The sequence below is a fragment of the Pteropus medius genome, unplaced genomic scaffold (genome assembly GCF_902729225.1).
Source record: "Pteropus medius unplaced genomic scaffold, Ma_sr-lr_union100, whole genome shotgun sequence".
NCBI lineage: Eukaryota > Metazoa > Chordata > Mammalia > Chiroptera > Pteropodidae > Pteropus > Pteropus medius.
The window spans coordinates 12,249,587-12,321,675 of NW_024349803.1; the positions used below are offsets into that span (position 1 = coordinate 12,249,587).

The 72,089-nt window shown below is 43.4% G+C and overlaps 1 protein-coding gene across 1 annotated transcript; it reads left to right on the plus strand.

Moving 5' to 3' along the window:
* Nucleotides 1-2,719: 2,719 nt before the first annotated feature.
* TRIM42 (tripartite motif containing 42) lies at nt 2,720-25,442 on the plus strand. Its single transcript, XM_039836834.1, has 5 exons — nt 2,720-3,232; nt 7,257-7,954; nt 12,297-13,120; nt 16,331-16,555; nt 25,176-25,442. The coding sequence occupies exons 1-5, from the start codon at nt 2,892-2,894 to the stop codon at nt 25,260-25,262; spliced, it is 2,175 nt and encodes a 724-aa protein (XP_039692768.1). The 5' UTR covers nt 2,720-2,891; the 3' UTR covers nt 25,263-25,442.
* Nucleotides 25,443-72,089: the final 46,647 nt, after the last annotated feature.

Here is a 72,089-nt window from a genome sequence, read left to right on the forward strand (position 1 = left end):
TGGAAACAACCCAAATGTCCGTCAATTGATAATTGATAAACAAATGTGGTAAACCCATACAGCATCATTCAGCCATAAAAAATGAAGTATTGATGATAGCAGACAGCCTTGTCTTGTTCCTGATATAAGAGGGAAGGTTTTTAGTCTTTCATCACAAACAATGTCTCTGATAAGGGACTAATATGGCATAATATCCACAATATATAAAGAACTCATACAACTCAACAATTAAAAAAAAATCCAATTAAAAAATGGGCAGGGGACCTGAACAGACACTTCTCCCAAGAAGACATGCAAATGGCCAACAGACATATGAAAAGATGCTCAACATCACTAGCTATTAGGGAAATGCAAATTGAAACCACAATGAGCTACCATCTCACACCTGTTAGAATGGCTATAATCAACAGTACAAGTAATAACAAGTGGTAGAGAGGCTGTAGGGAAAAAGGAACCCTCATACACTGCTGGTGGGAATGTAAATTGGTACAAATACTGTGGAAAACAGTATGGAGGTTCCTCAAAAAACTAAGAATTGAATTACCATATGACCCAGCAATCCCTCTTCTGGGTATTTACCCTCAAAACCAGAAAACATTATTCTCTAAGATATATGCACCCCAATGTTCATAGCAGCATTATTCATGGTGGCCAGGAAATGGAAGCAACCGAAGTGTCCTAAGATAGATGACTGGATGAAGAAGCTGTGGTACATATATACAATGGAATATTACTCAGCCATAAGAAAAGATTAAATACTGCCACTTGTGACAACATGGATGGATCCAGAGATAACCATGCTAAGTGAAATAAGTGAGACAGAAAAAGTTGAAAACCACATGATTTCACTTATTTGTGGGAAATAAAACTGAAAGCAACAAACAAACATGACAAACAGAGACTCATGGACACGGACATTGGATTGGTCATTATCAGAGGGAAGAGGAGGAGGGGGGAGGCAGATGGGGCAACAGGGATCAAATATTTGGTGACAGAAGGAAATCTAACTTTGGGTGGTAAACACACAATGCGATAGATATATGACATATTGTTGAATTGTACACTTGCAACTTACTTGATTTTATTAATAAATGTCACCCCAATAATTTTAATTAAAAAATGAAGTATCAATACATGCTAAAACATGGATGAACATTGAAACATTCTAAGTGAAAAAAAAAAAACAGCCAAATGCCACATATAACATGATTCCATTTATATGAAACGTCTAGAATAGCAAATCCATAGATATAGAAAGTAGGTTAATGGTTGCCAGAGGCTGCAGAGAAAAATGGCTAATAGGTACAAGGTGTCTTTGGGGGGTAATGAAAATATTCCGGAATTAGATAGTAGTGATAGTTGCATCATCTTGTGAATATACTTAAAACCATTGAATTGTTCCATTTAAAATGTTGAGTTTAATGGTAAATGAATTATATCTCAAGAAACATTTTTTTAAAAAAGACAAGAGGGATCCTTGCACAAATCAATGATGAAGATGTACTATAAATTTAGGAGTGTTTAAAACTCAAACTCTGTGCCTGGAGAACAGAGAGAACAGAGAGGATAAAATTGAGTTTGGGAAAACATGAAGGGAAAAGGTGTCTCTCATACATTGTTGGCGTCAGCATAAAGTAGCACATTCATTTAAGTAAGCAATTTAGTGGTATCTATCAAAAAAAATAATAAAGCAGGTACCCTATGATTCAAGATTTTCATTTGTAGGAATCTAAAATCAATGTGTGGCTGGCACAGTTAGCACTCAGTGAATGTTCTTCCTATTATAAAGGTGATAATCATATGGAAAGACTATAAATTATGCAATAAACTCCTGCAGCCAATTCAGCTCTCACTTCTGCTTCTTTTGGAAAATAATAAGACAGTGTTTATACCACAGGGCGGTATGACCATGAAAGTACTACTCTTAATTTTTGCAAGCTGCAGAAAAGAAAATTCTCCCCTAAAATATAAGGTCAAGTCTAGAGATACTGCCCGTATACTAAAAGTTAAAGATTCTCATGAAGAATCTTTAAAGGTGATACTTTTGTAAAAGTGATACAGTGAGATGGGAGTTAGAGGAGGAGAAAGGAAACAGCTTGAGCCTCAGCCAAACCCCATGAAGATGCAAAAAAGCCAAGAAATATTCAGAGTGACGTATGCATGAAGCCTCATGAAAATCAGCAGTGACGATGCAACAATTGGCAAACTCAGTGACTACTGACAGAAGTGCCTAAGTGAACCGATATCTTTTTTCCCATTAATTCTTTCTCCAAATGGTGATTCCCTTTAAATGTGGCATTGCTATTACGTGTAAACACTGTGCTTTGTTCATCAAATAAAAGTTCTATCAATACAGAAAAAGCCCAAGGAGAGGAACATCATGTCAATCTACTTTTCCAATTAGTCATACCCAGGCCTTTCAGCATATAAGTATATATCCTCAAATCAACTTGTCCAAGTTGCAGGGAAAGCACCAAGCAAAGGGAAATAGCTTCTGAAATCCACCCCATAGCTCGAAAAGTGGCAAGCAACAGCTAACCCTCCAGGATGCTCATTGCCTTAATGTTCCTCGGGGCTGGTCCTTTGGAAGCATGACGTGTCCATCGGTCCACCAGCCACTAACCCCCAGATCTCACCCTCCCACCTACCCAACATAGTGAGATATGATGGGGAGACAGGGATTGTGACATAAGAAAATGGCCTCAGGCTGATATATGTAAAAGCCAGCCCATGAGCTTCCTAGGAGGGGCACAGCCTGTGAAGTCCTCATAACAGCCAACCTCTTGCAACCTCCAAGCTGACGGCCCCATCAAGGAGAAGAGGAAGCCCTCCAAGGGAGAACTAACAGCAGGATTCCAGTAGAATAGAGAAGGTGCAATCATGTAGGAGCCATGGAGACTGCTATGTGTGTTTGCTCCCCATGTTGTACATGGCAGAGATGTTGTCCTCAATTATGTTCCTGTCTGTGCTGCAAGTTCCTCTTCACCTCCGAGCGGAACTGCACCTGCTTTCCCTGCCCGTACAAGGATGAGCGGAACTGCCAGTGCTGCCACTGCACCTGCTCCGAGAACCCCAACTGCCACTGGTGCTGCTGTTCGTGGGCCAATGACCCCAACTGTAAGTGCTGCTGCACGGCCAGCAGCAACCTCAAGTGCTACTACTACGAGAGCCGCTGCTGCCGCAATGTCACCATCACGTTTCACAAGGGCCGCCTCAGGAGCATCCATACCTCGTAAGTGCTAGGAACCCGGTGTGGGCCACGCTGGCTCAGGAAAGCTGTGGGGTCCACAGAGCAGGCCAAGTACCCCTGTTCTGAGTCCATTTCTCTATCTGAAAAAAAAAAAGGAGGCCAAGAATTCTGTAGCAATTAAGTGTGTCCTGTATAGCTCTTAACCACATATAGATCTGAGTTCTAAATCCAAGCTCCGGCAGCTGTGTGAATGAACACTGTGGTCTCCTGAGCCTCAGCGCTCTCTCTACTCGTTAATACTCAGTGCTTAAGCAACTTGCCAGGTACTGCCTGTGTGACTCCATGTAACCCTCATCCCATGCTCACCCTACCAATAAGAAAACTGAGCCACTAAGAGGTTAAGTTAGTTGCCCAGGATCTCACAGCTAGTCAGATGCACTCAGGATTTGAATGCAGAGTCTGTGTGTTCTTTTACTTTAAAATGCTCTACCGCAAAACAGAGAGAACAACACTTGCCTTGATTCAGTGGGCATGAGGATTAATGCATGTGCTTTGTAATCTGTTATGTCAGCGGTCCCCAACCTTTTTGGCACCAGGAACCTGTGCTCCTATGAGAATCTAATGCCTACGGATCTGAGGTGGAGCTGAGGCAGTGATGCTAGCACTAGGAAGCATCTGCAAATACAGACGAAGTTTCACTTTCTTGCTGGCCACTGACCTACTGCTGTGCGCCCAGTTACTAACAGGCCAAGGACCAGTACTGGTCCACAGCCCAGAGTTTGGGGACCCCTGTATTATGTGATATAAAAATATAAATTGCTCATACTCTTCTTTCTCTGAACTCTTGATATCTGCAGTACTTATTAGAAAAATAATCACTCCACAAGCCACTTTAGACCCCCATGGCCAACATAAGGACACCAGGCAGCTGTGTACTCCTGCCAGCTTTCTCTTTGTTCCTATCCAGAGGTCTTGGCACTGAGGGTTTCAGTCACTCTTTGGGGCATTAACTCTCTGTGTCGGGCATTGAATATCCTCTTCCCGCCTTGACTAAACCAGTCTTTTCATGCCACCTGTGAGAAGAGTCTGGAGTACTAGAGACAGACTCCTTAGGGGAGGAAAGATTAAAGCTCAGTACTATGACAGGATTTGGAGAGCAAGGTTTAAAGCCTTTCAAGTTTGGAAAAGCAATTCTGTGAGCAAAGGTTCAATGAATTCAGGGGGAAAGTACGATCAATCCATCTTGCCGTTAAGCACTTAGTAGATGCTTAGTAAACATTACTCTGCTCATGGACCTCTTACCGTCCTTGCATGAAAACAGAACCCAGGGGTTCTGGATGCAGGCCCAGAAGTTCTAAGGTGCAGAAAGTAGTGTCCACACGCATCTCTGCTCACCTTCCCATTTTCTGTGCATCAGCCAGGAGAGTCACTGAGACTATTTCAACAGAGGAGGGATGACATCGGTGCTTTGGGAAGATGCCTTAAGCCAGTAACTCCCAAACATTGCATTGGGATCACTGGGGGAATCTTTAAAAATACTGATACCTGGCTCCCACCCCCAGACATTCTGATTTTATTAGTCTGGGGTATGGTCTGGGCATCAGAATTGTAAAAGCTCCCACCCCACACCCAGTGATTCTAAAATGCAGAATGGCCTGGAAGGGACAAGGAGGAAGATGAGAACCTAGGTGCAAGGAGAACAGGCTTGAATTTAGGAGGGGGAGAAAGTCACGCAGAGGAGCACAGGCTGGATATCTCAGCAAGAAGACAAGGCTGCTGGGCTAGGAGCCAGTTTTGACATGGAATCATGAGCACCGAATGCCCCCATTTAAGCCTAAGGCTTTGAGGAAATGGTCAAACGCTATTGCATGTGTCAGGAGGTTGGTTCTGGGTGTACTGAGGCTTATGGCCTTTCCTGGTTTCTGAACCACTGCCTCCCCTGTTCCTCACCACTACTTCCTGCTCAGCATCTTGCTTATCCTGTCTCACTCTGGTCTCGCTCACCCTTCTCTGCCTTACTCATCTCTTTTTCTCACTTCCTTTTCCACCCCAGCTCCCTGAGCCATTAACACCTGTCTCTTAGCTCTGCCCTCTCTTTCTCTTCCCCCAACACCACCTACCGTTTCTTCTTCTTTCTGATTTCTCATGCTGTCTCTCTTTATATTACGCCCTGATTGTGAGAGTTCCACCTCACCAAACTAGAAAGATCCATTGAGGTACCGTGTGTATAATGGACCTGTACCTCCCCATGATCCCTTCGGGGCCCAGGCAGGAGGCTGGGAAGGTGGAAAAGGAGCAGGGCTGAGAACCCTGAGGCCTGCCAGCCTGAAGCCCAGCATCCAAATGGTAAGGGATGAGCTTTTCAGGTGCCTCAGTCACCACAGGGGCACTTTCTGTCACCACAGGGGCACTCCATTCCAGTACACTTAGGCTGCACCTTTGACTGTCTGGGCCCTGAGACATGGGTGTCTGACCAAGGGATTAGGGAAAGAGACAGGGGTACATACAGACCACAAGAAGGCAAAAGCAGAAGAGAACACAGCCACAATGTTAAGATCAACACCCAAATATAACTCAGGTGAACAGAGGCAAAGAGATAGAGTCAAAAACTGTATATCTGTCGACACCCCACAGCTAATTCATTTATTCAGAAACAGTCCTGATTATAGCTTCTTAGAACATGCACTTGAATTTTACAAGTATGCTCTTACTTTATTCATAGTTCTTAAAATACATGAAATCGGCCTCAGATATTAGACAAATAAAGCACATGCACCCCCACAAACAGTAGAAGCACACACTTTTCGTGCTCTTGACCATTGTTTTCCTCTACTGGGGACATTAAACAGCTAGTAGTAGAGGGTAATAATTACAGTGGCCACATTTACTAACTAGGTACTAGCAGTTAAGCACATCTCATAGATTATCTCGTGCTCGTAGATTATCTCATGTAGACTGTAAAGTTCTCATGAAAGTAGTATTATGAGCCTTGATTTATAAACGAGGAAACAGAATGAGAGAGGTTAAGAAATTCATCTCAAGGGTGCGACTCTACAGTGGTGCATTCCATCATGTGCAATCTGCTTAGACCCTTAATTCTTACTTGTGTAGTGGTGAGACACACGGATTTTAGGCTTGGCTCGGGGACTGACCTCCTGGTGTCCAGGGAAGGACACTACCCATCCTCTTCTGGGTTCCATCCTACACTAATAATAATGATGCCAATGCCCTCCAGGAAAAACCCACCAAGAATACACCTTTAACTGGATGAGATTGGATTTGTTGCCAAATTGTGACAAGTGAGAACATACACTGTGGTTAAGTGTGAGGTGTCTCGGTAAGAAGGCATCAAGAGGTTATTATAGGATTTAGTTTCACGTTAGGTGAGGATGTGGGGATGAATCTCCTACTTAGTATCTTAATAAATCTTGTCTAGAAGGTGGGAAGACCAGAGGGAGCCTAATAGTACAACTGGTGAAAAAGCAGCAGTCACTCCCATCAACCAGGAGAGGGGATGTTTGGTCATTTGTGTGATTTGGACAATGAACTTGCTTTTGTCTAAGTTCAAACATGATGAAGTGGTATCATTTCTGCTTTGCTCTATCACAGTCCCAGAATGGCCTTGTCTAGTGCTGATATTCTGTGATATTATTATGGCCAACAGAATCCCAAGGCCCAGCTGACAGTGTCAGCCCAGTCTGGCTGCTTTTTTCTTGCTCAAAAATAACAAGAAGCAGTTGTACAGCATTTACTGGGATCCAAGGACTACTCTAAGGCCTTGCAGGTATTAAATTCAATTGTGATCCTCTCGAGAAGTTCTCTAATGTGGGTACTAATTTTATAATGAGGAAACAGGCAGAGAGAGGTTAATTAACTTACCTGAGGTCACCTAGCTAACAGATAGTGAAAGCAGGTTCAGAATCCAGGCACCCTGACACTGAGCCCATGCTCCTGGCCATGACAGGGGACTGCCCCTCAGTGGCCCTCCAATTCGGGAGGCGGAGAAATGGAGCGAGCTCTGGAGCCCATGTCTTAAAGTTCTCCCTGTGTCTGCTTCTCCTTTCAGCTCCAAGATGGCCCTGCGCATCGGGGGCAGTGATACCCAAATGGATGAGGTGAAGACGATGTCAACGAACAGCCACCTGGTCGACCATCTCTCGTGCCCCATGTGCAACCGGCTGCGCCTGCACTCGTTTATGCTGCCCTGCAACCACAGCCTGTGCGAGAAGTGCCTGCGGCAGCTGCAAAAGCACGCTGAGGTCACTGAGAACTTCTTCATCCTCGTCTGCCCAGTGTGTGACCGCTCGCACTGCATGCCTTACAGCAACAAGATGCAGCTGCCCGAGAACTACCTGCGCGGGCGCCTCACCAAGCGCTACATGCAGGAGCATGGCTACCTCAAGTGGCGCTTCGACCGCTCCACAGGGCCCATCCTCTGCCAGGTCTGCCGCAGCCGGCGCATCGCCTACAAGCGTTGCATCACCTGCCGCCTCAACCTGTGCAACGACTGCCTCAAGACCTTCCACTCGGACGTGACCATGCAGGACCACGTCTTCGTGGACACCAGCGCCGAGGACCAGGACGAGAAGATCTGCATCCAACACCCATCCAGCCGCATCATCGAGTACTGCCGCAACGACAACCAGTTGCTCTGCACCTTCTGCAAGACCGCATTCCACAACGGCCACGACACCGTCAGCCTCATCGACGCCTGCTCCGAGAGGGCCGCCGCACTCTTCAGCGCCATCGCCAAATTCAAAGCAGGTCCTGATCGCCTTCTCTCCCTTCCAGCATAACTCGTAGTTCGGGAAGTGATGGAGAAGAAGGCTTGGGGTAATCTGGTTAGTGAGAGCCTTGCCTCCACCTGGTGGAGCTTCGCTAGAAGCGCTGGGAAGCACCGAGCTAGGCTACAAGTGGTTGGCTTGGTGTCCACACCTGGCAACTACCACCAGCCGCTTAATCACCCTGTGCCTTGGCTTTCTCATCTATAAAATGGGGAAAATAGTAGTAACTCTCTCATTGGGTGATTGTGAGGATTTAATGAGTTATACTTTGTGAAGCATGCAAAAAAAAAAAATCTGGCACATAAGAAGTCCATAAAGATTATATAATCTTAGTTATAATCTTCATGACCTCAAGCCTCATTTTCCCCTTTGGAAAATGATGAATTTGATCCTGTCATATCCTGAAGTTCTGTGAGCCTTTTCTAAGGTGTTTTGTCACTAAAGTTGGATTTCTGTAGTAGTTTTCCAATTTACAGAGGGAAAGATTTAAGTCAATGTTGAGAATTACCTCAATTTTAAATTCTCCCTGATGGATTTTCTCCTAAACTTGCAAACAGTAAAGTAAATGAACTGGTAGTAAACACATAATAACAGGAAAATTCAGAAATAGTCAATAATGTTCTGATCCACAGCTTGTTTTCCCTCTGCACGCCTGCTCACCGTTATTTTATATTGGCTACATATAAGGGAAACTGATCCTAGTCCACGATGGAACCCAGTACAACAATATTTACGGGGTTCAGTAAAGAGCTCCATAATTTCTTGGTGTGCACCCACCTGATAAGACATAAGAATTGCCCCTGGGAATAGCTCCTTTGTTAGAGTCCTACTTTGCCCAGACCTTTTAGAAGAATTATGTCTACTCGTCTTAATAATCCTACAGTGGAGGCATTAAAATTCCCTGCACAGAAAAGAAAAGTGGGGTTCCAAGAAATAATTGGCACAAGGCAGCTAATAAAAGACAAGCCCAATCTATCTGCCCCAACATCCATGTTCATTTCACAATATTCATTTGATAGCCTACTCTGTGCTGAACAGTGACCAGATCCTAAAGACAGAGATTTAAAAACACCAGCTACAAACACCACCACAACCCATGGTCTATTTCCTTAAGGAGTAGCCTACAGTCAAGTGACCAAAATGCACCAGATCAACCCAACTCTTTCCTTTTTCAGATTTTTCAGTGTCCGCAGTATAAACGTATGAAAGGGAGACAGTTTTTCTCTGAGCTACACAGAAAGGTCCTATTAGACATAGAGTTGGGTCAGAGATAGACTTTGCTAAGTATGTCATCCAGAACCTCTCACCAGCATGAATATTTTAGGAATACTGTGATTTCTCAATTGCCCCATACCTGGAAACATTGTTTGTCAATTGACATTTGTTCAGTTTCGGAACCACTACCAGGAAAAGCCTCTGTATTAAAGAAACCCTACAGGATTCACATTGCCAAGCAAATGGGTAGACCCTTTGGTTCCTAGAGCATTTTCTCAAGGTGGGACTCACTGCCTGGGCACGGCTGGTCTCTGGGCCCTCAGCACAGGGAAAGGGCTGCTGCCTGTAACCTGCCGTGACCCCCATGCAACCATAGAAAGCCTGGGTATTTAGCTCAATAGTTTTCTCAGAGTCTATAGCACCTAAAAGTCAGACAGTGAAGTTCAATTCAGGGCAAGGAGACACCAGTGCAAATATCAGAGAGCCCAGAAGTTGCAAAGGGGGCAGGGACCACCTTCACAGAACATCCATTCGGATATAAGAATTTAGCCTTTCTATCCTTGCTAAGGAAACAAACAAAAATTTTAATAAAATTTTTTTAAACCAGGGTTCAAACTCACTCTTAAAGATTCAATTCGCTTTCTGGGGAGGTGCCATAAGTCTGCATTTAAAACAGATCTCCAGGTAATTCAAAAACAGGGATCTGAGAACACAATTTGAAAAACTCAGCCCTGTTGAGAGTTTAAAGCAGTGATGTCAACCCCAGCTGCACACTAACACTGCCTGGGAAGCTTTACTAACTAGGACCCAGCAGCAGTGGCATCACCTGGGAGCTTGTGAGACTGCAGAACCTCAGGCCCCACCCCATCCAGACTGCATGGGAATCTGCATTTTAATAAGATCCTCAGAAGATTCTCCAGATTAGTTCTAAACCTAGCAGCAAACTGATTCACCTGAATTGCTGAGCCCCAACTTAGGGCAATTCAGAATCTAAGCAGGTGAGGCCAAGAGAAGAGTATTTTTTTAAAAATTCCCTCAGGTGGTTCCAGTGCTCACAGAGGGCTGAGAACCACAGAGGAGCATTTAAGAGCATAGGCTTTGGCGTTAGACAAATAAAATTAAGGACAGGTCCTGGTTCCTCCCATTTACTTGCTGTGTGACACTGGACAGTCTTTGTTTAACCTCTCTGAGCCTTAGTCTCCTCATCTATAAATGGGAACAACATCTTCATAGAAAGATATGTGTACTATATGATAATATATGGACATAATCTATCATATGCGTAATATATGGATCTGGTCCATAATAAATGTTTAATAAATAACATCTATTTTTAAGCATATTGCCTGAGAGAGGCCTTGATTTGACTTTCCTCTAAGACCAGCTCTTGCAAAGCTGCCGCCATATTTGTAAGGGCAGCGAGCAGGAGGCAGTTTCTGGCCTCCTCTGTCCTTTTGCTTCTCCTACTGCTACCTATTTCCCCCTCATCTGTTTTTATCCTGCCTCTCCTGACTCTGCTCTACTTAAGCGTAACTAATCCCTAATAAAGCAAAAAAAATTCCTATCCAAGTATCTTTAACAGTGAGTAACTAATGAATAGTCAAAGAAAGTAATGCATAAAGTGAAATTTCAGCTGCCATAAGTCACAAGAGGGTTTGCATTTGGGGAGGGCAGGGGGCCCTTCTCAGTACCACTGCAACCGCACTCTGATAGTTTCTTGTTCAGGCCCCATCTACGTCACCCCCTCATCCCTTCTGGGCCAGTGTGAGGAAGGAGGTGGGCAAAGGAAATAGAGGCTTCAGAAAGTAAGCCAGAGAGTGACACTGCTGATATTCCCCCCAAAGATGTTAGATAACAGGACACAATGGCTTTCACACAACAAACACCTTTTGAGCACCACTATACACCCTAGTTATAACAGTAACCAAGATAACCATGGTCCCTGCTCATGGGCTGACAGAACACCAGGGTTCTCTTACTCAGGTGTGTATCACTGTTACAATGGCCACCACCCACAGAGGTCCAGCTCACCATGGACCCAGGACCATGTTAAGAACCAACTACAAAAAGACTTGGTCACCCCTACTCCTGAGTAAAATTTGGTGGATGGTAGCCCATCAATTCACTGTAGAGTTGGCCTTCCATGAGGAGAAACTTATTTTAGAATAGGCCACAGAAGACTGACATGTCTTCAAATTGCTGCCTGATCCCTAAATCTCCCTAAAGCCAACAAAGGTACCCATTTCACAGAGACATGCTACATACCACCCTATCCATGTCCTCTGTGCTGTAGTACTACTGGATTTATCAGTGTCCCAAGAATCGATGCCCTCTCATATTCATGGCTATGTCACTAGTGCATAGAAAGGCATGTACCGTGAAACGAATGTCCAGTCAGTCAAATGAGTGCACTTAAAATCCAAATACCATGTGAGAGGATGCAAGATGGATTGGATTCTCCTTGAAGTGTAATAGCAGACCCTTTATTAGAAGGAAGTGGGAGAAAGGCAAGAGATGGAGCATAGCTGAACCCAAGAGAGTGGAATCCCCCAGCAGAGAAAAAGGGCATGTGAGACAGCCACAGAGAAGGAAAACTGTGCTGATGTCCCACTATTGGCGAGGGCTGGGTTTTTGGTGAATAAGGCATGACAACATTTAGAAATAGTCATTAGAAATTTAATTCTTTCTCCTACCCTTGCAAAAGCTTAGCTTTCACACAAGGAAATCCACTTTGTGACATTACATCTTCTCAAGTTCAATTTGCTGAAAAGTGTAGTCTGGTGAAAACTTATATCATGGGTAGCCTTGAACTTCCAACTTCAGACCAAAGGCTACAGGGATTACTATTAAAATATAGAAGTATACCAGGGAAGAGTGACTGTTATATCTAAGGGATGTATTAGAGAAGAAAGAAGAGATGCCAAATTCCTTTCACAAACCATTTTACGAAATGTATTCTAGTGTGTATCGGCCCAGCTACAGGTGCCTCCCCTCCCAGTCCACCCACTTCCTTGGAGTCCAAGGTAATTTGCTCTAGTTTACTACTGGCTTTGACATCTGGCGAAATGAAAACTTTAACTGAAGTAACTAACTTGATTGTTTTGCAGTCCGATATGAAATTGATAATGACCTAATGGAATTCAACATTTTAAAAAACAGCTTTAAAGCTGACAAGGAGGCAAAGAGAAAAGAGATCAGAAATGGATTTCTCAAGCTGCGCAATATTCTACAGGAAAAAGAGAAATTGATCATGGAGCAGATAGAGAATCTAGAAGTGTCCAGGCAAAAGGAAATTGAAAAATATGTGAACGTCACAACCATGAAAGTAAATGAAATGGATGGCCTGATCGCCTACTCCAAGGAAGCCCTGAAGGAGACAGGCCAGGTGGCGTTCCTGCAGTCTGCCAAGATTCTGGTGGAACAGATCGAGGACGGCATCCAGAGCACCTACAGGCCTGACCCACAGCTCCGGCTACACTCCTTGCACTGCATGCCTTTGGACTTTGCTGAGCTCTCCAGTGCTATCCATGACCTCTTCCCCACAGGACCCAAGAAGGTATGCTCCTCAGGAGACTCCCTGCCCGCCCCCTATCCCATGCACTCAGAAATGATGATTGCCAGGAAGGTCACTTTCAGCACCCACAGCTTTGACAACCAGGAGATATACCAGCGAAGCACCTCCTTGTTGTCCTTCAATACCACCGGCAATGAGAAGGCCAAGATGGGTCTGGAGGCCTACGGGCGAGCCCAGTCGGCCGCACCCGCCAAACCCACAGATGGCCTCTACACCTACTGGAGCGCAGGGGCAGAAAACCGGTCTGTGCAGAACAGCGGCAGCTTCCACAACTGGTACTCATTCAATGATGGCTCTGTGAAGACCCCAGGCCCAATTATTATCTACCAGACTCTGGTGTATCCCAGAGCTGCCAAGGTAAGAAAAGGGTCTGGGCCCCGTGGGGAAGGTGGAAGGATGTGGGGTACTGAATGGAGGTGGTAAGTCAGAAAGAACTGCACTTATTGCTTTGACCTCTAGGGTCCAGTCACTCGAATCTGCTCCTCTGGACTCTTTGTGGTCAGCCCATTTGAAAGGGGTAAGTTTCTGAAATTTTAAGTAGCCCAAGACTAGCTTAAAGCTAACAAGGTCTCTAACTCATAGTAGAAATACATCTAAAATTTCCAACTCCACTTCAAAGGCAGCTTCTCTACTGAAAGAGAACCCAATTTGGGAACCAAAGTAATTTGAAGAGACTGCTTGGAAAGTCTAATATTTCCCAGAGAAAAACCTGTAATAGTAGAAAGAGCACAAAAATTGGTATGAGAAATGCAGTTTGCATTACGTATCAGCTATGATTCTTCTAAATTGCTACCTTTTCTAAAGAAAACATCCAGACTCTCCATGATTTGGAAATATTGGAAGGATAATCCTCAATGGAATTTCAATTCTCTTCTCCTGAGATTCAACTTTTTTTGGCGGGGGAGAGGGGAGGGGAGGAATCTTTCACAGACCTCTACTATTGCCATCACCTGGCTTCAAGGGACACGACTCCTCCGTGGCCTCTTGGCCTAAACAGACAAATAGCTTTTCCCTTAACATTCCTTTCAAATTCAGCTGAACTTAAATTGAACTGTTTATAGAATATTTTATTAAAGTTCAAGGAGGAAAAAAGATTAACATGCAACTAGATATTCTATTAGACAATATCTTACCTCCTCTTAGGCTCCCTACAGGGAGATCCCCTGGGCCAGCCCATGGCCTGCTTCCATGTGGCAGAGCCCAACTTTTGCTCCCATAATCTGAGAACATTCCCAAAGACTTTTAGCATCTTTGAAATCTAACTAGTAGTGCTCAATCATGAATGTGCACCTGGGGATCTTGTTAAAATGCAGGTTCTGTTTTAGCGAGTCTCAGTGGGATACGAGATTCCAGGTGGTGATGCTGTTGCTGGTCTGCAGGCCACACTTTAGTATCAGAGGTCTTAAAACAAGAAAATGAAAGCCAGACACTGACCAAGCTTTACTTTTCCATTCTCCTGAGACATCATAATCTATATTTTGTTTATAATTGACATCAAGAATAACCTTATGTTGCAACATAGAACATGCCCTCCTATGGGCCATCAGACACAGCAGAATATCTCTGCCCTTCACATAATAGGCCCCCACAAATGAGCAGCTGGATCTACATTTCCAAATGATACTAGATCAGCAAAGCCTGCAGTGTGTGTGACATTAGCCCAGGGATGGCATTAGGTCTCACCTGCATGTAACTCAGACCTCTTGGGAGGCTGGCAGGATCTTGCTCCAGAGGGGAAGGACTAGTGATTTCTGCTCTCTACTTGGGCGTGGGGAACAATCACCCCATGCCACCTATTAGTAGTCCCTGGATGAGCTCAAGAAAGGAGTCTACACAGGAAAACCTAGTCAAGTCATTAGCTATCAAGAGAGGACACCTGAACTTAATTGCAAACAGTAGTATTTGATGTAAAATACCCTTGATCCCTATTTTAGGATTATGGAATGATTTCACACAGAAATCACAGTGCTCAGTAATGCACTGATGGAAAATGAAATCTGCATTGATATCTCTCTCAAATGATGGTTAACTAACAGTCTCCTTTAAGCTTTTGGCATAGAAAATATTCTGAAAGTTGGAATTATAACTTAGTATCTAAATAATCCTAAAGAGTTTTTTTTTAATATATAAAAACTCAACTTTATTTCTAGAAATTCCTCCCAACAAAATGATGAAAAATTCAGATGAGGATTCATGCCCAGAAGTGTTAGTTGCACCATTATTTGTTTAAGTATAAAATTAGAAAACAACCCAAAATCTAACTCTGGGTGGTGAACACACAATGCAATATATATATTTATATATATAAATATATAAATATATATATATTTATTTATTTATTTATTTATATGACATACTATTAAATTGTACCCTTGAAACTTACTGGATTTTGTTGATCAATGTAACTCCAATAATTTTTAAATAAATAAATAAATAAAATTAGAAACAACCTAAATGTTCAATTATAGAAGGATTAAATCATTTATGGGGCAGTAGTATTTTACTGAATTTTTAATAATATAGAGAAATATATATCATAAGTTTTAAAAAAGCAGGAATCAAAGCAATTTAATCTAAATTATGTATATTTGTGTATTCATGCATATACCAAAATAGGAAATAATAATGAATTATTAACTGAATTGTGGGATTATAAGTGATGTTTATTCTCTTCCCTTATGCTTTTTCTGTATTTTCCAAGTATTTTACAGCGAGTATGTTTGTTCTGATAATTAGAAAAAAATAAGTTAATATTTATTAGTACATTACATGAATAACAAGTTTTAAATGTGTTAATATATAAAAATAATTATAAATGAATTATATAAGTTCATAAAATTAAAAATTATGTTGATAAGAATAATTATAAATTAATTTTATAACTATAACATTTACATTTAGTAAGGTTTAAATAAAGTATGCAATATCTATTAAAAATACAATTATTTTAAAATATTTGTATACCAGGTACAATCTGCTAATTAATACTTGTTAATATATCTCTTCCCAAGAGCTGCTATTTTGTTTTAAGTATAAATGTATATTCTCCATTGCTAAGTCATTTCATCTCTCTGGGATTCTATTTTCTTGTATGTAAAACAGAGAGTTGGAATATATACATTTTTCACCTTCTAGGATTCTGTGATTCCACTGGTATTTGCTAAATGTAACCTTTCTGAATGGCAACTGTAAAATGGGATAATAAAATCTCCCTCCCAGGGGATTGTGAGAACTGAATGAGTTAGCCATGCCTGACATAGAATCTGATGCACAACAGGTGTTTAATAAATGGTAGCTCCCCCGGTTAGTGGTGTCAGGAGGATAACGGTGACAGTAACAGAACCCAAAAGAGCATTCTCTGTTCCTGGAATGCATTACAAGCATCATGTCAGGCCTCATTGCACAGCCTTTCAAGACCATTGCACAAAGTCTAATTCAAAGTCTTCAGCACCTAGAGGAGATGAGGTCAGCTTCAAGTCACCCCACAGATAGTCAGTGACACAAATCTTTATGGGTAAGCTGAAAGCTGTGTCGTAGGACCACACCCACATGTTCATTTCTTCATAGGTTTACTGGACATGCCCAACAGAAGACGTGGACTCTTTTGAGATGGAATTCTATGAACTCATTACTTCCCCTCCTAACAATGTGCGGACAGAGCTCTGTGGACAAATTCGGGACATAATGCAACAGAGTCTGGAGCTGCACAACCTGACTCCCAATACCGAGTATCTGTTTAAAGTCAGAGCCATCAACGATAATGGACCTGGGCAATGGAGTGACATCTGCAAGGTACTATATATATTATTTCTTTAAAAGCTCTGGATGCAGGTCTGTTAGGATGATCCCAAGATCACAGAACCTACCATGTGACTGCACCCCCCTTCCCCCACCCGCCATCCCATAAAATGTGTTAACTCAGGGCCAGAGAGAGGGCTGCTGGCTTCAACTGACTTTGCAAATGAGGCCCGAGAATTATTAGTTCAGTTTGATTCAAAAAACATTTGTGCTAGTCATTGGGTTAGGTTGTAGAGATTTAGAGGAAAATAAGATATAATCCATGCCTTCGAGGAATTCAAGGTCTAGTAAACAAGTAATCAGGGTGTCAGGACAAAAAAAGAGTTACATGTTAGCCCCAGTGGTGACTCAAGGCAAGGATAAGGTGCCAGATTTAACAAACACAAATACAGGATGCCCAGTTCAATTTGAATTTCAGGCTAATGACATGTAATTTTTTTTAGTAGAAGTATGTCCATTCAATATTTGGAGTATACTTATGCTAAAAAATATATTTATTTGTTGTTTATGTGAAAGTCAAGGAAGAGCCACTGGGCAGGTCAGGACAGAGTCCATAAAAGAAGGTACAAGATTATTCCTGTCTTCTTTGTGATGCAAGACTAATTCTTCTTTATGTCCCTAGGTACAACCTGCTAATTGATATATAGCAGGACATACTTTCATGAGTATAATTTTATTGATATTCACAGGAGAAAGGGAGGAAAAATATCAAGACTGCACAGAGCTATCTTACTTTATAACCATGATGGTACTCTTTGGAATCAGAGTAGAGTATGTCTTAATTGGAGATTCTCTAGAAGAAAAGATAGTCCATCCATTTAAGCTTTCGAAAAGAGAAGTTTATGATACAGAGAAGGGAGTCTTATGAGACCACTTGAGGCCAGGGCATGTATCTGATACCCAAGAGAACTGGAAAGTCATCAGTTTCTCTCTCTCTCTCTCTCTCTCTCTCTCTCTCTCTCTCTCTCTCTCTCTCTCTCTCTCTCTCTCTCTCTTCTCTTTCTCCCCTCCTCCCTCCTTCCCTTCCTCCTTCCCTCTCTCTCATCTGAATCTGCACCACTTTCAGTTCTCCCTTAGTTTTTCCTCCCTAAACTCAGCTTGCATGTGATTTTGGATTGTCATCGTCCAACCTCTGTAGGACCAACGTAATCTGACTAGCAACACTCCTTTTGTCTCCAGTCAAATACTTGCAGAACAGAATCTGATTGGTTGCTAACTCTAGTGATAAAGGAAAGCGAGAGGTAGGGTGGGGCCAGGATTTTGCTGTTGGTCATCTACCAATAGCAAGCCTCCTGAGGGTGGAGGCTCTCTACTCCATCCTGCTTGCCAGTTCCAGAGGTCATGTTCTCCTTCTGGAGCCCAGAACTCGCATGTACGCTCATTCCCACCCCCAGAGGTTGGACACCTAGGAAGGAAGTAGGATAAGAAAGTCAGCCCGGCTGCTGCTCCTGCTATACCCCAGCAAGTCATCTTGTCATTCATTTGCCCCCCAGAGCCCTTCTTGTTGATACTCTTCTCTCCAGAGCCTGGAACACCCACAACTGCTACCACGTTTTGCAGCATGTCCATTTGACCACGGATTTTTCCCTTCAATCTAATTCCTCAAAACTGTCTTGCCCATGAAAAGTACTCAGTACTGTTACTTTTTTTTTTTTTTTCCAATGTATCTTCTGTCACTTTTAGATGCTAGGAACAGAGATAGAGGCGGAAACTGAAGTATGTTGGCTTTCTTAAGTAAATGTTTTGTCATCCCTCTTAAACTCTGACTCCTTGAGAACAAAATTCATGTCTAATTCCTCTTTCTCCCACAATGCTTACCACAGCACTGTGCATATAGCAGGTTCTTAATGGTTATTGAATGAATAAATGAGTGAAAATGTGACCAAACAAATGAATATATGAATGAATGTCTAAATTAAAGAGCAAAGAAATAAATTGATAAACAAAATTAATAATTACAAAGTACCAAAAGATGCCTGAAAGCTGTTAAGGGTTTTATACAATCAGTCAAGAATAACATTCCCCCTGAAATTGTGTTTATGCGATTCACACTCCCTGTATGGGAAAGAAATTCATTGCAGTCCCTTTGCTTCTTAACACAATTTCTAAATGAGCAGAGCACTAATTAATGAGGTTTTCTGGAAGCTTCATTTTTATCAGAGTCACAGAGCTGCAGTATAGATTTTTCCTTCAGAAGTAATTCTTTCTCCCTCCCTGTGATTATATTAGCATTCCAGGGGAAACACTGGTTTCTTTAACATTTGTCAGGATTTGCATAAGTAAAGGCTTCAATTGCAAATGAAAATAAGATGGTGTGTTTGAATGACATTTATAAAGCTTCATAAAAATAATGACTTCAGCTCTTTCCTATAAAATCGAAATATTTTTCCTCTGGCAACAGTTCTGTGTAGATATTTAAAAGGTTTCATTTAAAATGATGTAATGAGGCAGCAGAATCATTTCTTATCAAAAATGCAATATTTTTATCATATGTACTTTTGTAAAGGAAGTGGAATAACACCTTTTGTATTTGATTTTCATCTGTAGCTTGTTGATTTTTTTAAGGGATTTTATTTGAAGTATATATAATACGTGAAATATGAAAGTGAAATTTAATACTTTTTAAAGGTCTCATTTATTGAAGGCCAACTCTGTGTCTGACACTGTATATTCATCATCACTGGTCATCCCAACCACAAGAAAGGTGGGGGGTTGTGGCCTCCATTTTACAGATGAGGAAACTGAGGCTCAGAGAAAAAAGTGTCTGGCCTCATGTAACTCGAAGGAGTTGAGTGGGAAGGTACGCCTCATCCAAGGCAGGAGCTCATTGTCCCCCTGCACCATAGTCAGATGCAGGGTGGGCTCAGCCTTGGGGACCTACCCGGCACCTCACTCTGAGAGAATGTCGTTGAGACCAACAGCAGTGAGAGCTGGACTTTTGTTTTTGTGAGAGGCAAAATCATGCATTGGAAAGAACACTGGACATGGGTTGGTGTAACTAGGTCCAAGCCCCAAAGCCACCAGGCTGTAAGCTATCTGAGGACAGGAACCAGGTCAGCCTTACTCATCCTCTTGGTCCACAATCTCCAGCTGAGAGCCTCTAACATCCAAGACCCTAATAGATATTTTTGAAGGATTCGAGAAATGTGGTTTTAGGCAAGTCACATACCTGTTGGCCTCAGCTTCTCCTCCTGCCCTTCCTCTCATCCTCAGTGTATCTGCTGACCACCATCCCCTTTCTGAAAACAGTTTCCTTACTTTGGTTGTCTCCCTCTGACTTCGAATCTCAGCTAAGTTCCAGGACGTCTTCCCATAATGAATCTAACTTTCCACCTGTGCACTGGTTTCCTGTTGCTCTTGTTAACAAACTAGTGGCTTAAACAATACAAATGTCCTTATTATCTAACAGTTCTGGAGATCGGAAATCCAAAATGGTTCGCACTGGGCAAAATTAAGATGTTAGCAGGGCTGTTTCCTTCTGGAGGCTCTAGGGGAATTTTTATGTCCTGCCTTTTCCAACTCCTAGCAACAACCCACATTCCTTGGCTCATGGTCCCTTCCTCCATTTTCAAAGCCAGCAACACTAGGCTGAGTCCTCCTCACACTGCCATCTCTCTGATTCACTTCTGTATCCCTCTTCCACTTTGAAGGACTCTTACAATTGCAATGGACCCACCTGTCACAGGTTCTAGCGATTGGGATGTGGACATCTTTAGGGGGCCATTATTCTGCCTACCACAGTCTATAAATTCGATGTCCTAGGCTACATCAGATTTGGAGGTAAAAATTCAAGCCCAACAATAATCACAAATTGATACCATTCTGGATCTTTCCCTGTAGATCTTCAGGAAGTGGGCCACCCTTGCTCCCACCCATTGTCTCAAATTCCTTCTCAATCTGAACTGGGGTGCCCCCCACCTCATGTGCTGAAAAAGTAGTCTTGCTGGCTACCCTGAGTCTCTGTGGTGCTGTTCCCTTCCTGCTCAAGCTACGCTCAGGATGGAACTCCAGTCACAGAGCAAGGCTGTCCAGTCTTCCTGGGTATCTTTCCTTGGTTTCATGAAAATCTCTCTTCTAGTTTATCCTTTGTCCCTAGGCAGACCCTCTGCCTAGGATGAGATGCACATCTTAGAGGTTGGGGTTGGAGGACAATTTGAGTGACCAACACTATTTTACACTTGGAATAACTGCCCCAAACCTATCCCACACCAAACAGTCCTTGATCCCTCGTAAAGATAGAATACTATTGGGGGCTGCTCTGCAGATGGGCTTGAGCCCTGGACTGAGTATAATTTAGACCCAAGCTAGACTTATTATTTTTAACCTCATATGCAGAAGGTTGATTTAATTGTACACCTCAGTTCATGGTCCATTATCAAAACTGGTCTATGCAAGGCCCTTTTCTTGTTTATGTATTTATTCCCTTTTATGAACATTGCTCCCTAGGCATCCATTCTAATATGTTTTATGTATATCTTGTTGCTTTTATGTGTCTTATATGATGTATGCTGTTTTAAATGTGTTATTAACTTACACAAATAGTATCGTGTTGCATATCTTACTTTCTTACCTTTTTTCCTTAAACCCTGTATTTTTATGATCAATTTATGTTGCTATGCACATTTAGTCCCTTACTACTAAAGCCACTTTACTCTTCACAATGTGCATTTATTTGTTCACCACATTTTACTTGTCTATCCTGCCAGGATGGACACCTGGGTGACCTCTAATAATGCTGTAGTGAACAGCCTCTTTTATGACACCTTGTGTGTAGGATGGGGGTGTAAGTTTGCCAGGGCTACCATATCAAAATACTATAGACCAGGTAGCTTGAACAGCAGAAACTTGTTTTCTCATAGTTTTGGAAGCTAGAAGTCCAAGATCAAAGTATTGGCAGGTTTAGTTTCTTCTGAGACCTCTTCCCTTGGCTTGCAGGTACATCTGCCTTCTCCCTGTGTCCTCACATGGCCTATTCTCTGTGTGCATTCACCTCTTATGTGTCTCTGTGTGTCCAAACTTTCTCTTCTTTTTGGACACCAGTCAAAGCAAATTAGGGCCTACCATAATAAGCTCATTTTAACTTAATTATCTCTTTAAAGGCCCTGTCTCCAAATACAGTCACATTCTGGGGTACTGGAGGTAGGATTTCAACACATGAATTTTGGGAGGACACAATTCAGCCCTTACCATATATATACACCATGAGTGAAGTTGCTGGGTCTTAGAATACGTGCCTACTTGATTTGATTACATGCATGTACACTTCCACAGCCTCTATATTCTGAGCCCCACATACATTTGGCATGATCCAATTTTCTACTATTTTGCTAGCCCAATAGGTATATAGCTCTATATCCTTAGTGTTTTACATTTTATTTCATACGCTTGTTAGTTTTCACGATTTCCTCTTCGGTTAGTAGACTGCTAATATTCATTTCCCATTTTTCTATTGCATTTTTCTTTTTCCAGATGATTTGCAGGATGTCCTTATATAGCCTAAATAATGGTTTTAGACATTGCTAATATCTTCCTCATTCTGACATTTGTCTGTTAACTTTGTTCATAGTGTACTTCATGAAACAGCAAAGATCTTCAATTTTGATATGCTCAAAGTCATCAATTATTTTTTTCCTTATGGTTTGACTTTTTGAAGTTTTGTTAAAAAAGTCCTTCCATACCTTAGATCACGAAGATAAGATCACGAAGATAACCTTCCACATATTCTTTTGTTAACTTTATAGTTTCACCTTTCAAATTTAGGACTTTGATCCAGAATCTACCTTTTAACTAGTGCTAGATATGGATACTCTTTTTGAGCCAGCTAGTGAGCCAGTTTTCCCATATCATCTACCAAACAACGTTTTCTCCATTAGTATTCAATAAAGGTGCCACTCTCATCTTATATTAAATTCCATATATTGAGGGGTGTGTCTCTGAACTCTCTATTGTATTCCATTGGTCTACTTGTCTGTTCTTATGTGAGTACCACACTAGTTTTATATTATTCTTTAATCTCAGCTTTGCGCTAGCTCCTGATAATCTGCTAAGGTAAGTCTATCCATTACCCTTCTTTCTTTTTTAAGGTTTATTTATCCAGTCATAGAAATGTATTCCTTCATATAAACCTTGGAGTAAGTAAATTGAATCCCTAAAAAAAAAAAAAAAAAAAATCCAGATAAAATTTAACTAGGAAGGGCATTGAGTCTCTAAATTAATCTGAAGACAATAGATACTCTTATAATATGTCTGAACATTTATTCAAATCATTTTCTGTGTGCTTTACTAGGGTTTTTAAGTTCTTCCCATAGAAGTACTATATATTCCTAGTTAAACCAGATAATTTACAGTCTTTGTAGATATTATGAATGTTATTTCATATTTGATATTTTCTAATATATTGCTGGTTTAGAGTAAAAACTATTGATGTTTGTAGGTTAATCTTGATTCCAGTAATTTCAATAAACTCTCCTATTATTCTGAGAGTCTATCTGTTGATTCTGCTCGTTTTTTAAAGGCATATGATCTTATCGTTTATAAATAATAATAGCTTTATCTCTTTATGTACAATCCTTGAACCTCTATTTCTTTTTTCTTTCCTTAGAGCTTTGGCCAGGGCATTGGTCTTACAGAAAATGGTAGTTGTGATAGTTGATATCACTGTCTTATCATATGACTGATCTTAACATTTCTCCATTAAGCTATGATGATTTTTAATTTAGTTTTTGTGGTATATAATCCTTAATAGGTTAAGGAAATGTTCTTTTACTTCTAAATTTCTGAGAGCTTGAGCAATCTTATGATTTTTTTTGCATTATTGGAGATAATTATATGATTTTTCTCTTTTAGACATTAAGTGAATTACATTGATTTTGTGATGTTAAACTCTACTGTCATTCATGAAATAAACCCTATGTAATCATGCAGTATTCTTTTTAATATATTTTAATAAATATTTTAATAAATATTTTTTAATACTTGGTTTAGTCAGCTCACATTTTGTTTTGTTTTATTGCAGCTATAGTCTTAAGTGAACTGGACCTATAATATTTTGCTTATATTGTTTTTATCTAGTTCTGGAATCAATATTTTACTATTTTGATAAAATGAGCTAGGAAGCTTTTGCTCCCTTTATATTTGCTAGAACAAACCTTTCTTGGAAGTTTGGTAAAATCCATGTGGAAAACCATCTGAGCATTTGGGCAGGGAAGGCTATGTCAACTATCAATTCAACTTCTTTAATATCACGAGTTCTGTCCTCTGTCCCTTCTGTCCTGTTTCTTCCGATCTCCTCGTTAATAAGCACAGGACAGTGCACCTTGTCTCATTCACGTGTCGTACACAGTCTTTATCTCTAGAAATCCTGACTCATTTTAAGGCAGAACTCAAATCTCTTATTTTTTTATGAGTCAATTCCCAACCCCTCACAACACTGTTATCCCTTCCTCATTGTCCCCTAATAGCTCTGTGTGTACACCTTACATTATTTACATTGCCTTTATCAGGGTTATCTCTATGTAGTATCTCTATTTTTATCTGGCAATGGGTAATCTAATATCATGTATATGATATAATCGTTACCTTGCATGAAGCCCTGTTTTCTCTAAAACAAAATAAATTTTGTAAAACTAGAGAACATAATGGTAATAAGTGTCTATTTTTTTTGCCCTTTCCCTTTGAATACAAACGTAAAAAGTTGGCAGCTTTGCATATAGAGACTTTGTACTTCATACGACCATCAATCTTCACCATCCAAACCCCACCCCCACCCCATCTGTCCCATGAGTCCTGATTCATCTAGACAGAGCCCACTGATCCAGTGGGCTGTCTCTCATCTCAGGGTCTCAACCCTATTCCCTAAATGCCTCTTCAGTAAATGTATTTTGAGAAGGAACAGGAATGCTGCCAGACTGGAGATATGGGGAAGCCCACCACCTCTCAGGTAAGGCATCGAGATTTACATGTATGCTGAACTGGTGAGACCTGTAGGAGGGTCCTGATGCCCAGTGCAACTTTTCTGGGTAGCACTGACCATTCAACTGTGATCAAAGAGAGTATGAAGCATCAGAGAGAAACAGCTCGCAGGTCTATAAACTATGGTTATATTTACCTTTCATCCGCTTTTCTAAGAAACTTCTCTTTACCATAACTAAAGTTGGAATTACAGAGATGAAGGACTGTTACTCCTCCACACCCCAATCAAGCTGCTTGCAGTCTGATAAGAGTCAAATGCATTCGCTGAAGTTTACAAATAATAAGAGCTGTGACCGAAGCAATTCTCAGGGGGTTACTTTATGGTGAAGCCCCTCTCAGGTCACAGCCCCAACACTGTCATCAGCTCTCAGTCACATGAGGTACCGTACAGGAAGTGGAACATGGTCTGTGAAATCCCAATCCCACCACATATTAGCTGTAGGACTTTAGAAAAGTTACTCAATCCTTCTGAGCCTCAGTTTCTTCATCTATAAAATGGGATCAGTGTCACTTGCCTCATGTGGCTGTCGTGAGTTGTTAATGAGATGATGTGTATAGTAGCTGGCACGCAGCAGGGGCCAAGTTCCTGGGAGCTGCTGTTTCCCTTGTGGCTGGCGCCATGGCTCTCTGCTTCTGATTGCAGGTGGTAACACCAGATGGGCATGGGAAGAACCGAGCTAAGTGGGGCCTGCTGAAGAATATCCAGTCTGCCCTCCAGAAGCGCTTTTGAGCCCCCTCACAGAGCAGGCAGCAACCTCAGAGATGCACCACAAAATAGACATATATATACACACATATGTATATGTATTTTTCTCACCACATTCTTCAGTGAGGTTGCAGATGATGTTCGTGGAATCTCTGAGCTGTTTCAGCAGGAGTCTTCTAAGAGCTAATAAAAGGAAATGCCTGATGTCATGGCTTGCTGTTTGCTCATCATTATGAAACCAAAATACAACAGTCAGCAAGTCTCTATGTCTTCATTAACTCAGGCCTAGTCTTAGGCTCAGAATTCTGTGGTGTTTTGTACATGAGACCATGAGGCTGCTGGGTGGTAAAAAGAGCACTCTTTGCAATCAGGCCCCTGGAGGTACATTCTGACCCTGTGAAATCTGACACAGATTTCAGTATTTGGACAAGTCACGACTGACAAGGAGCTCATTACCTCACCATGCAGTCTATTTCAATATTAAGCTGCCCACATTGTTGGAATGTTCTTCCTAATATTGAGCTTGAAATTGCCTTCCCATAACTGTAACCCCACTTCTGAGGTCTGCCTCTGAGCCATAAAGACTGGAAGAACTGCCTCTCTTCACGCTTTCTGGTCCCCAGAGCAAAGGAGGAGCAGCAGAATGCCTGGCCTGAGGCTCCCCTGTGGCTCTTTGAAGCCAGGCATGAGAGACTGGCAGAGTCAGGTATCAGCTGCAGCCACTCGGAACTTGGCCTGGCCCTTTAGACAATACAAAGCCCCCGGGGCTTCTCACCTGACAAGGACCCCTCTGCCTGGAATGACCATCTCCTGAACTCCACCCCACTTCTGCCTAGAAAACACCACCAATCTTTCAAAACCCAGCTCAACCATTTCTTCCAGGAAGCCTTTGCTGATTCTCCAGAAGGGATGGTGCATCTCTCTTCCTCTGGGTTCCCACTGAACATAGACCCCCTCCTCCCCAACCCATCCCTATAGAAATATCTATACACCGAGCTTCTGTGATACACAGAAGCTCTCTTTTGTCCAAAGTCTCTAGGGCAGAGATGGTGTCTCATTCATTCTGTCTTAGCGCCTGGCTCGCTGAGGCTTACGTTGCACATTAGTACCAGGGAGAAAGGAACTGCTGCTAGAAAGCAGGCACACAGACTGACCCTCCTCTGACCCCCTCCACGTGTCAGTTTACACAACAAGGGTCTACACACAGACGTGGGAGTGGACATGGAAAGACATAAGCCATCGCCGATCTCGACCTCCAATCCCATCCTGTTTGTGAACTATCCCACTGGCAGGGGTGAGCAGTCCATCTAGCTTCACCCATAGAACCATTGCTTTGCAACCCTTTATTTTGCCCAGAGGTTCAGCATCAGAGCCAGAAAAGGCCCTTTCCTCAAGGGAGGTCCCTAGTAAAGATCTTCTAATAATAAGGGATGAAGCAGAGCAGATTCCTGCCCCACCCCTAACAGTATTACAAAAAGGACTGCCCAAGAGCTTCGTTATCATCCTATTACTGTAAATGATGGCTTGAATCCACCATCAGCTTTGGTATTATCATATAATCACTTCTGTAAAAAGCTTCGGAATCATCATTAGCACAGCGAGCAAATTAAACTACTTGCCAGCAGGGATTTTACTACTGATAAAATAAAATGAAATTAAACTAAAAAAATAGAATGGTATGAATATTGTATTACAATGATCATACTAACGGAGCCAAGAAGAGCTAGAATCAGATAAACCACAACACCTTGCCTCACTTGCATTCAGTAACCAAGACAGTTAGCTGGATTCTCTTAGAGGCCCACTTAACCAATAGCTGGGCCATTCTACCAAATGCATAATGGAATTTCTTTTTTTTTAATTGAGCTATACTTAACATTTAACATTGTATTTGTTTTACATGAGCAACATAATGATTTGATATATGTATATATTTTGAAATGATCACCACAATAAGTTTAGTTAACATCTGTCATCACACATAGTTAAATTTTTCTTTCTTGTGATGAGAACTTTTAAGATCTCTTCTCCTAGCAACTTTTGAATACACAATTATAGTATTACTAACTATAGTCCCCATGCTGCACATTACATCCCAGGACTTATTTATCTTGTAACTGGAAATTTGTACCTTTTGACCCTCTTTGCCAAATACCCCCTCCTCCAAAGGGATTTCTTAAAGGCACAGAAACCCCTGCACATCATTTGGTCCCTGAGATTATAACTCACACAGAGTCCCCACTCCCAGGACCCTTTCTGAGGTATGAAAAGAGAGGCAAGGATCTGGTTTTAACACCCCTCTTCAAACTTGCTGGGTGATCTTGAGCAAGCCCCTCTCTCACTCTGGGTGTCAGCTTCTTCGTCTATACAATGATTTGGTTTGATTACATATTTTACAGATGATCTTTAATGAAATGAGAATAATGCTCCTTGCCCTACCTCTTAGGACTGTTATCAGATTCAAATGAATAATATAAGCGAAAGCATGTTACAAGGAAAATACTGTTTAAAAATATGAAGTTTTATAAAGTGAAAACATGTATGTGCATAGTAATGTGTATATGCCAAATATAACCAAGAAATTCATAAATATATACCACTAGATTGAGCCATAATCCCTCTGTATATCCATGTATTTCAACAGCCCTATCAGCCTGTCTTTAAAGAAGAGTCTGTGGCTATGGGAATTGATAATTAGTGGCAGTGTGTACGTAAACACAACTTACAGAATATCAGTACAGTTGTTAGCTACGTAAGTGGTAGTTTCCTTGCACCTCTGCTTTTTTATTCTTTCCTTCCTTCCTTCCTTCCTTCCTTCCTTCCTTCCTTCCTTCCTTCCTTCCTTCCTTCCTTCCTTCCTTCCTTTTTAATCCCCTCTACATTCATTTAGCCCCTCTGTCATGAGACTTGGGTGCAAGATGTGGGAACACAGCAATAAATTAAACAGACATCATCCTCCTCATGTATTTTACGGTCCAATGAGAGAGAGACATAAAGATATAAACATAGATGACTGAAAATGATAAGAAATAATGAGAAGGGGCATGGAGCTGAGAGATATTTGGAGGTGGGGCCTTTGGGAGGTAATTAGGTCATGAGGGTGGAGCCCCATAAATGGGATTGGTGCCCTTATAAGAAGAGGTCATAGAGCTAGCTCGCTCTTTCCGCCATGTGAGGATACGACAAGTCAGCAAACCACAACCCTGAAGGGGGCCCTTACCAGAACTCAATACGGCACCATGATCTTGGACTTCCAGCCTCCAGAACTGTGAGAAATAAATTTCTGTTGTTTACAAGCCAACCAGTCTATGATACTTGTTATAGCAGCCCAAACTTATTAAGAAAGAAGTTGTCAGTGAAAGGCTCCCCCAAGAAGCGAATTTAAAGCTGTTTCTTTAAAGATGGGGAGGAGCCAGCCATGTGACAATCAGTGGAGAAAAGTATGACAGGCAGAGAGGCAGCAGGTGCCAAGGCCCTGAGGCAGGAAAGGGCCTAGCACGTTCAAGAAACAGGAGCGCAGCCAGAGAGACTGGCATGCAGGAAACAAGGAGGAGTGAAGGGTAGGTAGATGGCCTTGCCAAGACTTGTGGGTAATCACAGCACAGAAGGCATAAGCTCCAGAAAGCTGTTGAAAGATGTTTAGACAGGTAATGTCACCACCTTACATATATTTTGTAGTGTGTATGTGTGTATGTATATATATATATATATATTTAATATACATATATTTTTGATTCTCTGTGAGAAACGAGTTGTGGGGAGCTGCAAGAAAAGGCAGGAAGACTGTTAGCACACACATGGGGACAGGTTCAAAGTAAAATCAACAGCCTTTTCTGACCAATAGGGTATGTGACAGGGAGCAGGAGAAAGGACCCAAGGATGAGGCCCAAGATTCTGGATGAAGCACCAGGTGGATGATGAATCCAGAAAGCGGGGAATGGACAAGTTTTGGGGAAATATCAGAGTTCTTCTTTGGGTGAATGAAGATACTTGAGGGACAACTGAGTGGAATCAAACAGAGACAGCTGGGTGTTGTATTAGTCTGGTTTGGTCAGGAAAACAGAAACCACACCAGTCCTTTTAACAGGGAAAATTGAATGTGGGTGCTGGTCAAACAGACATTGGAGGACTGAAGACAGAAAAGGGTCACTGGGATAATAGAGATGGTGACCTCAGGGAGCCGCTGTAACCCCCTAGGACTGGGGTAATGAAGGAAGGGGTGGGGTTAGCACAACTAGAGGCTCAGAGGAGGATCCCAACTGAGTTGGGACCCGGATCTCTAAGCGGAGTGGCTGCCAGGCTGGTGCTGGTGGATCTGAGGGAGTTCTAGGAGGCCGGTAGTAGGATCCTGGGGGGAAAAGATGAAAACTGATAGCAGCAGCTAAACCACCACTGCCCAGAAAGGACCACTGCTACAGTGACACCATCCAGAAGAGTGAGCGAGACAGAAAGCAGCACTCTTGTCTTCCCCCTCCAGGCTTCCAGGCTTCCTCTAGCATACCCTAGTAGTAGAGCCTGGCAGAGCCAGCTGGCAAAGGAAAAATGCCATCTGCAAAGCCACAGCCCACATGACAGACTGAGTCTAGAAAGGTGGGTTTAGGGCTGATAGACAACAGCTTTATCAGCACAGTTATGTGGGAGTAGAACTCAAAGGATAGGCCTGGGCTGGGAACACAAACTTAAGACTCATCAGTGGGCACAACTCAGTGATCTTCTAGAACACTAATAGCACCAATGCCCTGAACTCAGCTAGACTGTAGGGTAAACCAGAGAGACACAAAGCTAGTTCCTGTCTTTGGTTGCTTCTTAACCACAAGACAGCTACAAGGGCATTTGGAAAGCAATGAAGCAATGGAATTGGTCACTTTGCCTCTGGAGCAATGGGTCCCAACCCCAGGTGAGCACTGGAATCACCTATGGAGCTTTTTAAAATGCAGATGCCCAAGCCTCACCAAGCAGTGCAGGTTGGGGGACGGGCTAGACATTTGTATTCTTTAAAAGCCTCTGAGTGATTCTGAGAAATAGCTCTCTCCCAGGCCAACAAGCATTTTGGACTCACGAGGTGGTGGCTTTTGAAGAATGGGAAGCAATTGGATAAGGTGTGGGCCAGAGGAAAAGCTGCCAAGAGGTCGACTTACAAAAGAGCAGGGAGGCAGGAATGAATGAGATACTGGGTATAATAGGTATTCAAAAAATGCTCATTGATTTGAGTTGGGACCCACAGCTCTCCAAACATGAAGAGGGAGACATGGTGAATAAGAAACAGAGTATGTGGGGGAAATGGTGATGTCAACTGTTATCATTTCACCAGCTGCCCCACTCCAAAATACATGTTATAAATGCAAGGAACAAATGAACCCCAAGGTGGTAGGGGTACTCTTACACACAAGCATCCCTATTTCTGCCCACTGCCATGTCTTCTTTATTAAAGCCACCACCAGCACCCAGGCCCCACACTCGGCTATGCCACACACACACACTGATATAAGCATATATGCATGCATACACCAACATGCAGACACACACTTGTACACACACAAACACATATGCAAACACTTGTATACACACACACATGCCACACACACTGCCTCTGAATCATGTCATCCATTCTGAAGTCAGTGAAAAGTTCATGGACCAATAGGTACTTGCTTGAGGCTTAAAGGACTAGAAGATCAAAGAAGTGTGGTTCTGAGAGAATACTTAAATATCTGTGACAGGAGATAGAATGGGAGGAAGGGAAGGGTTGACATGATAGAAAGGGGTGAATGAAGGCATTGCCCTGCCACCCCAGTTTCTAAATGATCTGTGAAGCCATTTTGGTTTGAAATCAAAGGGTTTCTCTGCCAGCAAATGACCAGAAGAATCAGGTAGTGTAGAAGTTCTCAGAAAAGCTAACACATTCTAAGGCAATAATTGACTGAATCTAAGAAAAAAAAAAATGCAATTCAGGGAGAAGCCCAAGGGACATGTGCTACTGCAAAGCTGAACTGGGCCCAAGTTGTAGAAATTAGCAAAATAGTGTCCAAAACAGCTCTTCAGATGCCGTGAATCTACGCATGACTTCATTTCCATTCCTTTAATTCCACTAGGAGCTACGATTTCCAAATTTTCCTTCAGGAAAAAAATAATCATTTAGTTCAGAAATGATGCTTTCTATATAAAACTGTAGCTGTTTCAGGGTTTATTTCTTTGATTTTTTTTTCCTTCCAAGAAAATCAGAATAAAGGGAATCTTTTATCTAAGTAAAATCTTACATGGAAAATTTCTCTCTTGGCACCAAAACAGACAACAAATTCGCTCAATAAAAATTAACCAAATGCTGCACCAGGCTGGTCCTGGGCACATGGAGCAAATATAGTAGGCTCTGCTCACCACGAATGATGGGAGAAAGTGAAGCCCGACCCCGTGGAGGCTCTGCTATCCAGGCCAGTTTTCATCGAAGACATGGAACATCCCTGGGGTCATGAAAATGGAAGGAAGTTTAAATGAGCAGAGCAGCAAGAAGTAGGCATAACAGATGGGGGACGGCATAAATAACGGTGTAGAGGCTGGACTAGGATGTCAGATGTGTGAGTACAAAAGTATACAAAATATATATAATGTCTCTACCCTCAGTTCCTGACACCACACTCCTAAAACCCTTGTAAATTCCTAAGTGATAAGAGCACTAGGAGTATCTTTTGTTCTAATGAGGCAATTCTGGGTCGGCTCCCAAGTAGAGCCAGTCACCAGAAAGCCTAAGCCATAATTAAAAGGTTGGAATTTTCAGCCCCACCCCACTTTCTCCAGAGAAGGAGGGGGCTGGGAATGGAGTTAATAACCAATCCTGCTTACATGATGAAGCCTCCATAAAAATCCCAAGAGTGCAGGGTTCGAGATGTTTCCAGGTTGGTATACACATCCACATATTGGGAGGGTGATGCACCCCAACTCCACAGGGATAAAATCTCTTACACTCGGGACCTCCTAGACCTCACCCTATGTATCTCTTTATCTGGCTGTTCATCCGTATCCTTTATAACATCCTTTCGTAAACTGGTCAACGTGTTTTCCTGAGTTTTGCGAGCTATTCTAGCAAATAACCAAGCTCAAGAAAGAGTCAATTCATAGCCAGTTGATCAGAAATACCGGTGAAAACCTGTGACTTGTGATTGGGGTCTGAAATGTGGGCAGTCTTGTGGAACTGAGCCCTTAACTTGTGGGATCTGATGCTAATTCAAGGTAGACAGCATCAGAATTGAAGTGAATTACAGAACACGCAGCTGGTGTTTGTGGAGAATTGCTTGGTGTGGAAACCCTCCCTCCACATTTGGTGACCAGAAGTGTCAGGAGCGAAGTGAAGTGTGGCTATAGTGTGAGAATAAAGGAGAAATGCACAGGTGTGTGTTTTTTCTCTTCAATGAGTGGTAAGTCTGGATGGGGATTTGTGGACAGAATGTAGGGGTCAATGCAAAGCAGGTTTTGAGTTTATCCTGTGGCTAATGAGGAACATATATAGATTGTTGAGCTGGAAATGAGTAATAATAGTAATTATAATAGTAATAGCTCCAGGCATTTTACATGTATTGGCTCATTTAATTCTCACAAAAACCCTGTGGGGTGGGCACTATCATTATCTCCATTTTACTGATGAGGAAACTGAGGCACAGAGAGGTTACTAACTTGCCCGAGGTCATATAGCTTGTAAGTAGCACAGAAAGGTTGAGGTAAAGCACAGCCCGGGCCCTCAGAGGCTGTGACGGGGGAGGGTTCTGCCACACCTTCACACTGCACCCTGACTCATGGCAAGCCAGCCTGAGAAGGAAGCTGAAAGGCAGGAGAAGCAGAGGTGAGAGGAAGATGAGGCTTGGTGATATTCCAGGGTCTGGATCAGGATTCAGCCTTGCCCTCTCATCCTCCTTTGTAGCTTCAGCTAATTGGGGAGGGGGTGTGCCACTTATAATATGCTTTCTCTTCTTCATCCTTCATTATTTTCGGATTGGGCCTCTTCCTCTGCTGGAAAACTGCACCTTCGTCAGTGGCACTTATCTAAGTACTAAGTGCCAGGCACTGTGCTGATGCTGGGGACACAGAGATGAGGGAGACACTGGCCCACCCTCAGAAGCAGACTCATCTAAAGGGTCATGGCATGCATGGCTGGACAGGTCATGGTGGGAGCAGGAAGGCCCAGGATGCTCTGGGGACTCACAGAAAGCTCTCAGTGGGGGTAGCATTCAAGTGATGGTGGGGAGGGTGGGTGGAGGGAGAACAGAGGCATTGGAAGAGGGACACGGGTCCTCACTTAGGCCTGAGACCTACCAAGATCCTGTGACAAGGTTCAGACAGATACTTTGCCTGCATTGTGGCCTCACGTCAGTGGAGTCTTCGAGTGCTCATTCCCCCAACAAAAACAGTAACAGAGGGCCGTTGATGTTCAAGTGTCAGACATTAAGCGTCCCCAAATAGTATTTTTTTCTCAATATAAAAGAGGCTGCAGGGCTTGTGTGGGCATAAGAGAAAAGCTATGGTTTATTGCAAGTAGAGTCAACTTCTTTTGGGACCAGCCCAGTGTCTTTGTGGGTTTAAAGGTATGAATCCACCTGTCAGGCTGGAGGGAACTCACCTCAGGCCTCACCTCAGGCCTCACCTGTGCAGACTGGATTTCCTCATTGGTTGTCCCAAACTATGAAAACCAGGTTTTCCCTCCCAGCTCCCCAGGATGGGAGTGTGAAGTCTCTGACACATTTTCAAGGGTTCTCAGGAGGATACCTTATTTGAGCAATTGTCACTGCTCCAGGGTGATGCCCGAGAGAAAGCACCAGCATTGAGGTACTGAGACATAGGCCCGCGCCCTGTCTCTGCCACTCTGTCTCTGCAGGACCCTGTCGAAATGTTTACACTCTGGGCCTCAGCACTTTACTCTTCAAAAGAGACAGAAACACCCATTGCGAAGGACAGTCATGAAGACTACAGGGGTATAGAATGAAGATATATCCCCACCATGTCAAGCATAGGGCCTGGCCTGTGGCAGATGCTCAGTAATTGAGATTTGTTGCTACGACTACAAGAATAATCCACTCGGTTGCCATCTTTCCATTTAGCCAAGTACTGATGCAACCTGCCGCTTTTAAGGACTCTCTTTAAGAATCTGGAAAAGTGACAGGCCCTGGCAAAATGCACATACACACAAGATTTCACACAGGATTTCAGTGGAGTCATGAAGCCCTTAATCTCACCTAAGTGCTTCACCCTGCAGGTATTCAGGGGCTCCAGGTTCAGAGGCTCCAAGTTCAGAGGCTCTAAGTTCAGAGGCCCTGCATTCAGGAGGACTTGACTGTCTGAACCCATTTATTTTGCACTGAGACGAGAGTGAGGTGGCCTCTTTGTACCTTTTCCCAGGCCAGTCTTGGGAGGCTGGTCACCATACCACCATGAATGACTTACAGAGATGGCCAGGCCCAGAGAGGCCTGGCGTTGGACCACAGAGCAACCACAGAACTCCAGGAATTAACATGCACACCAAGCACTGTGCAGCTTGAGGAATCAGCAGCACCCATCCCATGCACGAGCTTGAATTTTTCAAACACAGGAAACTTCTGTGGCAACAAATACAAAATAGAGTTACTTAAAGCACAAGCACTAACCTGTGTAGGTACCAGAAATATTTGACATTTAGGCAGACTCTCAAACTTGACAAGGTCAGAAATCCCTGCTGTGGTCTAGCCGTCCTTCCCAGGCCCCCAGTCCAGTGTGGGCATCCATGACGGGGTTGCCTAGGCAATGCCTGAACAGTTGGCCTCCTATGGCAACTAATATAATTAAAGTGGAAACCTTTTAGAGCACAGTTTAAGCAGAATAGAATCATGCCGCATCCAAGGGCCCCTTTTTTTTAGCTCCTGCAAATAAATCTCATTTCCAGGGTCTGTGGGTCACAGATTCTGCTCACAGTCACTTCACTAGTTCTTAGACTCTCATACACAAAAAGAAAGGTTTAGGTTGGGTTGATTTGTTTGTCTTTGTTTCTTTTATCTTTGCTCTCTTAAAGTCACAGAAACTAAAATTAGAGAAAAAGATAAAATGGTTAGAGGCTATGTTTCAATTTGCTCCCAAACTGCTACTCAATCAAAATAGTAGGTTTAAACTGTCTCTACTAGACTTTAGCCAATGAAAACAGGAAGAAGTTTAACAATAGTAGCAGAGATGCCTTATAACAAGCAAGTTGAATAAATGAAACTTTGTACACAGTCCTCTCCATCACCTATGTGCTCCTCTGATTCCACGCCTGTGCTTCTCCCAACCCTTCCTTTATGCTTACTTAATCTTCCAAGGGCTTTTCTCTTGAAATAAGGTGAACAAATCTATCACTTTCTCCATCTCTCCCCTTGTAAATATAATCACCTGCGTTACCTGCAATTCAGAAAGCGTCCACCAGGGGGTGGTACTTCATTACTGCAGATTGTGCAGCAATATCTGTATAAATCAAGAGTTGAAACACGAACATTTGTTCTATCAGCCTCCAGGTAGTGGGATTATGGGATAAATCTTTTTCTGCATCTTTATCCTTTTCCTCTACTTTCAAGAGAGAATATATTTCTTTGATAATCAGAAAATAAAATGTTCTAAAGTTATTACATTAAAATAGCATTATGCAAATAAAAAAGACAGCAAAATGGATGCTGGGATATTCCCTTTCATTACCATTAAATATAAGGCTATATGTTCCATGATGTACAAGAGGAATTCAAGGACTCTGGATGCAATCACGATCTGTAGCTTGTCCGTCCCATTAAGTGGCTGTTTATTGTTTGAATGGTCATCCTTGTCACCCTTGCACTTGATGTGTTAGTTTGGCTCAGAAGAAAAACACGAAATGCTGCCACTGCAAAGAATCTGAATCCCAGGGATTCCAATGACTGATCTCTCTTTTAGCCTCAAGACATCCTTTCAATCTGTCACTGTTGATCAGTGTGTGTACAACAAAATTTAGAGAAAGGAAAGAGAGAAACCGAGGTGTTTTTCTTGCCTTTATCTTCCCAACTTTTCTCGGATTTACCATTGGAACTTTCCATTTTTACCTCAATTGCCAATTTAAAAAAAAAAAAGTAATAATGCCTCCTGCATTATTGGGTATGAATTTCTCCATGAAAAAAAATTTTTTTAAGTGTTTAGAGTTTATTGCTAATCCAGCAATGTCACTTTGAGGGACATATTCTGTGTAAATAAGCAAGTGTACAAAGATGCATGTCAGGGATGTTTATTGCAAAGTTATTCAAAATAACAAAAATATTAAAACCATATAAATGTCTAGCACTTAAGAGCTTGGTTATTTGAATAATAATACTTCCACATTTTGAAATATTATAAGGTCATTAAAAGGAATAAGAGAAGTGTTTATGTGCTGGCATAGAAAGGTGTCCACTGATTGGTATTGGGGGTGGGAGGAAGAAGCAGATAAAATGAGAGGAATTACAACCTAATCCTGTGCAGACGAGTCAATTAGACTAGGAGGAGGGGAGTGAAATGTAAGATCAGAGTTTTTATTGAGATTTGACTAGACATTTTTCAATATGAAAACAGGGTTCTTATCATTGAGAAGTGGCCAGAAAGCTATGAAACCTTCCAGAGGCAACATTATGGGGAGAGAACGAGATCTGACAGAACATATTGGAAAACCATGATGGGATTAACCTAGTCAATAAAATGGTTACACCATTATATACATTATAAGTTATACATAACAATCGTTATATATTCTATATAGTTCTATATTATATATGCTATATATCATATGTATTTAGCACGTTGAGATGCTTATATTTTGATTTCTGAGAAAACAAATGACCAGGCATGGGTCCGAGACTGGGCTGTCTGTCGGGCAGAGCCCCCGCAGCGGAAACAGACTGCAGCCTTCTCCTCTCCTTAGTTCCCTGGGCCCTAACACTATGGCTCACCCCCCAGCAAATTTCCCCTCAAATGATCAGCCTGTGGCAATGAGATATTTTTATAGCTTTCCATTTAATATCTCCCTGAGAATTATTGTTCGCTTTTACAAGGTATTACCAAGAAACGAAGGCAACAAAAACACATTTTAATTTTTCAGGCAATTTGGCTCTTCTTCTTTCAGATAATGGAAGAATCAGAACCCTGTCAGGCGGAGAACTGGATCCCAGAGTCAGAAGATGGAGATTCTTGTCTGGTCAGTGGCCCAGACTCCTCGTACAAGGCCCTCGGGCTCTCTGGGCTTCATTTTCCTCTCGTGCAGATCCTCTGCAAGATATGCCCCCAAACATCCTATGTGCCAGGATGTCTTTTGTTGTGCAAAAAACCTGAGCTAAGTTGATAACCAGAACATGTGTGTTCTAGTCCTCCTTATCCCACCAAGGAGCACTGTGATCTCAAGCAAAGAATTTAGTGTCATCGAGCATTAGTTTCTTGATCTTTAAAATAAGTCATGCTTTACCAACCTCCCAGGTATTACCACTGATTTTTATATTTTCGTTATCTAGTGCAGCATACCACCACAAAACATAGTAGCTGAAAACAACCATCTATTTTGCTCATGTTTATGTGGGTCAAGGATTTGGGAAAAGACCTAGCTGAGTGTTTCATCTTAGCCCTCCGTGGCATCACGTGGGACCTCTGAGGCTGGAGGATTCAGTTCCACAGTGCTTCTTCACTCACATGTCTGGCACAGTGATACTTCTTAATACCTCTCTCTCTCTCTTTCTCTCTCTCTCTCTCTACACATACAAACACACACGCACACACACGCACACGATATCTCATCCCAGAGCCTAAACATAGCAGGCAGGAAGCAGAAGCTTCCAATCAATTAAAAGCTACTCCCAGACCTGGCACAGCATAACTTTCGCTGGATTTATTCTATTGGTAGAAGTAGTCAAAGTCCAGCCTAGAATCAAAGTTTGAGAAATCATCTTCATTTCTTGATGGAGGAATGGCAAGTGCACATTGCAGAGGAGCAAATGGGGGAGTAGATATTGGAAAATAGAATCTGTCATATATTGTTTTTGTTGTTATTCTGGGCAAAAATGATGATAGATATAGAAAGTCTTTGAAAAATTAAATCTCCGTGCATGTATCAAGTGCCATTATGATCCTCATTTCAATTTTCCATTTTTAACCTACTTTCGTTAGTGTGATTTTAAGGTAAGCAATGGCTCCATTCCAAATCCAGCTACAGTAGTCTCCAAAGCAGTATCTGTCCCTTAGATCAACTTCAGTTAGAGACCCAGGGTAATTCCTTCAACAGGAGGACATAGAGATCTCTTGATTGAACAGAGACTTGATATATCAGTCATGACATACCAGATTATGATCTAGTAACTGACAACCACAAAATCAATGGCTTGAGAAAAGTGTAACTCTTTCTCACTGTCTGCCTGTCACAGGTTGGCTGGGGCTTTGCTGCTCTGAGGCCTGAGCTGACAGAGCATGCACCATCTGCAGTCTTGCTGGGCACCACAGCAAAGGCAGGGAGTATGGCTTCCACCCAGAAATGAGACATGTCACTTTCACTCACATTACATTGGCCAACACAAGTCACATGGCCACACCCCACCTCAAAGGGAAAGGCGTGTGATATCTTTCTATGCTCCAGATGGACAACCAGAAATACTGAAGAACTGCATTCCTAATGATGACACTTGGATTGAACTTTTCCAAGATTCTGCTCAAGGACATTTTCAGAGCCCCTTCTCAATGCGTAAGCACCTGATTGAAAATGCAGAGAAAGTGCATGCTGTTATCCTATACTCTCCTGCTCTAATATGCTGTATATTTTTTTTTTTTTTGCAAAGCTTTTCCTTGCTATTTCTTGTAAGACATTTCCCAAGGGAGTGACAGTGATTGAAATCCTGACCTTGCCTGGAGATTCAGGAAGAACAAAATGTTCCCTGGGGGGAGTTCACAATAGTACCCATCTGCTACCTCCACAGAACACATGGAGATGCCACATGCAACCCACATTAGCGAGTCTTCACCCAGAGTTTCATGTTCTTGGCTTAGATTGTAGTGTGTTAACGAAGTCAGCACAGCAGAGTGGAGAGAACAGTGCAATAGGAATTACGTTCCATGGGTTCAAAACCACCACTTCCTAGCATGTGACTGTGGACAATTTACTCAACTTCTTTGAGCCTCAGTTTTCTCAGCTGCAAAATGACAATAGTAATAACACCTGCTGGAGCTGTTCTGAGAATCAAATGAGATAATAGGTATAGGACACTAGGAACAGTGCCTGGAATTTTTTAAATTGCTATTCTTGCTGTAGTTGGTGTTGTTATTTGGCCTGGCTCTGAAAGCCAATGACCAGTGTTGAACCCTGTGCAATAATTGATGGTCATACTCATCTGGTCAGGCCCTTGGTACTCATGTAAGAGAGCACAGCCATTAGGCCTGTGAAGATAAAATGAAAAAAGATGCAAAAAGCAGCAGTCCCTTACATTTAATTATTTTGAGATGAAATAGTTTTATGCATGGAATAAGGAGATAGTTATCCTTCTTATCCAAAAATATCTCCTACCAACCTGCCAAGATGCCTGATATTTTCTCATTAGAAATCCATTCATTTGGCCTAACCATTGCCTTGTCTAAGTGCCTCATAAACATTCATTGAACATATCCAGGACAGAAGGAAAGGGCTTAACAAGAATAACCAAGGCATTTCTAATATATACCTAGGTGAAAAGGACTAGAAAGTTCTCCTGCCCAGTACTCTCAGAGGAAAATAACTAAAATTCCACCTGTGTGATGACATTACAAATTCTTTTTTTAATTACAATTATTGGGGTGACATTGGTTAATAAAATCATCTAGGTTTCAAGTGTACCAAAAATTCTTATTAAAATAGTTTTTTCCATCTGTATCACTGAAATGGTTTCTGAACCAGCATTCTTCCCTCTAATCAGCTTCCTCTAATCCAGCCTCTAAATTACTGCCAGTAATAGCTATGATCACGTCATAAACTTAGTCTAACGCCACTTGCTTCAAAATGGATACTGGTTCTTGATACGGCATGGGAGGGCCCCTATCATCACACCCTTGGCTCCCTCTTTAGCCTTGTCATTTACTGCTGCCTCCAGCTCCCTCATCACCAACATTCTAACTCAAACATACAAGTTGGCTAGGCAGAAAGCATCACATTCTTTCTTTGCCTGTCACCTTTACAGGAGTTGTCCCCTTTGCCTCCATCACACTGAATGGAAATCAGAGTGTGGGGAAAACTTTCCTCCATCAGCATTATCATGTGATTCCTGAGGGACCAATGATTATAAGACCCATTCCCTCCAGACATAAGAATGGGCATGTGACTCAGGCTCAGCCAATTATAGAACTACTTTCTATTGGAAATATAATTAGTCCAGGGATGGCCGAGATATCAGAATAAGGCAAATCAGAGCCTTCCCTTGTGGTGTTATTAAATGAAGTCTTATTTCTTTAGTTAGGAAGCTAGAATAATGTACACCTAGGGGGTGCCAGAAGCTCTCCTCTCCTCTCGTCTCCAAGGCAAAGATACTGTCAGCTGGTGGAACTAAAGTAGAAAAGGAAGCAGGAGACGGGGAGAGAGGGAGGGAAGGAAAGAGGGAGAGGGAGAGGATATGAATACATAACAGACCTTATTTTCATCCCGGGATCCACCCAAGCCTGGTATGGTGAATTTAAAATATGTCCACAAATTATTTGTTACTCCTCTCTTCAGTAGGTTAAGCCCAATTTCCCTCTCCTTGAGTGCGAGCTGGATTTAGGGATGTGCTTCTAATAAATAGAATGTGGTAGAAATTACAGAGCATGACTTTTGAAGGTAGGTCTTAAAGGCATTGTGGCTTCTGCCTTGCTTTCTTTTGGATCACTTGCTCTAGGAGGAGCTAGGTGCCATGTCAGAGGACATTAAAGCAGCCCTAAAGAAAGACCCATGTGATGAGGAACCGAGGCCTCCTGCCAACAGGCAGTGAGGAGCTGAAGGCCCTTGCCCATGGCCATGCGTGTGCGCCATCTTGGAAGTGGACATTTCAGCCCTAGTCAAATCTTCAGATGTCCCGGCAAACGTCTTATCTGCAACCGCATGAGACACCTGAGCCAGAACCATCCACTTATGCCACTACCAAAATCCTGACCTTCAGAAACTGGGGGATATAAATGTTTGGTGTTTTAACTAAGTGGTGAGATAATGCATTTCTCAACAAACGGTAAGTGATACATGAAGCATCTCCAGGTCCATTCTTGGATATACCATATTTTTTCTGTATTTGAATTGGGTTTCTATCTTTCACATATGAAATTTCCCTAATTAGACTATCACCTTTCCCTTGCTCTCCCAACGTCTTCAGCTAAGTCTCTCTTACCTTTCAGATTCTCACTGAGTATTACCTCCTCTGGGAAACCTCATCTGTCCTGCTCCCCATGCTCCACCCGTCCAAGCTGGGAGAGGGTCCCTTCTCGGAGTCCCCCTTCCTTCCACTAAGTGCCATTATCATTTTGTGAGTCTCCTGAGCTAGATTCTAGGCTCCTGAGAGCAGTGTCCATGTCTTTTCAACATAGACTACTACATCCCCCCTACCAAGAAGAGTTTTCACACATCAGGACTCAATCAATGTAATAGACAAGGTCAGTGCCCTACTTGGATCCCCTTTGCTGCCAGCTCAGTGAACAACTAGTGCCAGACTGCCCAGGACTTTCCAGGTTTTAGCACTGAAAATCGTGCATCCCAGGAACCCCTCAGTCCTGGGCAAATTGAGGTCACCCTACAGTGACCTTGGTCTACCTGAGCAAATTGATGTCACTATAGGTCACTAGCTCCCAGTTCCTTCTGCAAGAACTAGCGCCAAGAACTAATACCTATGACTATCTCTAGAGAATGGCCTTTGGCTGATAGGAGCTGCCTCACCTAGAGACACTGGGAGGTTACACCACCACCCTCGGGGGCAGTGATTGGCTGACACAGGGGTATAAGAGCACAGCCCCCTTGTCTCAAGGTGGGGCAACTCAGTAGTGCCATTTTATGCTCCAGAGTCCCCTCAGTGGTTTAGGCCATAGTGAGGCTACACCTGAGACCACATCCTTGCTCAGCCCTTTCCCCTGCTTATCCTACTTCCCTCACTGTTTTATGCAATTCTCCTTCAGTACGTCTCATGAACCCGATCCCCTGCATTGGGTTCTGTTTCAAGGGAATCCAAACTAAGGTGCTAAATAGTTGCTCAATGAATGAATGAATGAATGAATGGATGGATGAATGAAGAGAATCTTAGTCATTTAACATTTCCAAGCTTGTTTCCCGATCTGTAAACAGGAATAATAATACTCACCTTACAGCGTTGTCCTAAGAAATAAAGGAAATGGTATTTGCAAAGTGCCTGGAACTGTGCCTGCGCCCATGAGGGGTTGTTCCATAACAACTCTCTACTCCCCTCCCCACGTGAAAGGAAGCCCACCACATGGGCAGTCCCCGCCTCTGCCCACAGTGACCAATAGTTTTCCTGAGTCTGACTCAGCCCATAGGTCTGACTGTGGGGAATGAGGTTGCTCCTGAATTTAAGGGCGGCGCCATCACTGCAGAAAGCTAGGCAGGTAGACAAGGAGTGACTGGCAAGCCATCTGATAGCAGGTTTGGGTAGAAAGTTGTTTGGGCTGAAGGACATTCGTTTCTTGAAGACAAAGCAGGCATGCGGAGAACTTGTTAGCGGGAAAGTGTAAGCTCCTGTCTTGGGGAGAGGAGATGTCTAGACTCTTCCCCTTTAAACCTCTCCAAGGTAGTTTCGCCTGTTGGTGAAGAGGCCCAGAACGTGCAGAGATCCTCGTGACAGTAGCGAGTGCACCTAAAGGCAGTGGACAGCACCTCCGCAAAGTCAGAGGGCAGTACCCGCCCCCACTCGCTGCCCACAGGCACCTACCCGCCCTTGGTTTACCCTCCTAGGAAATTCAGGGTTCCAGGAAGAATGATAAATTATGCTCGGGTTGGAGGTTCAGCTGAGAAAAGCCACGTGACCTTGCTCTAGAACCATAGGCCTCTGAAGGAATGGACAGCAAGTCCTGGTGAGAGCTATTTAGGGAAACTGGCCCTCTTCCACCACCCAAACATGTGTGGCAGATCTCTGGTGCCAAATGGCAGCTCTCAGGATGGAAGGGGGGTGGAGAATTGCCCCCAGAAAAATGCTCAAAGTCTCAGCTTACAGAGACCTGACTTCAGGATCAGGCAGACATGCACACAAAACCTGGCTCTGCTCTCATTGCTTCTGTGACCTTGAATGAGGTCACATCTCTATATCTCTGAGCCTCCAATTACTCATCAATAAAATGAGTGTAATCACCTTTGCTTTACAGGGCTGTGGGGAAGATGCACAAATGCCACAGCTGTAGAGCACTGGGCTCACTACAGGAACTTATGGTGCAGAAGTTCTGGTCTCCCTGAGCCTGAGAACTGAGTCAGGGTGCTCGCACTACATTCTGGACTCACGGAGAATCCCTAAGCTGTCCTCTCTACCCATCCCCTTCCCTCACCCATGTGGCCAAGGCTTCAGGCTATGCTGGACCCTAACCCCAATAAAACCCAGAGTTAGATGGACCTTGCATTTAAAAAAGGGATTCCATACAGCTTAATATCTAACCCAAAGAAATAAATCAGTCATGATGGAATTTCTACACAATAATAAACGTTGGACTTTGATGGTTCCCATTATCTATTACTACTTAACCAACACAAAACTGTGCTTAAAATAAAACCAAATATATAATATGTGATATAGCAATATACCGTATATTTATATATAATGTAATTATTATCTTGGTTCTCTGTGCTGACTGAATGGCTCTCACTTGGGGACTTTCACGCAATGGCTGGGGTTAGAGCCATCTGAAGGCTTGGCTGTCCAAGACGGCTCACTCACGTGGCTGGCAGCTGATAGTGGCAGTTCCCGAGGAGCCCAGCTGAAGCTAACCACCAGGAAAACTCCACATGCCTTCTCCACATAATGACAGCAGCTGGGTTCTGAGAGGCTGCACCCCAAAAGCAAGCCTTCCAGCAGGCCTAGGAGAAGCTACAGCCTTCAGCTGCAGTAACCTAGCCTTGACAATCACTCCACATCACTTCCACTGCATTCTGCTGGTTAAGAGCCAGTCACAGCCAGACCAAATGCAAGGCGTGGATGTCAGGAGGCCCGGTTCACTGGGCACCATCTTTGGAGACCAAAGAAATAAATGTTAATGAAGAATGAGGAGAGGAAGATTGGTATTTATCAAATGCCTGCTCTGTGCCAGGCTTTTCAGAAACATTACTCTATATAGTCCTCACAACCCCAAAGAGGTGTCCCTGCCCCCCATTTTAAAGAAAAGGCAACTGAGGTTCAGAGAGATTACGTATTCATCCGAGGTCATAAAACTGCAGAGTGGCCAGGCCAAAGTTTGAACTCAGGTCTGTGGGCATCCGAGCCTGTGCATCTCCTCAGATGACCCTAGGCTGTGAGAATTTCATAGGCAACCATTTTCCTGGCTGTCCTGCCTCAAGAAACTGAGGACTTCACATGCTGATAATCACCTTCTCCTTTTCACTTGGACAAGTTGCCCTTTCACTAGAAAGGGAAATGACTTTCAGCTCCACCCAATAAATCCCCTAGCCTCCTGCTCTGCCCATGGAGACAGTGAGGCCCATCCATCACTGAGGCTTGGCTTACCTGCCCCCATACTGCTGCGTTAGTTCAGCCCCTTGGTTCTGCCAGGAGCAAAGGCAGCCTCGCTCCAGGTCCTTCCCTCCTCCCACTGCAGCGCTGAGCCCCCATTTCTCCACGGATCTCCCAGCTTGCTTTGCTGACTGGCTTTGCTAAGGTTCCCTGACTTTTATAGACATGAGCCAAAGCTGGGTCATTAAGCCTGAATCTTTGGAAATCCCAGAGACTCATAGTCCAATCTAATGTCTACCGCGGGTGACGAACAAAGCACATGTGATCTGAGACCACGGATACAGAGCCTGTACCCTGCCCCTAGTAATATAGCCCCACTGACCCGGCTGCTAATTTAATCACATTCACAGAGGAAATCAAATCAGGACAAACTGCAGCAGGTTTGAAAAGTGCCTCCTCAGTTCTTCCCTAATAGACAAAGGCTGAAATGTGAGGTGAGGGCCAGAAACTTTCCCCACCCCACTATACAGAAATGATGGCCAAACTAGAAACTTCAATGCCAAGGACTGCTTACAAAGGCAGCCCACCTGGGGTACAGACCATGGACCATGTGCCCAGACTGAATGGTCGGCCTGCAGGTGTGAAGTCATCAGCATCCCTAAACAGTGTCCCGCTGCTTTGGTATGAACTCATGTCCCCAGAATCCACGGGAAAGGCCCCATGGAAAAGAAATAAAGCACATCCTCCATGGACTTATTTGTAATCATGGTTTCAGGAATTACTCTGTTTTTCCCAAATTAGGGCACTGACGCCGTTGCTTCTTGTCCTGGAGGGCAAGGGCCTGAGAAAGTAAAATCACCTCTTCCCAGCTTCTTTCTTCCAAGAGCACAGAGCATCTTCCAAACTATTGCAGTACCTGTGCTCATATTATTCGGATTTTATGCTAAAATTAAGCTGTTCAAGTTCACTTTCCTCATCTGTTTGGTGAGGGCTTCGACTAAATAAGGGTTCCTCCCAGATCTTAAATCCATGATTTTTATGTCAGAGTGATGGAGTGATGTTAAAATGGAGTCGCCCGTAGACAATTACTTATAATTTTTTTTTCATTACGGATATTCCTGCTGCTTTCAATCCCGGGAGTCATTACGCTTTCACTGGTACTGGTTTCAATCCTTGCTCTGCCACTGTGTCACCTTGGGAAAGTTACTTAACAGCTCTGAGGCTCTGTCTCCTCATATGAAAATGGGGTTGAAGTTAGCTGACTCACAATGTCATTACAAAGATCAAATGAGATAATGTCTGTAAAGCACCTTGCTCAGAACGGACTCAGGAGATGCTCAGAAAATGTTAATTCTCTTCTGGTTCTTCTAGCATTCCCTGTTCATAAAGAAATCCCACAGGAACATTGCTGACCCCCACCCCCACCCCCAGCCCAGCCCCTTTGCTGTGTCAGGTTTCTTTTCTCCCATCCCTGTCCTACCCTGGCAGGTGGTAGTGGCCTGAGCCAGCTCTACCCAGCTTGTGAGAGCTGATAGTGCTCATTTTTTCCCAACTCCACATTCAATAACCTCACACTGATCAACAGATAGTGGCCATGATGGTCTTTATACTACAGTAATTAGCAATGCTACAATTCAAGGCTTCCATCCTTCCAGAACAGTTTACTAGTACAGTCTTGCTGGCAGGCTACCCTTCTCCACCATCCTACCCACCCAGGCCCATCCATGGCCCACAGAGGAAGGCAGGAGGCTGGACATTGTGGGGAATATTGGACATAAAGCACAGCTTTCCCCCATACTAAACAGAGGTTTTTCAACTGGTTACATGGGGCCAGTCAGAGGCCCCGCTAATAGCCAGCTGCCATTGATTTTCTAACAAGAGAGAAAACCAGCAAAAAACGTGTACACAGAGGCCAGTCGACCTCTTTTCGGATCAGACGAACCCAATTGAAAAACAACTTCCGAAAAGTTTCTGGCTAGGACAGAATAAGAGGGGATGTTTCTGAAATAAGACCACTTTGTTGTTTAAATGTAGGTAGTTGACAGTTTTTTCTAAAGAAAAATTTTAAATAAATACATGTTAGGAAATGGCAAAAAAAAATTAAAGGCCACAGATTGTTCATAATAAATACAATTTTATGGCCCTTTAAAGTTCATCAGGGCCCGTTTTAAGCACTTTACAAATGTTAACCAATTAAATCCTCATAATAACCCTGCGAGATATACATTAACATTAGCCTCGTTTTGTAGATGAGGAAACTGAGGCAAAGAGAGAAACTCTGTGAAGTCGAGATCAGCAACCTTTGACAAGGTAGCCCCTGACAGACATTTGCTGAGGCAGGTGGAGATGGGCTGAGAAGGGGCCCATGTAAGTTGTTCCTTCTCTCTGATCATCTCTTCTGCCTGGACCACCCATCCTTCTTCAGTCTCGCAAACTCCTGCTCATCCTTTACATTCTCATAAGCTGTGGCAGAAGGAGGTCTGCTCTTCTTCTCTTGGCCGTCTTGCCTCCCCACCTATCCCTTTCCAGGAGAAGAAATTAATATCATTATAGTCCATCAGTGCAATGCCAGGAAATGCTGTTGATGGTAGGAAGGAAAGGCTTGCTTCTCCTATAACTCCGGAAGCACTAAGCTTCCCACAGGCTTGCACAAGACTCAAGGTTCTCCAGCGAGATCCCCTAGAGGAGAGGGCAAAAAAGAAAAAGAAAGATGAGGTGGGAGGGAAATCCCAATCACCCACCATGAGGGGCCTTTGAGACTAACTGGTGACTCTGTGAGAACAATGGGGAAGCAACTTGCATCGATGTCCCCAAAATCTGAGTGCAACCTTCATCAGCTAAGACAAAACTCACAGAGTTGTTGGCAAAAATAAAAGGTTATTAACACATTCAAACAGTACAGTGGGATACAAAAGTGAAATATGAAAATTGAGAGTGTATTCAAGTGTTATCTATGTAAAAAGCAAAAATAATTATGGGGGACCAAGGAAAAGAAAAAGAACATAAAACTTAATAAGTCACCCGAACATTGATTTTTATGTGAATAGGAAAATTAAGCTAAAAGTATAAGAAAATGGAAAAATCAATATTCAATATTCAATGATCATGACTAAAAGCTGTATTTTAAATACTGAGCCACAAGTCAAGAAAAATAGAAATGAATAGCCTTGCTTAGGCTTTTATGTGGTGACTATGCTAGTTTCATGAAACTAGTAGTGTCACTTAAAAATCAAATTTTGGAAGAATTATATATCGAAACTACATTGGGACTGTTCCTATAAAGAAAATGTATCTGTTACTCTTTTTCACCTATTTTTTTACATTAACAAACACAATATTCTTTCATTTGAAAAAAATTAAGTCCCCAAATTCCCAGGGTAACTGGTGAACTTCCAAGCTCATTTCCTCATTTGTATATATGTACCGTTTTCTACATAATTGGAATCATACTCTACATATTATTCTGTGACTTAACATCTTAGAAGATCTCCCTGTCAATACGTATAGATTGATGGAAGTCTTGTTCGCCATTACATTGCATTACATAACATAATGCAATCATTCCCTATTGAAGAACCATTAGATATTTTCCAATTCTCTACTACTACAAGCTGTTGCCGTGAACCTGGATATGTTTGTGCTCATTTAAGTATTGCTGGAGGATATATCTCTAAAAATGAAATTGCTAGGTCAAAAGGTGCAAGATAATAGATATTATCAAATTTATTTCCAATAATGAAGTAGCAATGGATCTCACACTAATAATGCATGTGAATTATTGAATTTATGAAATAATTTGAGGAGAATCTTCATCTTTAAAATATCGTCTCCTCCCATCTAGAAACCTGTCTGCCTGTTATCTCGAAACTTCTCTCACACAGACCATGTACCTCTCTTGTCAGATTTACTCCTAAATGTTCAGACTTCTGAACTTGCTGCTAGTTCTAATCATTTCTCAGTTGATTTGATTGTTCTTTATATTAAAAATACCCATGTCATTTCAACTTTTCTTATATGACTGTATCAGCTTCTTATCCTTACATAGCCTTCCCCAGGAAGCCTTCATTCACTCTGCGCCCTGCTTTCCTTTAATGTGAGCACTTTGAACAGTGCACAGGAATCATCTGTGTACTGGTAGCTTCCCATGTGAAACTCAGCTTCTCATCATCACCATTCGTAAGCAGGTATAATGTGCCATGGACTGGGCTAAGCGGTTTACATTCATTGTGTCATTTAATTCTAATATCATACCTCTGGAGCAGTTATCATTATTCCCATTTCTCCACTGAGGAAACTGAGGCTTGGAGAAGTGGTGTGGCACTTTCCAGTCCACACAGCTAATAATTGAGGAGCCGAAATTTCAAACCCTACCAGATTGTCACAAGCCAGCACCCAACTCTGCTATGACACCTTCCTAATGCCTGGAACTCATGTTATATTCATCTCCTCACCCTTTCTTCCAGCACAGTGTGACACATGGTAGATCCTTGCCAATGTCATTTCTTTGATATGTCAGATAGCTTGGAAAGTTTCCAAATAGTTCCCTCAGCTTGGACAAAACCTATCAGATCTCTACTTATGTTCACCCATGCATGGAAGATGCTTTTAATAACAGCATCGGATTGGGGTTTCAATAACAGAAGAGAACATTCTGGTAGGAGGAAGTATCAGACACCTCTTGTCCCTCATCTCACATCCTCTTTGCCTGCATTTTTACTCCACCCAGTGACAGCAGCCACCAGCTCATGCACCCTCCTCCCTACATAAATATCTGCCTCTCCTGCCCCTAGACTTCTCCGCCCTTGCCCATGAACTGCCATGGCAACATATCCATTTTGAAGCGTGAGTCAGGGGAGAAGGACGAAGGTTGTTAACGCTGCCAGATAAGGACCCTCTTTCCCACCCTTCAGATGGACCACTCCGAGGCACGTCCTGGACAGCTCCACAGAGGGTTCCAGCAGGCTTGAGAGCACTGCCCACAGCCATGACCAGCTTGACGACACAGCCTTGGACTGGCTTTCCCACCTTCTCTGTTTCCCTTCCCTCAGTCTCCCACTCCTGTTCTCTGGAATCACTTACCAAAATAATCTACCTGCACACAAATCCTTGTCTTGGACTCTGTTTTCTGAGGCTTCCTAGTCTAAGTGAACAGAGGACATGGTACATATGCCAGCTCACACAGGTGCTGCGCACATATGCTCGCCTGCACCCCTTGGTCATGTGTGCGCATGCACACTGCACACATCAATTGGGATTCTTCAGGGCTTGCTTTTTTTATCGGCATAAAGGAATTCAACTGTAGTCAAGGAAAATGAAGCATTTGTCCTTTCAGCCTCATCAGGGCTCTGGTTTTAGATGTCATTATTTCTTATGCTACAGTAGATTATATCACTAAAAATCCAGTCTACTAGCCTAATGTCAGTAAAGTCAATGCCATGCTCACTGAAGAAGTCTTTTATTAAATTTCTCTGCCTGTGTCTAATCCTCAGCTCTGTCTCTGCTCACCTATAGGAGAGAGGAAAGTTCAAGGTCAAAGAACTAGTCGTGGGTTTGGTGATCGACAATATCGTACACCTTACTAATGGTAAGGATTGCTCAACTGGCAGAGCCAGAACTACAATCATATTACTTGTAATATGACCTAGCAAGCCATATAATTTCTCTGAACCTCAGTGTCCCCAACTGTAAAATGAGGACTTTTTTCCAAAACAGACTAGAATTCAGATATTTTGCTAATTCGCAACCATTTCCTCCATTACTCAGAATATCAATATCTTGTGTATCAGAGAAGGATAAAGGATTTAAGATGGATTAGGAACTGAGCTAGACATGATTTAATTACAGCCCTTATTTCATTTAATGTTCATAGCAGCCTGCATTCTTTCCATTTTATAATGTGGCCACTGGAGTTCAAGAGTCCGAGTAACACTCTCAAAGTCGATCAGATGATAACTGGCAGCACCAGGCCTTGGACTGATGTCTCTGAGTCTAAACCCATTTGCTTCCCACTGCTCCACTCCGCAGCTAACCAAGGTATGGGGGACAATATGATGCACAGTCAGAATTCAAAGATTCCTATGGGTCTCAACTCACCTGCTAAGCAGAAAGTCCCTTAAAAGCCAGGGTCCCATGGATGAACCTAGTTTCCTATGGCTGCTGTAACAAACTGCTATAAATTTGATGACTTAAAACAACACACATTTATCCTCCTAACAGTTCTGAGGTCAGAAGTTCAAAATGATTTCACTAGCCAAATCCCAGATGTTGGCAGGGGAGAGTCCTTCCAGAGACTCTAGACTTCTTTTCTTGCCTTTTCCAGCCTCTAGAGCTGCATGTCTTGCATTTCTTGCATTCCTTGGCTCACGGCCCCTTCCTTCATCTCCAAAGTCGGTATCTTCTCTCTCTGACTCTGCCTCACTCTGCTTCTAGCCGATGGCTTTCTTCTTGGAGGCTTCCTACTGCTCAAGCAGGCAGCCAGTGAGGCACTTTAGTATTTTTCTTCCACCAAAGATATATTCCGTGTTAAGCCAGAGACATCATTCCCCCAGGAAAAAAAAAAATGCATTTCCATTACAGGAATCTTCAGCAGAGCCTGTAGCCAAGGTTCCCTTTCGCATCTAAGGAAATCCGGGATTACGTTTAGGGACCACCTGGATAATCCAGGATAGTCTCCCCATTCTAAGATCCTTAATCATATCTGCAAAAACCCTTCTTCTCATATAAGGTAACCTTCACAGGTTCCAGGGATTATAGCCTGGGTATTACTGGGAACTATTATTCAGCCTACCACAGCCCAGTTCAGAGAAATTCTTGTGACTTTATGAAGCCCAACAAAGCCAACCAAGCTGGGGGCCACTCTAGAAAAGTAACCCAGAAAACTATTAAATAATCAAGGCTACAGCCTAGTCAGTCACTCACATGCACACTTTAGAACTGAGTAAAGGAGGCCAACCCATGAGACACTCAGGAAGTCAGCAAAGTGCAAGCATGTCCCAGACACCTCAGCCAGCCTTGCCACACTGGCCTGCTCTTCCCAGGCGCTCAGTGTTCTCATGTTTCAATGCTCTCCTTCCTCGCCTCCATAGCAATAGACTCTCAGGAGAAAAGGACATCAGGAATTTACACTGCTGATGCTTTGCAGCCTTAGCCTAATTTTTGATATAAGATGAAGGGCCTTATCCTTTGCAGAAGGAAGTTCAAGCATCAGAGACCAACTAAGTGCTTCCTACTGCTCATACAGGCAGACAATGAGGCCCTTTAGCATTTTTCTCCCACCAGGGAAATATTCAGTGTCAAGCCAGAGACTTCGTTCCCCCAGAAAATGCATTTCCATTGCAGGCATCTTCAGCTGAGTGAAGATTCTGCCAAAGACTTGTCTTCCCTCCTCCTTCTCTCATTACTAGCAATACCTGCTGATTGCTTAACAAACCACGTTATCTGGGACTCCAGCTGCAGGAGCGGCAGCCTCGCTGAGCCAGGGTAGTGAGAACAGGTGAAAAGCAGAGTTCTGAAGACTTTGCAGTCCAAATCCAAAAGCTGAATCCTCCCTGCCTCCCAGGAACCCTGTCAGTGACCATCTACCTGTCTATGGACCTCATCTCCAGCCATGAAGGCAGAAGGGAACCAAAGCTGGCCCCGGCCCCTCTGCCACTTCCAGGCATCCATCTCTCTCTCCAATATCTCTCAACTCATCCCTTACCAGGTTTGATAGATCATAGAGGATGTTTAAAAACTGAGAAACATTTTAAACTCAAATAAGAACTAATGGCAACATCTGGGTCACTGTAACAGGCAGAGAGGGAGATATTTAGGGGCAGCAAAGTCTCTCATGTGATGCCCAAATCATACCATATAGGCAATGATACACCTTTGCATATGTTCTACTGGGCAAATGCTGCAGATTGTATTTAGGGCTTTGTTGGTTCTCATTGAAGGACAATTTGAGGGACTCACTTCAGTCAATGTTACCACGATGTGCTGCTTCTGCCCATCTACCAGGTAATTCCTCCAGTTAGGTTGATTATGTGTAGCTATGCACAGCCCCAACATGAGTTCCTATGAGACTCACAGGGACTGTGGGACCTGGTGTCTATGTGCAGGAGACCAGGAAAGTGGCTGGGGTTTTCTGGACCCACAGTCAACCCCCAGAACTTGGCCAGCACTAACTTAGAAACTTGAGCAGGTAACAGTCTTCCTGAGTCTTATGGTTCCCCATGTGTAAAATGAAAATAATGCCTCCTAGAGTCACTGGGGAAACTAAATGAAGTTCACACATAAAATACATAAAATCACAGTGACTACTCTATATCAGACGTTCAATAAATGTACCTATTCTTAATGTTATTTATAATAATATTAATACAAAAATCATGCTGCTAGTTATCTATGGCTATTTGAAGACAAGAGTAATGACCCAGAGAACTCTCTCTCTTTTCATGTTTTGCTCACTCCCAGCCCTTTTAAGATGAGAGCAATGTTTTACTTTGCCTGGGATGTCCACAAAAATCGAGGAAGTGCTTGCTGCGTTCAAGTAACAACAAGTTCAAGCAAGGTATGGAGAGTACTCTTAAGGGAATTACCACCACAATGCGGAGTTAAGAATGACAGGTCCAGAAAAAGATGGATCTAAGTCACATTTCTTGGTGCTCATTGAATCAGAAGAGCTTCCAGAATTCAGAGAAGGTCTTAGTCCTCAGGCAGCAGACACACAAAAGGCTCTTTAGGAATTGCACCTTGAAGAAAAGGAAGGACATGAACACGTGGAGAGGAGCGGAGAGATATCCTACCCCATGAGTGTGGCGCAAAGGGAAGGAACGACCTTTCCTCCGTTTGTCCCCAGCTGTCTTTGTGACAGCCACCAAGATGATGCACAGGGACTGGAGCGCTCAGTGAGCTCTGCAGTTCCGTAAATCTGCATCACAGATGTGAGGAACTCAGCCTGCAAGCTGATTTGCAAGTTCGTGCAAAAACTCTTCCTACCCACAGGCTGGGAACTTGCTTTCTGAAACAGATTTTCTCAGTTCAAATTAGTTACAGTGGCGTTGATAATCCCCTTGTTATGGGATTAGAATATATCACTGTATTGAGATTAGAGCTGGACAGATAGGTTTGCAAGAGTTTGGATTCAACTCAAAGTTCCAAGCTAGGCGGTCTTCCCAACAGGCTATGTGGTCTGTGACTGGACCAATGGTGCCACCTAGTGGCCGCAATGATCTCTATTTGGAAGGGTTTCCTTTGGGGCACATTTCAACTCCCGAAGCCTTGTATGTGCTGGGGCCGGAATAGTGACTGATGTAGGCTAACCCCTTCTTCCCAAGGGGCTTGCAGGCTGGCGGGCCTTACTAGTCCAGATCCCATGACTCTCGTCAACGATGGCCCCCAGGGAGTGCATGGTGGACAGCATGGACCAGGCTTTCTGAACCCCAGAGCTAACATAAATGTAGATGTCTGCAGAGTGGGATTTCAATGATTATAAAATGGCCTCCTAGACCCATATTCTCTCGGATGCCGAAAATCCTTTCCACAGTTGACAAAACCCGTTCCTGGACTTACTCATGCATCAGCGCATATTTACCATTTGCCTCTATGAATCAGCTACTATGCTTAGGGCTGAGACACAGAAATGTTCAAGGACCAGCCCCTGCCTTCCACACATGGCCAGTACAGGCCGTGGAGCCCTCTCCCGGACTGGCAAAGCACTGCATCATCTTCTGTCTCCTTCCCCAGACACATTGCACCCTCCGCCCACTCCCCACAGTTCCCTGTGCACCCGCGCTTGGTCCTGCCACCACGCCTTTTCTTCACTGCTCTACCTGAAGGAAATGCCTTCCTGCTCTCCTCTAAAACGGCTGCTTTCGGAGGCTCTGGGCAGGGCGGGCCAAACTAGGGCTGTCAGAGAAAGAGGTAAAATGCCCTCCGGGTGGCAGGACTGCAGCATGTAAATTTAGGATCTGGTAGTGGTGACTGTATCCCGTCATGAGAACTGGGGAACAGAGAAGGCTTCACAAAGGGAAGAAAGAAGAAAGAGAGAAAGTAACACAGAGTAAAGACGCCCAGCTTGGGACAGCACAACAGACCAGCTGTGTTCCGCTGCCTGGCTTTATCTCTGAGGCTGGATTCAACTGCACAGCTTGAGATTCTTCCAACCAAGTCCTTTTGCACTTGAAGTAGATGGAGTGAAGCTTCCTGAGCTGACATCCAGAGGAGGCCCAACTAACATGCAGACCAAGGTTTCAGTGGGAGGAGAGGAAGGACAATGATGTTGGATGCATGTCTCCCCAGATGATGAACAAATCACCTCCAAGCTCAGCAGTTTGGGAAAACCTACTCAGGTATTGTACATCTAACGAGCTGATGCTTCCTGTGGATGATAATTCCATGCAGGCCCAGGAGTCGTTTCACTATTTAATAGGCTGCTTGTAGAGACTTCCCTCCACAATAAGAACATTTCCTGTTACAGGAGCAAAATGAAAAAGGAGTCATTCATTCCCCCATGAAAAACAGATGTTAAAAAATGGAAACACTGTCCATCAGGCTGAGTCACAGCTGTGATTAAAGCCTCCAGATTTTTTCCCATTGGCGTGGGCACATCTGAATTTTAGCCCAACACTGAGCCTGTATTATGGAACATCTGATTTATTCTGCTTTGAACATAATGCCAAACACGTTGTAAAGTAGAATACCTATCCCCTAAGTTCAAGCAAATTTTGGTCTTTTATTCAAGAAACAGTCACAGCACCTCATTTACAAACTTAACTCAAAACTAGGTCTTCCTAATCAGGGAAATGACAACAAAACTAGAGTCTATTATCTTTGTTTTTCCAGCGTGTGAAATATTGTTTGGGGAAGAGAAGCCAGAATCCTCTGGAAAAGGCGAGTTTCTATCCCCAGCCCTCTACAGCTGTGGCCAGAGATGGATTCATTTGCTGTTCCAATCCAACGACTGAGCCTCCTGCACTGGGGGCTGGGAATATAAGTGAGATATGATCCCTGCACCCAAGAAATTCACCAGCTCGTGAAGGATGACCCTCAAGTAAAAGGACAATTAACTTTAACCAAGAGACTGTGTGCACATAGAGAAGAGGCCTGGGTGAAAGGGGCTGTCAGAAAAGGCTCCAAGGACGAGCAGGGTTAGTCCTCAGAACACGGTGAAGGCCTTCAGGCACAGAGAGCAGCATGAGCATGGGCACAGGTGTGAGGAGCCTGGCATACTGAGGGAAAGCTCTGTCTAATGGGCTGCCCTCCACCTGGCCACACTCCCCCAGGGGCATGCAGTGACCTCTGCCCAGCACCTGAGAGGCCCAGGAACTGGGGCATTCCTGGCCTAAGAGGTGGGATGCCCTGAATGTAGGCAGGCCTGGAGACAAGAGAAGCAGACAGTAGCCCCAGTGATCTGATGTGCTTCCAGAGACAGCTCTGGTCCATCTGGTGGGCTAACTAATGAGGAAGCTAAAGGGTATTAGCCCAGTGTTCAGATGAATGAAAGGGAGTGTCCAGGAGAGGCCTCAGCTCAAAATCTATTGGCTTTCACCATGCTGTGGCAGGTGACCAGTCTGGGGCCTCTGCTGAAGACAGCAGCATTACCACTTCCTGCAAGATCAGGGCATCTTCCTTGAATCTGTTCCTTCTTCTGTACCCCTTCCCCAATACTCATCAGCAGTTCCTCTCTCTTCTACCTCCAATGCCTTTACCTCCTTTGCCCATTCCTGTCTCTCTTCTCTGACACCACCCCAGTCCAAGCCACCATCAGCTCTCGCCTGGACAACTGCAGCAGATGGTCACTGTATTCTATTGTAAATCAGATCGCAATGTTTCATTACTCAAGATCTTCCAAAGACTTTTCTTTCCACTTGGATAACTCTAAGCTCTTTTCTATGGCCTATGGTGCCTACCTGTTCGGGGCCCTAGCCCAGTTCTCTGGTCTCACCACAGACCACTGTGCTGTGCTTACCAGGCCAGTCCCCATCACCCCTCTTTCTGTGCTCACCTTTGCCCTAGCTCTTCCCTCTGCCTGCAATGTGCTTCTCACCTAACATTACTGCCTTAAGAAGTCAATATAATGCCTAATTGATTGTCTCCACACAATATCATCACTATTTCCATATTGTCTGTTCTCCCATCCTTGCTACATGACAGGCCTCATAAAAGAAGAGACTTCTACATCTGTATCCTTCATGACTACATTTCCAGAACAGTTTATACCATAAAATTCCAGGATTCCTGGAATTTGCCAGGGTAATACTGCCCTTCTGGGTGAGGCCTGCTCTGATGCCAGGGAGAAGTTTATGTGCCCCAAGGACTCCCAAGCAGTGGAATCACAAGCCATCTTTCCTATCTGGTAGAGCCTTTGTGACAGAACACTAAGACCTCTGTCATCATGCTGATCACTCTACTTAACTGTGCTGTATTAGTTAGGGTTCTCCAGATCTGGAGACAAAATCAATAGGTACACACACACACACACACACACACACACACACACACACCGTATAGATATATATGGAGATAATATATTATATATAATATTAATAATAAATATGTTAATAATAATACGTGTGTGGAGAGAGAGATATTTCTTGTAAGGAGTTGGCTCCCATGATTATGGAGGCTGGCAAGTCCCAAGATTTACGGTCGGCAAGCTGGAGACCTAGGAAAACCAATGATGTAGTTCAGTCTGAGTCTCAAGGCCTGAGAAGGAGGAGAGCTTGGAGTAGGATCAAGTCCAGAAGCCAGCAGGCTCAAGAGCTAGGAAGAGCTAATGTTTCAGTTCAAGTCCAAAGATGGAAAAAAATGATGTTTCACTCAGAGTCAGTCAGGCAGGAGGAATTCTCTCATAGTCAAGAAAGGTCAGTCTTTTATTCTAGTCAGGCCCTTCACTGATTGGATGAGGCCCACCCATATTGAGAAGGGCAATCTGCTTTACTCAGTCTACTAATTCAAATGTTAATCTCATCCGGAAACACCCTCACAGAAATGCACTCAGAATAATGGTTAGCCAAATGTCTGGTCCAATCAAATCGACACATAAAATTAGCCATCCTATGTGCCTTTTGTGTCTATCTCCCTCACTGACTGTGAGCAACTTGAGAACTGGGCCTTATTTATCTGAGAACACTCAGATCTGGTTTAATGCCTGAAACCTGGTAGGTGCTAAGCAAATATTTGTGGAATGAACAAATGAACCTCTGATTCCTAGTATCTAGTCAAGGCTTGTAAACTTGGATCGAATCAATGAGGAAGTTAAAGGGTATTAGCCCAATGTTCAGATGAATGAAAGGGAGTGTCCAGGAGAGGCCCACCAGTTGGACCAGAGCCGTCTCTGGAAGTTTTTGATGCCTCTTGGTTCTCTGGTGCCTCTTGGTAAAGGACCAGAGAAAGATCCAGATGATGTAAAAGGGCAGACCACCAGGCTGGCCGGAGAGTGCGAAATATGTCATTCAGAAAATAAGGACTCACCCGGGATCTCTGCAGAGACCACGGGCAGACAGGAGCAGTTTCAGAGCTCAGGATCAGGACTCTGGGTTTCAGCCCTGATGGCTTTGCCAATTACAACCTGTCACCCTTGTCAGGGGCAATCATTCCTGATAGTTTCATTCTCTCCATCTGTAAATCGAAGGTGATAGTAGATTTTCTTCACAGATTTTTGTGAAGATTAAATCAGATAATCCATGTACATAGTAGTTGTGAATTTGTTTCATGACACTTGGGAAATAAAAGCATCTCTATTTTCTGAATTAGATAAATGTAGCTTGAACTGGAAGAAAATCAGATGGATTAAATAAAATCCCTACAACCCATCACTGAAAATAAAGCAACCCAATTAAATAACGGGCAAAGGAATTGAACAGACATTTCTCCTAAGAAAATACAATACATATAGTCAATAAGAATGTGAAAGATGCTCAACATCACTAGTAACTAGGGAAATGCAAATCAAAACCACAATGAGCTATAATCTCAGTCGTCATTAGGATGACTACTATCAAAAATCAGAAAACAATGTGTGAGCAAGGATGTGGAGAAATTGGAATGCTTATACGCTGTTGGTGGGAATGTAAAATAGTGCAGCCGCTATGAAAAACAGTATGGAGATTCCTCAAAAAATTAAAAAGCAGAATTACCAGCAATTCCAATTCTGGGTATCTACCCAAAAAGATTGGAAGCAGGGTTTCGTATCTGTACTCTTATGTTCATAGCAGTGTTATTCACAAAAGCCAAAAGATGGGAGCAACTCAAGCACCCATCGATGGATGAAGGGATCAACCAAATGTGTTCTATACATACAAGGGAATAGTAAAAAAGGAAGGACTGCATGGATGAACCTGGAGGATATTATGCTAAGTAAAATAAACCAGCCGCAAAAAGATCAATACTGTATGATTCTGCTTATAAGAGATACCTAGAGTAGTCAAATTTATAGAGACAGAAAGTAAAATGGTGATTGCCAGCGGCTGGCAGGAGGGAGGATGCGGAGTTGCTGTTTAATCAGTAGAGAGTTTCAGCACTGCAAAATGGAAAGAGATCCGCACAACAATGTGAATGTAACACTGCTGAACTGTACACTTAAAATGCTTAAGACAGTAAATTTTATATTATGTGTATTTTACCACAATTAAACATTTTCTAAATAAAATCAGATTACTATTGTCAACCATAAGAAGAAATAGGGCCTTTACCCTTCAGGTCATCCAAGTGTCCGCAAACACTGCCCAGACAATTTGGGAAAGGCTCTTTGGCTCTTAGTCCTTCAGTTTACAAATATGAAAACAGGAACTTTGAAAGAGTATGTAGCTTGCTCATGGTCACATGGCTGGTTAGCAGGGCAGAGACTCAACCCCAGCCAGGGCCACTCCAGAGCTAACTCTTTACCACTAAGCTACCCTCTCAAGGTCAGTACATACCCCTTGGTGATCTTGGGCAAGTCGACTCACAGAGCTATTGTAAGAATTATATGCGATAATGCAAAGAGCTTCACATGGTGCTTAGCAGATATTGAACACTCAAAAAATGTTAAAATAGAAAAATAAGCTCCACTAAAAGCTGTCACATGATTCTGAGGGCAGGGGGAAGCTTCTCAGAGGCTCTAAGCTGAGAGGTGATGTTCTCACCATTAGTCCCGTAGCACATTGTACTCTCCTCTTTATCGAGGTCCCAGAACAGGTCAAGTTCCAGCCGGCTGTCCAACAACATCATCAGGTGAATTCATATTTGAGGTATAATGCACTCCACACCTTCCTGCTTTTCAACACAATGTTCTTCCATTTGGGGTTTTGTTTTGGGGGGTTTTTTTTGTTTTTTTTTGGTGGGGGAGGGGAGTTGTTGTTCTTTTCTTCCTGGTAAATCCCAATTCACACTTCAAAATTCAGTCCAGCCATCACCTCATCTGCAAAGCAATCTGACCTCCCCATGCTTCAACTGCTACTTATACTCACCTCCAGACAACAACAGACTCACAGTATGGACTGGGACTAGGGATGGTCCCAAATCATTCGTTATCCACCCACAGAGACTGAGGCAAATACAGGAAGTGAGAGTAAGCATTTAGAAACTTTTAGAGGAATTACGCAAAACAATTCTATGGCTGTTGAATCTAATAATTTAAAAAGTGGGGCTTAGATTTTGTATGTCTTTTATTTCATTTTTTCTAATGATTTATTTTTATTGTTTTTTATAAAAGTATTGATCCATATGGATTGAAATGTATTAAAAATGGGGAGAGAGGGAACTTCACCACAGATAGATTGAGAAGCACTGTCCTCAGTGCCTAATGCTGAAGTCCTTTCTGCTTCCTTCTTCCTCTTCCCCACTTATCTGAGCACTTCAAATTCCCCGCTTCATTTAACCCACACGACGACCTTCCACGAAAAGCAATGCCTAGATTGCCTTCTCTTATTATAAATGAGCTAACTGGAGCAAGAAAGGGAAAGCAACATGCCTCTATTATTTTCCTATTGCTGCTGCAATAAAGTACCACCAACTCAGTGGCTTAAAACTACACAAATTTATTATCTCATAGTTTTGAGGGTCAGAGAGTCTAAACAGGTTTTACTGGGCTAAAATCAAAGTGTCGGCAGAGCCACGCTCCCTCAGAGTCTCTAGAGAAAAGTCTATTTCTTTGCCTTTTGCAACTTCTAGAGGCTTCCTGCACTCCTTGGCTCATGGACCCGTCATCCATCTTCAAAGGCAGCAGTGTAATATCTCTCTCAATCTTTCCCCTCTCCTCTCTCTCTCTCTCTCACACACTCGATATATATCTATACCTAGATATATCTAGATCTAGATCTATATATATAGATATATCTATATAGAGAGATAGATATATATAGATAGATAGATATAGATATAGATATATAGAGATATAGAGAGAGAGATTATATAGATATATCTATATATCTCTCTATATAGATCTAGATCTAAATCTAGATCTAGATATATAGATCTAGATATAGTATATATCTAGGGCCCCTGCAGATATATGTGTATATATATAGATATAGATATATATCACACGCATGCACACGCACAGACAATCCTGGATCATCACATCTCCTCTGACTCTACGTCCCTCTTTATAAGGACCCTTGTAATTATACTGTGCTCACCTGGATAATACAAGATAATCTCCCCATGTCAAGATTCTTTCTTTTTTCTCCCCTAGTTTGGGGAATGGGTAAATTAGTTATGGACCATTATGCACCATTGAAGTGACAGAGTCATAGTCCATTGACTTAGGTTTTCCACAAAGTTTTACTGAATTAGAAGAGCCACCCAACTATTTGTAACATACCTTAATTAAAGGCAGGTAGATTAAAAATAATTGGGGTAGAGAAAGATATACTGCCCATGTCAAGATCCTTAGTCATAGCTGTAGAGTCCCTCTGCCATGTGAGGTAACATAGTTATGTGTTTTAGGGTTTAGGACATGGACATCTTTGGGGGCAACTATTCTGTCTACTGCAGTGGCCAACATCACACAGCTACTAAGGCAGAATTTCTATGATTTAAACCCAAGTTTTGGTTTCAGAATCCATGTTTTTTGTTTTGTTTTTGTGCACTACTCCACTCTTCCCTCTAATATATATGAATATGTTGGTAGAAATACTTTGTTTGAAAACATTAGAAAACAGAGCGTGAGCTGTGAGGTGTGGGTGGAAAGCAGACTCAGGCAATTTCATTTCCCTCAGCTGTGGTGACATCTGAGTCCCCTGCAGACAGTCATGGCAAACATGAGGGAGCTGCCAGTTTAAGCTCTAATCCAGACAGAGCATCAGGAACACAACCAGCAGCTGGGGCCCAGAAAGACCTGTGATAAGTCACCTGGAGAGCACACGCATATATCTCAGGAAAGATGGGGTTTTCTCCAGAAAGGACGATGTTCCGTGGCAGTGTTGAATTTGTATTCCTGTGCAGATAGATAAATAGAGATGTGATTCTTATTAGCAAGAAGAATAACCTGCACGGAGTTTCTCCAGGAAGATATTGAGATAATTCAGCAGCAGCAATCCTCTGCCAATCCCAATCAATTCTTCGTGGTAAACTTTTATAAATCAAACACAGAGGACTCCAGAATCCCACAAGAGCTTGTTCTGGGATGTGTTGGTTGATGCAAATGCTGACAAAATCCTCTGTGCGGGTTTTGTTAAATCACAGCGTTTTGCTCGCCCCATCGATTCCACCTTGTCCCACCTCAAGCCCCAAGACCATCAGCAACTCCTAGAGGCTGTGATTGCCTCCCAGGGCAGCACACTGGGAGAAAAAAATCAGAGACATCTGCTAGATGCACAGGACCCACTGCTCCCACCTTGTTGTACTCCTGGGCCTAGGGCTAGGGAGCTGTCACCCCTCTCCAGCTCTGACAAGTGGGGTGAGGATGTCTGGCCTGAGCAGGAGAAGCACACTGGCACTTCCTATCCATGGACATGGCACGAGGAGCTGAGGAGCCATTGCAGGGTCCTCAAAAGACTGCCAGGCCAAAGCCAGGGACCTCCCACCCACAACAAGCTAGGCAAGGCTTAGGACCAGGACACAATGCAGATGGGGCAAAGTCAGGGCCCAGAGGATGCAGAAGAGAGAAGCTGGAGTTCTACCTGACAGTCTCAGAAGCTCTTTGTAGAACCCAGAAGCCCCAGGCTTGGGCAGTCTAAGAGCATTCAAAGGGACCCTCTGTAGCAATATTAGTACTGCCCTCTATGCTCTCTTTCAGGATGGCAGTCACCTCTGTCTTAACATGCTATGCTGTTTATATGTCATGTCTTTACTTGTCTGCAGGGCTGCTATATATGGATGTTCAAACTGTGTACTGTATAAGGGCTCCACGCCTAAGGAATGCCATTGAGATTTAGACGTATACTATGCCATTGAGAGTGCACTGGCCGGTGTGTAGACTCCAGACCTCCCAGCCATGCGTGCACTGGGACAGCAGCCATGACCCAACTCTGACATAAACCCATAATGGGCACAGTCAGCCTTGCACACACTCAGGTGAGACAAGGCCAATATACTTTCGCTGGCTCGCCCACATTTGCAGCTGTGCCCTATTCCAAATACACTTCGGGCCTCTTCTCTTGCTTACCTATTGTTCTTGGACATGTAATTCCACTCCCAGCACTCTTACTTCAGAATCTAATCTTGACTCAGCCACCTCCTGGGGGATAGGGGCCAGGCAGGGGTCTGGGCATCCAGGGGTAGTAGTGAGCGTGTATGCTTATAGCCCCAGGACTGCCTTCCAGAGCTCTGGAAAGCTCCCCCAGGCAAAGACATGGCTGCTGGTCATCATTGTTCAAGTGGAACAGTGTACAAACATATTAATTTTTTTTTTACATAAAGAAATAAAACAACTTTTTCTTAAAAAGAAAAAAACAAAATAGGCATCTCTTTAAATTTTTTAGAGAGGTGTCTTATGCTCTAGCAATGACCCTGCTTGTCTCCCCACTCCCTAATTTAACTGTGAGTTTATTGATAGTTTGGATTATGTGCACTACTTTGTGTCCCCAGCAACCAGCAGGTAACTGGCTCTTAGACTGATTTATAGACAGATGGAAGAAAAAGAGAAAGATGGAAAAGGAGGGAAGGAAGAAATGAGGGAGAGAGAAAGAAGAGATAAATATTTGGATGGATGGATTGATGGCTGGATGAATGGATGGATGGATGGATGGATGGATGGATGGATGGATGGATGGATGGATGTGGGTGGATGGGTGGATGGATGGATGGATGGATGGATGGATGGATGGATGGATAATTTCCTATACCCATTAGACACAGAGATGCAGCCTGCTGTTCTCTGCTCCTTCTTTTTTGGCTATTTCTGGTCACCCCCACCACTGTCCCTTCTTTCTTGCCTCTCCCAAACCCTCCGGGTTATCCCTGAGCTACCCCATCTTCTGGACTGAATTATTGCTAGGGTCTGGAGACTGCCCCTCCATAAATGTGACCTGAGCTTCTACCCCTCTTTCCCACCTCCCTACTCTGCCGAGCCCTGGAACCGGACTCCTGGCCAGAGGATGCCCTGTGGTGTGGCTGTGTGCAGTTCTGTCCGCAGCACTCACCCCCAGGAAGTTAGTGGGTCTTCCTCCACCACCTTCCTGCACAGCAAGGTAAACCAGGAGGATCTTGCTGCCACTACCTCCCTCCTGGAACTCCCTCTTCTATCCAGCTCCATCTCCTCAAACCCTACTTGCAGATTCAACTCCATTGTTCTTTGCGGAGATATTTTTCCCTGACATTCTTACTGCCTAGTGCTATGAGGTTTCTTATGCAGCCTATTCCAAAGAACACTGAGCATTTTCAAGGCTCCAAGATGTTGACTCCAAAAGTAATCCCCTTAGCGGGGGGTGACCTTCCAATAGTCACTCAACAGGCTGAAGCTGGGCAAGGTATGTTCTGAGCACCTAATCTGTGCCAGGCATTGTCCTGTGCCCTGGGGACAGCAGTAGACCAGAGAGATCCCAGTTCTCATGGAACTTTCAGGCTGGGAGAGAGATAGGAACTGAATAAACATCAGTGTGTGCTGCATCATTTTAGAGAGGCAGCAGTTTGCCTCCCAGAATTCTCCCAGTCCTCCCCAACAGTTTTCAGGCAGGACGCTCTTGAACACAGATGGTTTCTCTGCAGAGATGACTTTAGACTTGAGACCTTAGTGATGAGGAGCAACTACTGAATGCTTATGCAAGGGACAGGTGAGGAGGGAATGGGCTTGGACACCTGGGGGTACAGACAGAGGCGAGTGCAACTGGAGCCATACTGAGCCATAAGAGAAGAGAATAGGGGGCAGAGGTGACAGGTAGAGACCTGATCACAGGCTTACTCACACAGTTACTCATGTTTACGCTAATGACTACCCTGCTGAGTGCCCAACACTGTCTTACGTCCTCGACCTAAGTTATTTAATCGTCACAACAGCCTTCTTAGACGGCGATTATTAGCCTATTTAATAGACACTAATCATAATGACATACACTGAGTACCTATTATGGGCCATGTACTGGGCTGAATGCTTTATGTGCATCATCTCATCGATTCCTCCTGACTAGCCTATGAGGTTCAAGTATTCTTACCTTTTCCATTGTACAGGTGAAAAAACTGAGACTTGGAGTATCTGAGTGATTTGATCAAGCACGCAACATTGGTTCAATCGGACCACAGTCTTACAGTTGTCCACACACTGCATGGGTTCTCCCTACACATTGCCACCCTCTTGTCTGCTTGCTCTTCCGGACTGCCTGGATGTTTCCCTCTGGGAAAATTAGGGGTACAATTCCCACCAGAGGAAAACACTGGGAGCATGAAAGGATTTGTCTGGGGCTGTGGGAAGGATGCTGTAGAAAGGCTCCAAGAAGAACATGGTGCGGGAGGCACGGTGTCCCCTCCAGCCAGCGATGGCTTTAGGCCTCTCCCAAAATGGGCTTGGACCACTCTCCACCTCCAAAGATTCAGACCAATCCACTGCTGCCTTTAAAACCTCTGCCACGCTTGAGGAATATTCCTCCTCCAAAGCAAACCTCTCAAGCAGCACCATTTTCATTCTTCTCTGTCACAGCCCAGACCAAGCCCAATCGACTTTAAAGCGATTTGCCTCCCAGGACTCGCCCAGTCCTCCCCAACAGTTTTCAGGCCAATAGATCATTTGAAATGTTTTTATAACATAAAAATCCAATCCTTTATAGCAGGCAATCAGCAGTCTTAAAATAATTACCCATAACTAAAGAGAAACCGAAGTAAGATCAAATGAAATCTGATTAATGGTAGTAGTAGACCAGTATTCTTTAAATAATTCCTTAGAATAAATTTCAGTGGGATAATCTCTCCATGAAGATATTTCTTTAGGGGCTTAAGATAAATAGACTTTTTTTTTTTTCAAAGCACCTCACAACTAAATTACACAGCATTTGGGGGAGGTTTGGTTATTTTTCCTAAGTAGAAAATTTTTCTGTGTGCTTCTGTTTTCCCTCAAGGCCATTACAGAAAGAGAATAAAATTTCGTTTTTCCCCTGCAATTATGTAGCTGTATTATTCTTGTAATAGGCTTACAAAGAACAAGCTTCCTAAACGCAATCCTCCAGCTGAAGTTCACAGGGTTGAAATCAAGAGATAAATCCTCTTCGCTTCTTACTGGACTTTTTTTTTAAAGGTCAGTGTTGATGACAATTCTGAAAACTCAATTTCTCCTCAAGCGCCAAGGTTTCTAGGACACATCTGGTAGAAATTTGGAGCAGAGCCAAGCTGGTACCTGAGTGAAGTGAGGGGCTGGAAAGGCCAAAGTCTTACCTCATCCCTGGCCCCCACTGGCCTCAAGCCTTGGGCTCTGAAGTCATATAACATAGGAGTTGGGGAACTTAAAGATGGGGAAACTGAGAAGGGACCTTGTCCAACTAATGAAGAGACGAGAGAGACGATGGCGATCAAAAGACCCTTCCAAAATGAGAAGAATGAGTGGTATTGGTGAGGCAAAGGGAAAAGAGTATGCAAACACCAGTATAGGAAAATTAAAACCCAGCTGGAGCAAGTGGCCCTACACCAGGAAAGATGTCTTTTTCCTTTGAGACCAGAAGGAAAGACAAAGCTGGGTGAGAGTGAAGGTAGTTTGGGAAGGTGGAGCAAGAATCACCTTTGAGCATCTACTTTCTCAGCTCAGTGAGAGGCCAAGTAAATACCCAACAGTGAAGGAAGAGGTATTGGAACAGAGGGTTTGAAGAGAGAGGAGAAAGTGTGAATGAACTTCTGGGAGGAATCGAGGAGAATACCACAAAGGAAACATGATCTTTCCGTGCAGAGTTTAGCATCTAACTGAGGTAATGAACCATGAGTTTCTGGTGGCCCGATCAACAGAATAGTGTAATTCTGTCCAGTGACACTTGGCAGCCCAGCAACGGAATGGAGAAGGTAGGCAGCCAGACTGATCCAGTGTGGAGAGTGTTTGTGGTGCGGGTGGTACTAAAGGACAAATTAGGTAAAGGGAGTGAAGACATGGGCAAGAGAGAGATTGAAGTGATGAACCCCAAGGTTGAGGGTAGATTGGGAAGGAAGGGACTAAATGAAGGGTGAAAACAGAAAGGAGAAGTATCAAGGGGTTAGAAATCTCCACATGGACAAAGAGTAGATGCCGTGGGACAAACCAAGAGAGAATGATAGATGAGAGGAGTGGTCAGAGAATAATCCTAGTTTAGGACGTCAGCATGAAGGAGGTCCAAGTGATCACAAGTGGCCATAAGAATAGATGTGGTGTGGCCATAAGAATAGATGGCCAAAGTGCAGAGGAGGTGAAGGCTTCCTGAGTTATGGAGATCAAGACTCTTAGGTGGTAGAAAATAGATCGGACCACCCATGAGGATCCTGAGGTCCCCAAGTATGGCAGTAGGACTCGGCAAGGCGAGAAACTCTGCTCAGTGCATGGAATCTTGGGACAATTGCTTTGAGGAGCTGGGACCCATTCTCCTCCCACCCCCAATCCAAACAAGCATTTGTGAAACAGAACTGCCCCCTTTGAGCAACAAACTGTCACAAATTACCTGAAGGCTATAGGCTTAAACTTAAAAGCAGCAGGACATAATTAGATAACCTCCCAAATATATCTTAAACCCACCAGTTTCTCTCACTCTGCATGTTCCCTGGTCCCTAGTCCAAGCTACCACCATCTCCTGCTCTTCAAAAGGCTTCTGACTGATCCTGCTACTCCCAACACCCCCACCCAAAAATCTCTCTCTGGGTCTCAGTTCACTCAGTCTTAAAATGCAAATCTGGTCATTTCCTACAATGTTGGTTGTTCCCAAACACCTCCACCCCCGCCCCAGCGGCTTGTTATGGAAAACTTACATGTAGAGCATATAAATCTGGAAATTCTTGATTGAAAAGGGATGGGCAGTTTAGAGACCACTGTCCATTTAGCCTCCCTCTCACTTGGCCATCTGTATCCCCATAAACCTTTATGCCTATTTTTATGTCCACTTACATAAAACAAAATACCCCATAAGAAGAATATCAATGACATCTGACACAAATAGTAGAGCAGGTACCCTCCTATTAAGGGTATAGTATGGTGCAGTAGTTACAAATGGGGTTCAGGATATGGGTTCTGGGTTGGAAATCTGGTTTCTTCACTTACTGTTACTTAATCTCTTACTTCCTCATTTTCCACTATGGTTAAATAAGAATAATAACTCTTGAATGAATATCATTAGTGGTCACGGGCTGAGCCTAGGGGGAGGTTAATTCATAGGCACTTGCAGCCAACTGTGCACAGAGACAAAGGGGGTTCCAGTAGACTAAGGGCAAAGCCCAACACAGATGCAGGTGTTGGCTCCTGGATGTCAGGCTAGCACAGGTAGAAATGGTGAAAACAACTGAGGAGACCCGAGCAGAGCACCCACTGCAGCTTTGTCAAACTTTCACGGGCCTCCTCAATGGGATTATAATTCCGATGCAGTTGTCATAAGGTGCAAATGTTGTTCTTCACTCTCAGCCCCCACCCTGCCCTTCCACTTCCCTTGAGACCTGTGTGATTGAATTCAGTCGATTTTTTCATGATAGCACTCGCTCTGCCCCAGCTGTATGTACTGCTGAGAATGCCCAGTGGGAAAGCTCCAGGGGGTTCCATCAGCAAAGGTAAATGCTTGTGCAAAGAACACTGCGCAGCACTGATACACTGACTCTGTGCCTTGAGTATTCGATGTCATCTCTTTATAGTGCCGACTGGGGTGGGAGGAGGGGCTGAGTAGGAAGAGAGGTAATCACATTTGCTGAGCACCTACCTTGCGCCAACACTGTGCTGGGTCTTTATACCTCACGAATCTGCAGACAGCCGAACAGGTAGAAGTGAGGGGGTAGCGTTTTCCCCCACCCTTGCTAGCCTTAAGAGCCAGCCAACCTGAAGGTGACAATTGATTCATTCCAGTGCTATTCTGACTTGAGTTTGTCTGCTTACAGATGGATCGAACCGCGATCATATTTATTGTTCCCCAGCCTTTTAGCCTGTACATCATCGCCTTCCTCAACATGCACATACCACTCCTTGCCTATTTATAACATTGTTCTCCTGGGAAAGTTGACTTCTGATCTGAGATGCAGTTTTGAGGAGCCAGCTGTGTTCCAAGTCTGCTTGTGCTCACAAAAGAAGGAAATTCAAAGGGCAAGAAAAAAAGGGGTCAAGGCAGCAGTTTCTCCAGTGCCTTTGGGATGGATCCCCTGTGACCCCTGACTCTGAACCTGAAGAAGATGGAAGACAGAGACAGAGCTGGCTGTGCTTATTCTCTTAAAACCACCCTCCATCCACATCCTGTCCTGTCCTGTGCCGGAGGTCGAACTCTAGGGACCACATAGCCACTCCTTTGCTCTTCTGCTTCCAGGTCTGGCCAGTGAGAGGCACCATCACAAAAGAAGGCAAGAGGACAGAGAGGGAAGAATGTTTCCAACTCTCTGTTTTGGTTCCCTAGGGCTGCCATAATAAACTACTACAGACCTGTATAGCTTAAAACAACAGAAATGTATTCTGTCACAGTTCTGGAGGATTTAAGTCCAAAATCAAGGTGTCAGCAGTCTTGGTTCCTACTAGAGGCTCTGAGGGAGAACCTATTCGGTGGTTCTAGTGGTGTCTGCAATCCTTGGTATGCTCTGGCTTATAAATCCATGACTACAATCTCCGCCTCCATCTTCACATGACCTTCCCCTCTCTGTGTCTGTGTCTGTGTCTGTCTTTTCTTCTAATAAACCCTCCCAGTCATTGGATTAGGGCCTATCTTAATGACCTCATCTTAAATTGAGTTCATCTGTAAAGACCCTCTTTCCAAACAAGGTCACATTCACAGGTACCAGGGATTAGGACTTCAGCATATCTTTTGGGGGGACACAATTCAAACCATAACACGTCCGTAACCGGAGGAACCCTCTGGCTCAGGCTGGTTCCTCTTTGTCACCACATCTACCCAGGTGCCTGTTTTTCACAAGTGCACCATTTCCTCCCCTGACCCCTTCAGAGCTCGTCCCTGGGAACCTCACCATCTTTTGTCCTTACCCTGCCACCCCTCTGTCCATCATCCCTTCACTAAACCCTCCTCAGTTGCACTCTGAGTGCCAACAGCCAACTGCAAAGGCAAAAAAAAGGGGCGGGGGGGACATCACAAGGATGCCACAGGGAGTTTGCACGGTGCCTTGGGTGTGTGACAGGTACAGAGACAGGTGCAACATCTCAATCTAAAAAAGTGTATGAAACTTGTCTTGAAGCGACCTAGGAGAAGCTGCCCTCCACCAACAATGGGGCAGAGACGTGTGTTGTGTTTTACCCCCATCTCAAGGCTTCATTATTGAAACTGAACGCGTCGTTTTTTTTTATTATTATTTATTTTTTGTTTATTGAGGTAACATTGGTTAAGACAATTATATAATTTTCAGGTGTACATTATAATTTGACATCTATATATTCTATTGTGTGAATACCACCCAGAGTCCAGTTTCCTTCAGCTACCATATTTTTGATCCCGTTTACCCACTTCACCCTCCCCCAACCCCCCTATATTTGACCCCCTTTACCCTGTCTACCTCTTCCTCCTCCCCACCCCCTACCCTCTGGTAACCACTAGTCCATTGCCCATGTCCCTGAGTCTCTGTTTGTCCTGTTCATTTGTTGCTTTTAGGTTTATACCCCACATATAAGTAATATCATGTGATTTTCAACTTTTTCAGTCTGCCTTATTTCGCTTCATGTGATTATCTCAAGGTCCATCCATGTGATTATCTCAAGGTCCATCCAGGTCGTCACAAATGGCAGTATTTCATCTCTTCTTACTCCTGAGTAATAATCCATTGTATATATGTACCACAGCTTCTTTAGCCAATCATCTATCGTAGGAGAGCAATTTAGGGGAAGAGCGATGCTGACTGTAGATGCTGCCTCCCCTCGCAACAAAGTTCCTATCCCGAAGTCGTCTCAAAGCTGGAGAAGTTGAACCTGGAAGGAAGTTCTGAATTTTGGCTACTGCTCTGGAGAGAACATCGTAATCATTAAGATGAGACCCTTCTAATGACTGGCAGTGAACAAAGGATGTTTTCCCTCAGAATGACAAGAAAAGTCATGGAACTTCACAACGATTTCATCCAAGGTGCAAGAAAGAATGGTCCACAGAGCAGATCTGATGGGACAGTGATGGGAAAAAATTAATACATGTAAATATCTGTCTCCTGCTAGCACTCACTAGGTTCTACTCATTCTGTATGCTTGATAGAAGGTAGAGCTAAAGACAAGAATATAAATGTACATCAAATAAAACCAGAAAAGATGAGGTATAAATAAAATAGAAAGATGAATCAAGGGACTGCATGTATAAATATAGGGTTCATGGGGTTATATATTGATAAAAATTTGGACCGTAAATATGGCTCTGAGTTTCCTGGCAGCCAAAGCAAGGCAATCAGTTATGAAAGTGAATCTGTCCATGAAAAATAAAGCATAGTAGTTTTCCAAATAAAACAATGCCCTTCTTGTACTCAAGCCTTAAATTTTTCATGTGGCTCTTCAAACAGGCTCCGCTGATTTAATGGACAATACCCTCACCAACAAGCTACGATAAATATCGTGGAGGGTTTCACCCATCAGTTTCTTACATTATCTATCAAAGAAAGCCAACAGCAGGACAGAAAAAGCACATTAGTGAGAAGTTAACACAATTGGATACAAGTAGGTAGCTCCCCGTGGTCTGGCTTGATAGGTTCTTACTGTTTTGGTTAGACCAGCCATTAGAACAATACATACCTGATGAAT

Bases quoted from the DNA above. Each gene is read 5' to 3' on its own strand.
- TRIM42 (XM_039836834.1), top strand. From the start codon at position 2,892: ATGGAGACTGCTATGTGTGTTTGCTCCCCATGTTGTACATGGCAGAGA. The intron at 7,955-12,296 runs GTCCTGATCGCC...ATTGTTTTGCAG, and splicing joins CATCGCCAAATTCAAAGCAG to TCCGATATGAAATTGATAAT. The intron at 16,556-25,175 runs GTACTATATATA...TTCTGATTGCAG, and splicing joins AATGGAGTGACATCTGCAAG to GTGGTAACACCAGATGGGCA.